The sequence below is a fragment of the Triplophysa dalaica genome, chromosome 1, assembly GCF_015846415.1.
Source record: "Triplophysa dalaica isolate WHDGS20190420 chromosome 1, ASM1584641v1, whole genome shotgun sequence".
In the NCBI taxonomy this organism is placed as follows: domain Eukaryota; kingdom Metazoa; phylum Chordata; class Actinopteri; order Cypriniformes; family Nemacheilidae; genus Triplophysa; species Triplophysa dalaica.
The window spans coordinates 13,641,377-13,713,465 of NC_079542.1; the positions used below are offsets into that span (position 1 = coordinate 13,641,377).

Sequence of the window (72,089 nt, forward strand, 5' to 3'; positions counted from 1 at the left end):
CAGCCAGCTGCACCAGCGATTAACCAGTTTCATCATAAAGACTTGTATCAGCAGAAAAAAAGTAATCATTTGCCATAACGTGAAAGTCCCTCTTCATGATTTCCTCATTAAATTATTCATAGGGCCTTCATCTGCTTGTGTATTTTCCATTAAGAACGACAAGGTTCATTATGAAGACGAAGCTCCTGGCATGTTTTATGTAACTCTTCTTATTGGTCTTTAGATCAAAATCACACAAAGGTAGATCACAGGTGTGTGACAGTGGGAAGCAAGCGAGTTATACAAAGAAGTGAAACAGGTAGAGTAGGAACGGAAAATGTAGAGTTTGAGCTAGAAATCGCGACTCATTTGTTTGCTTTGTAATTGCTTTCATTTTCACTTTCCACTCCCAGTCTATCCATGTGTGGTGTGATGTGATTTGACCTGATTAAGATTAGGGACCCGGGACTCCCAAAATCACAGAAAGTAGAAAGCGGCACCTCACCCACAGCAATATCAGTTGAAAATCTCTTAAAGAAAATAAAGAGAACTCTCTCTGATGATCACCTCCAACTGATAAGGTGTCAGATGTAGCACTACATTACTGTGACTAGGGTTGTTCTGTTTTTCTTTCATTTGAACCCCGCTGCAACAGAGCAAGTAATCAGCCTCTCCCCATGCTCTGTACGGAGACCCCCACCGGCCCTCTGATCCACCAGCAGATATCAGTGTCTCGTTATGGATTAAAATAGGGTTAGACAGAATGGATATTATATCAAAGAGTGCATGTGTCTGGCTGTTTCCTCTGTTACTGCGGTCAAAGTGTGATCAAAACAACATAGATGGAGTAATAATAGTTGTAACATGTGGCGGAATCCGAGCTAGGTTTTGTTTGCGTTTCAGTCAACTGTCTAGATACACATTGGCATGGCTGTATAAATCTGTTACCATTAAACCATGAAATAGATATTGGCAGTCATTTGTTGTTTGTGTGAATGGACAAGGGAACAGTTCAAGACATGTTCATTTTATTTAATATCTGGTGCAATATGCTTTTCAGCATACTAAACGATGGCATTAGAATAGCAGATTTTATTTCAAAACAGCGCTATTTCAAAACAGTGTTCCCACATATAGTCTCTGGTGTAAAGTTAATAGGACAGGCTTTGTAAAATGTGCCATGGAATTCTCCAGAGGGAGTTCCAACAATATCTCCTCGGATGTAAAATTGTAAGTTGATACATGCAATTGTGATTTAGAAAGAAAAAGCAAGATGTGTTCCTTATGTGACGGCTAGTTTGTGCCTCTGAGGAAACTGATCAAAAACTGACACGTATCTGATTGCACTGCCATCCTGAGGTATCACTGCCAATGTGGTCTCCCTTCTCTATTCTCCCCTCAATTCACATCCCTGCCCTCCTTCGCTGCTTCTCTATCTCTCTCAAACACTTCTTTAAACCAGTCCTGGCTGAAACACCATGTGAGCAGTGAATCCATTACCCGAGCGACAGCTCAATTCAATTATTAGACGGGCTAATAATCTGACTGAATTGATTGTTCGCTTTATCCCCAGCCAAATGGCTGATGGAGAGTGGCTCATGTTTGAGACTTTTGCCTTAAAGACTAGAATAGAACTCGGTCTAAATATGACCGGGAGCTTCTCCTAATGCAGACCGTTATGCCTTCACCAGTCCAAGAGTCCGACTCTGAAACCTGAAATCATAAATACGCCTAAGGAAACAAATTTGTTTAGCAAACATTAACAACAATGTAGAAATAACAAAGCAGAGGGGGAAATCATTTTCAGATTATTAAACTCTCCATCTAAGATGAGCATTTTCCATTTCTCCTGGTGCACTTAAAATTTTATTCCAAATAGCAATATTAAATCCCTAGTTTTTAGTATTTTGTGCACTCATTAAAAGGGAACTTTCCTGTTAAAATATCAAGCCACAAATGAAAACAAGTGGGTCAAACTGCAGTTTCAGTAGACTACCAATTTCAATCAACAAAGCACAATGGTAAAAGTAGACATTCCAATTAGCATGGCAGTAATAGACACCATAATTATAGACCTAACCTACAATTAAGCTCTGATATGATGACCAGAGTAATGGACCTAAAACATAATATGCATTCTGCACTGCAGTTTGCATAGTACAATAGCTTTCAACCCTTTGTAAGCCGTTTTATTATCTTTATAAGAAAATGTATATCTGGAATTAACAATGTATGTATTCTTTAAAAGGAGTTATACAAAGAGTTACAATTGCAAACCGAGTCTTTTATTCCCTGCAATTCGATGCCTCAGTGAATTTTTTTGTCACAATTTTGTTGTTTAATCCACGACCGGGGTTTTATTCCCTTGTGGGGGTTTAGTTTTCATTCGCCTGTTTTGATTGGATGAGGATTTTAGAGGCCGGTTTAACAATTGCGTTGGCCGCTCGCTTCAGATGGGACCGCAGACAGGACAGATGAAAAACTGCTTCCATCTGGAAACATAGGGAGAAAAGGAGGCTTGACTCCACTCAGTCAGCGGCGGCGAGGCACATTCTGCTCGCGTTACATTGCACCGCTCATCATCATTCTGCCTGCTGGAGGAGGAGGAGAGCGAACGTGCGCTTCACAGCAGCTGCACCTGACTGATCGTGGACATACCTCAGTTTTATTTAACCCGTCTTCATCTTTAACACTTATCTTTCTGAAGAAGAGAGAGACTTCCAGCGGGTCTCTTTGTTGTTTTTATGATTTTTTTCGTTCAATTCTTGGAGGAGACTTTGGCAAGAAGGAGCTGGAGTGGGAATGCAAAGACTGGTCGTGTTGGATGTTGATTGTTGTTCGGACAGAAGTGACAGCGTTTGACCGCTGTTGGGACCAACCCTGGACACCCGGACGTTCAAAGGTAACTAGTGATGATGCCATTACGAATGTTGTAGTATTTTTAAAGGAAAGTACAAGTTACATGTAATGTTAGCATGTCAATAGCGGGCTGTAAAGAGTTGTCTTGACAGGAATTGAAGGGACAGGTCTGGCGTTCTCATCTAAAGTCCTTTCCATTCCCACGGTGACGGCGCGTTGGGATACACGCCTATTATAAATCATGTAGCCAACGCTTTAGTTTTATGTAGATGTTAACTGTCGACAAAATGACATTTATCGACAGTTTGCTGGACCGTGGTACTTATCTCTGAGTGAGCAGCTCAACTTTTAGTTTTAAGCTCTTCTTGACGTGGCGGAGATGCATAAACGATCCGCTGAGCTTGACCACATGATAAGCGTTGAAATCAAGTTTACTAAATGCTTGTAGCGGAAGCATGTAACGCTATCAGACAGTCGTAAAACAGCAAGTGTAGTATTTTATTTATTTATTTAACAACCATTTTCAACGCTAGGCTTGGATTTTCTTATGAGAGATTCATGAGTTAGACACTGTCGATATCGACTTCAATGTACATAGGCTAAGTTTGCAAGCTGCAGTATTACGTCTATTACGTTATAGAATAATCATACCGGTGATGATTCTGTCTTGCGTCTCTGTTTATTTTTTTTCAATGAGAGTTAAAGCAACGTGACCACCAGTGAAGACAACATATAGCTACAAGTCGTGAGTCTTTTCCGCGTGATTCGGCGACTCTCTGGTTTGTATGAGGGAATGTTACATAAAATTGAGAATGAACGAGCCGCCTGACGCTTGAGTGAGTGCAGAAAGCCCCGAGCGTTCACGGTGCCCGGGCTCGGTAGGGAACGAGGAGTCGTGCGGCGGCAGTGAGAGCAGCACTCCGGGCATAAAAACAGTCATGTACCCCCTAGTGTGAGAATCACACCACGAATCATTACGCAGATCCTCTATGAACAATATCAGTTATTTTATCTGTGTGATGTAGGACACCGGGCAAGACCGTGATGTATTTTAGCGAGAAGTGTCATGAATTGGATTGTTAATGCCGTGAGAGACTTCATGGCGTCAGATTTACATTTGTAAATGAGCTCTTTGTTGTATTTTATATGACCAATACATTTTTATTGTAATTGTTATGTTTACAAAAGTGACATTAGTCTGAGTGACATAGTCGTAAACTCTAATATTATATCACCTGGCTGACTTTTGAGGCAGTTGAATTTGACCATAAGACCATAAGAAACTATACAAATAATGAACAAATTTGATTTGTTCCAACGAATTAATCCGTGTACATTTAAGGCAAATTTTAAAGGGGAAATGGAAAGATAACTTGAGTTGGTAGTGATGATAATAAAATAGGAAGGATCCACTGCTCAGAGGCATTCAATAGAGGGTGCTGTTGTACTTTACAGTCCTGTTTGCTTACCACAGTTTTGTCTCGGAGGGCCACTCAAAAAGATTGAGCGCCACCGTCTGTGTTGCCCATGCTCCCCAGGGATGCAGAATTCAATCTAGCAGAGGCTATGGCTAATGCTGTGGCACTTTGTCAGGATTAACATCTTTCTAGTCAGTGGCTCCTGTTACCTTTGGTGTCACATTACCACCTTGGAGTTGTGTGAAGGGAGGACAAAAATGAAACCCCGGCATCCTGCACTGCATTGTGTTGGGTGCTGCACTGCCCCGGTCCCACATGACTGCAGGTCGATAGAGGAAGAGGCTCAGTCATTTTCAACAAATAAAGCCATTTGTTATTTTGACTGGTGCAGCTACTCAAAGAGCCATTTTTCACAAGCAGCCACATTCAAACAAGGCAGACGAATCTCAATGCTGGGTTTACCTTTATTTTCAATTAGAAACGAACGCTTAGGAATTGAATGGGAGTAAAGAACTTTTGATGGTTTTTCTTTCTGTGTTCTGCGAGCGAGCATTTCATTTCAGGTTTCATCGGTGCATGGCTTCTGAAAGGCGAAAGTGACGTTCAGACAAACAGTGCGTTTGAAAATAAATTGTCTTTGCTTAGAGAAGGTAAATTAATCTGCACACCTAGTTAGATTCAGTCATGTTGAAGCGTGAAAAAAGTCTCTCCTCGTCTACTGACAGGCTGTGTTCTCTTGTTGTGGTGGTTTCTAGTCAGACTCAAAATAATGATGATTATACTGGTGCTTGGACACGGCAAAGCATTTCATGCCAACTGTCTCTAGTGGAGGAATCTCATGCCATCTGTTAGTGACCTTGGAACACATAAATAACATTTCCTGACTGCTGGCATGGTGCTATATGAGAACACTACACTTCTCGGTTGTTTATAGCTCTTTCCCCTGTGTAGGTTGATAAAAGCGATTCGCTGACTTTTTCATATGGTTGCCCACCAAACTTATATGGAGGGCTGCATCTTTGCCTGATTTCAGACCGAGAGTCTACAATTACATCTTTAAAATATTCTGGATAAAATTTGGTATGACTATGATAATCTGTATGCGTTTGTTTTAAAAACGAATCCCCTCAAATAATTGTTAATAGAGTATTTGACACAGTTGAGAATTATGGCTTCATTTATACAAAAGTAGACTTCATGCCGATCGTGGTTGGACTAATCACTGCGTGGGTGCGTGGAATACAACCATTCACCCTTCTGCGCAGCAATTAGCAAAGCAGACAATCACATAGCCATTAAACATGGTACCTTTTAACCAGGGGATGATTTCGTTCTTTCATTCTGCTTTAGATCATTTTATGTAATGCTTTAAACAGCGGTGCAATGACAAACTCATAATTCACTATCGCGCAGCTAGTTCAGCATCAGGGCCTATGAACAACACATGGGAGGATCTTATTAATACTGCGATATGTGAGGATCAGTTGGTTTCGAACGGAGTATTATAATCAGACACAGTGTGCCTATTTTAGTGCGCGTTGTTTTTTGAGCGTTGCTTTCTTATGTCTTTTACCTCCCAACAATGTTGACAGTCTGAACCTGACGGTGCAAGTCCTTTGATGATTTGGACTATGAATGACAACACTGGAATGCAGTCTGGAATTGCTTCAGACAGAATAGCTTCCTGAATTAAAAAAAGGCCTCAATGTTATTATTCTTCATATATTCTGGACAGCCTGAAGTGTCAGAGTGGAAGTAGATTTTGTCAAAAGACAGTTTGAAATACTTTTTTCCTGATGTCAAGGCCATTCTTTGATCAAACACTGTATCGTTATATTGCTTCTTAGTCTTTGAAGACCTTGATGTAACTCACCTTTCTTTGACTATTTTATCCTGTATTCTTTTATAGATTGCTTTTCATGGCTAAAATATAGTGCATTGTTTATTTCAAATACTAATCGACCTAGTGCATGTTAGGGGGTCTACTGCTTGCAGATGCTTACTTGTCTGCTATAGCTTGATTGTATGTACATTTCGTTTTAAATATTACATTTGTTCACTGTATTTAATCAAATTTAAACTGCTTTATTTTGCCACATCCATTTTTCTTACTACTTATTAAAATGCATTTTTATATAAATAGTTTTTATGAAATTCTCAGCATGTCCAGCATGTGACCTTTAGAAAGAAAGCACTGTTCATAAGTGATTGCTAAAGTATAAGAGAACTAATAGGCTTGACACTTCTCCCAGTCTTGGCTGGCCACAAAACAGCAGATAGCATTATTCTGAACCTATTTCCACCCTGCGCAATTAGACATGAAACGTGTAACCTTTTCCTTTATAATGTATTCATTAAAAGATGTGCATTAGACCCCAAGAATCCCACTAAAGACTTGCCCATGTGCCTGCTGATGCCATAATGTGATGTATCATAATACAGGAAACACAAAACAAATCTGTTTATTCCCGCACTTGCAGACGGAGCAATAAGAGATTGCATGGATATGGTCTTCTCCCCATTTCCCATTACTAAAACTAAAATTCATTCATGTGCTCTTTCTGGTTGGTCAATAAATGCTTATTTGTTAGACCTCACACCAGCCGTCTGGTAATGGGGCTGTCGGTTGCACATTGCAGTTCTTTTAAAGTGGAAGAAGGGTGGGTGGATGAACTGATCTGCAATGACACGCTCCATTGCTCCTCTTTGCATCTACAATAAAGCTAATTGTTGGGTTACCCCTGTTTAAGCCCTGCACAATCACAATATGCATCCCTCTAATATTTAATACCCCTAAAACAATGTTGCACGGTGACCAATCAGAAAGACCACTGCGACAGAAATAGATCAGGGACACACCCTCGTTTTCCTTCTGATAGTGAACTAACATCTTTTAATTTACAGATCACCCATAGCCAGCAATCAGAGCGTTAAGTGCACAGGGTTCATTATCTGGTGGCATATGGTGATGTATTTGCATAATACGCTAATACTTACACCAGCTCTCTTCCTTTTATCCTGCGCTGTGCTATTGGCACTATACGATGATGCGGTGCAATTAAACTTTTCCCTGAGATGTATACTCATTGTTCTTTTGTCTAATTAAGTCTTGGAATGTAATGAAAGAACAGGAGGAACACACCTAGAATAACAATACGATCGTTGTAATTTCACTCGATATGTGTTTAAATGCGTGGTGCATCATGGCGTTATAATGTCTTTAAATATTTATCAATCACCTTAAATTTCCAGAACGAAAGCAAAGGGAAAGAAACAAAGAGTGTCAGGCACCACAACAGAGGCTAATGCTTGGTATTTGTCACGTAGGCTAGTTGTCTCTTATGGTTTGCAAATGCATTCCTAGAACGTGAGCTTTGGTAGCAGCGTTCATTTGGCTTATTGCTTCCTACTTAATGGTAATGAATCTTGCTTCATATTATGGATATGCAGAAACAAAATAGTGAAAGGGAATCTCTTAAAATTAGCTCAGTTCAAGACGTGGGGCATGAAATTGGATTCGAAGTTTGCCGCAGACAGGGGGAGGTACAGTGCATTGCCGTTTTCAGTTCAGTGAATCTCTCATTGCTTGCTGTCCTTTAAGTGTGCTGTATTTCTTCAATGCCGCCGCCTCACCTGTTCTCAATATTTAATGTGGTGGGGTGTCTTCTGGACTTGTAATGAACTAGAGGTCAAGAGATTCCTCCAGCTTCATTCCTCCAAACAGGCCCTGTAAATGTCAGACAGGCTGCGAGAAAAATGTCTGAACTTTCCCCTGTCTATCTCAGTCAGTCATCTCTTATTTCTCTTCATCACTCTTGCCCACTCTCTCGCTCCTGCTATCTCCGCCAACCTTCATCCCATTCACTCCCAGCACTGATCTCCACTCAGCCATAACCTGAGCTTTTTTCATGTTGTATTACCACCTCATCAGGCCTTTTTTCTGTCACTCATCCGCCCTCCACCAGCCGTTTTCTTATCTGATGAAAGACAGAGAAAATCCATCCCAACAAAATGAATTTGACATGCGTGGTGTGTATGGTTATGGATGGGCGCACAGGATATTTCTTCTCAACAGAGCTTTGTGTTGCTTGTTTTTTGTTCTTTAGTTTTTTTGGCCCTCCAATGACACGGTCATTTCTTTTGGCAGAGTCGGAGAAAGACATAACCGATCACCTCCCGGATTTAGCGCTTCAGTTTTGTGTAGTCCTGGCCACTTTCAGCGGCCTCGATAAAATATTCATCCTTTTAATCCCTGAGCTGACACAATGGTGTGTGAAAAATTAGGCGATATGTTCCATTCCACCGACCATCTGATTGGCACCCTTCTCTAAAGACCTGGCCACAGTGCAAGCTTTTGGCTGGTTCTCTCAGAGAAAACAAGAGATCCAAATCTAGCACCACTGGGGTTTTGTCAAAAGTGAATAACAAGCAGGGTAATTACAACTCAGTTACCAAAAGAACAGGGGAAAGGCTGGAAGTAACATCCGTTCAATTTCCAAGCTGTGAAAGAAAACTAGGTTTATCGGAAAGGTCTAGGGCCAAAGGAATTGGTAAAACTGGTGAGCAATATTTTTTTAGATAGATGGGTTTCCTGTTTTCCATATAAAGAATTCCAAAAACCAAAAAAGTGAGAATTTAATCTTTTTTTACTAGAAACTTAACAAGTACAAGTACGGCCTACATTGATAGCCTACATGGTCCTTGGCAGTCATAGCCTTGTTACCCTGATCTCCAAGGTCCCATTTTAACTTTTGGCTGGAATTCTGCCGCAGACGAATTATAATACAAAAATAAGCTCAGGGACTTGTCGTAATCAGTAGTTTGTTTACTTTAGCCGAGCGCAGGGCCACAGAACCAGCATGTGATGTGGCACTTTCATTGCCAGAATATAAAGCCTTGAAAAGATATGTAAATGATTATAACTGCTCTTTTATACCTCTCAGGGAATTATGATAGGACAAGATGCATGATTGATAACATATATTTATCTAAATATAACAATCTGAAGACCTCATTTCCTCAGAGGAAAATTGCAAGTAAATCAATAAGGATGAATAATTATTTAAAAAAAAGAAAGCACGAAAAATAAATTGTGTATGAAACATCTGGTGTTCTGTAATGTATAAACTCTTTTGACGTGACATGCTAATCGGAATTTTCGGCTAAAATGAATTTACGCTGAAAAGAGGAGAACAATCCTAGCACATGTTCTGCGGGCTTGGATTTCCTTCTTATTGACTTCTTAAGAGAGGGCCATTCAGTCGGTTCATCTCTTGAAACGCAATTCACGTCATTTTCCTTTTTAACCCTGAGATCATCAAAAATAGCATGAAATGAGTGAATAATTTATTTAGCTCTCATTCTACTGGCTCGGTTAATAAGAGGCGGTTTGGTCACAAAGGCATACATTTGTAAATGAGCCAGATAAACCTTTGGGCAGACAAGGAGCGTTTTGTTTGACACAGGAATTCTGTTGTTGGCTGTTTTGCTTGTCAAGTACTCTGGGAAGGCAGGATGTGTACTGGGCCTACAATGGGCCTTTCAGCTAAGCATCTCAAATGCAGGGAGATGCTGTCCCGCCTCCTTTCACAGTGCCCTAATCTCTTTATCAGGCAGCCACAATGGTGGATTCAGTCTTCTGCCTTGCCCGCGAGAGCTCAAAGACTAGCGGACAGACTCTATCACGGCATCACAAAAGACCAAAAACGTTTTGTAAGTTATCATGCAGGTTATCTTTGTGATTGAAAAGAGACATTCATTGACAAAATTAAGAGTTGTAGCCAATAAACGGCAAAAGGAATGAATACTATTTTAATTATTTATTTGTATTCTGAAATAATAATGTTTTTTTTCATATAATACATAAAGACAGATGTGTTTGTATATGTTTAAGACTGTTGTATATATTTCATATTATTATTTTCTTATTCTTTATGTACACATTACGTTATTTTTTTTTTACAAAATAATATAATAATATATATAAAAATAATAACAGAATTGACAGATGGGAAGCATTCTTCCCTTCATCTAAGTCCGTTTTTGTTTAGTTCTTGTCAATGTAGGTATGAATCAGTGAACCCATTCACACGCATGGAGTAAGCACCCTTAGGAATCTTCTAGCCTTTCAATGTTACCACAGTAGAGCGGACATTTTCATTCTACTTGCGCAGTTGTTTGTCTTTGATGCAACAGCGTTTCCATTGCTTACAGCCTTTCTGAATCATTCTTTACCTTGCATTAGCAAAATGCATTAAGGCATTTTAGTTTTGGTCACCGTGATGCCAAATTGCAGTTAATTTCACACCTGTGTAAATTCTGTTGTGTCAGGAATTCTCTTTTAAGACCTCTTTCTGTCACGGACCAGCTCGGTTGTAAATAGTTTGGGGCCTCGGAGACTTGTCCAGCCTGAGGTTTTAATTGTTATAATTTAAAGCAAGGGTGTACGCATCCTGTTGACCCTGGTTTGTTGGGGTTTGTAGGTTACAGTAAGGCAGAAATTGTTTCCAGCTGTCTGACATTGTGGGTGGCCTATGGGTGGGCAGTCTTTTAAGGAAAGGGGTGGCTTCCCTTTCTAATTAGGCTGTTAAACATTAGCACTACAACTGTTGCAGGAGATGGGATGAAATGGCCTTTTCAATGAGAACGGTAAAGGGCTGAACACTGCTTGTCACTTTTACAAGGACACAAGGCCCAGTAAAGGCCAGCAAAGCATTCATTAACATGACAGTTAGCCTGGTGTCGTAAAGCCAAACCAGCTGGTAATGGAGAACCCCAGCCCCTGCTGAGCGACCAGGAGAGTGCAGTGTACAGGGGCCCTAACCTATAGACATCCCATACAAATCAGCCCACCCCTTCCACGAAAAGCAAACAGTCTACTGTTCTTGTAACTGTCACGCAAATTGCTTTTCTTTTCTTTTTGTGCCGGAATGATTCTCATCCTTTACAGTCTCCACCAGGGTTTGCTGACAATTTGTCCCCTTTAACCCAGAGCAAAGCCTGTTTTCTTTGATGCATATTTGCATGATTGTTGACCTGACAGCCGTCTGTGTTTGAATGGTTCTCCTTGGCAACACAAGGAAACCTAGCGTATTGAAGTATCGAAGCAGTGACCGTGACCATGTGTGCTGCATAGAAACTTAAAAAAAATTCTTATAAATTGCATCACGTCCCTGACATGACATTTTACATACGTACTATACTAGAGTCATTTGACACCATGACTTCATTTTTTCGTGCTGCATCTCAAGCCCAGACTGTGTGAAGAACAATTGCTGTTGAAACGTCGGAGCCAGAAATGTGCCTTTCTTTGAGTTCAAAACTCTGCAGTGTGTTATATTCGGGGACAGTTGAGGGTGAGCCAATGTATTGTTTCTCAGAAGTGTCTTAAAGTAGAATTGAAGCATGTGCGTCACCATATGCACACAAATGGGGGATTTCAGAAGCACAGCTCCGAGAGGCTTTCGAAGCAAAGGAAATGGGAGATTTTGAGTGGCATGAAAGCTGACAATTCTATAACTTCTTGACTCCGAGGTGTTTCTATGCTTCTGTGGGCTATTTGGGTTACAGCTTATTGTCGCTGGAAGTGATGGACGGATAGAGAGGGCAGTAGCTCTGGGCTGCGGATGTGTCCCATTTTCTTTCGGCTTGTCTCTTGTATGATATGCATTCAAAACAGTGAAGATGGATTTAGAAGAATAGGAAAGGATGGGGTAGAGTCAAGAATCAGAATTCTCAATGATTTTGCACAAAAACAATATGGGGATTCAATTTTTTTTTTTAACTAAAGTTTCTTTAAAAAATGTACCGTATTCCGTTACCCTATTGATACTACACTGGTACATGATGGTAAAGACATAATCAATCATGTGGTTATATTGGAAATTGTAAAATATAGTTAAAGGTTTTTATGGCTCCCAGTTTTTTCTTTCTGTAAAATGTATTCTTTCTTTGTCCATGCACAGTGCTCAAAACATCAGCGTCGTCCGAGCGAGGACCGGCTGAGAATCCAAATGCAGGTGGGGAAGAAGGCAGGCAGATGCTATCATTTATCACAACCCTGAATGCAAGCAAAGCAAAACCTGGGGCTAAGAACAGAGGCAGAGGGGTGAAAAAGAGCGAGATTTTCGTGCCTCTTGGGGCCACGCTGACAGATATAGTCGCCCCCAAGATTAAATCAAATTCACAATGAAGTCATCTGATACTAACACAAAGCTTGCCATTAACAATGTTAGTCATTCAGTTTCTCCACCTCCTGCCCAGCCTAAACAGAACACGGTATTGTATGGAGGGAGTGCGCCCAGTGGGTCATTGTGGGTCAGTGCAGGTGTCCCTAGAAATCCTGTCGGGTAGATACTCGCGCTGAAATGGTAAGACCCTCTCGGACCAATTTCCCCTCGGTCTCTGTCGTCAGTATGCAGCAAACACAGTCTCTCAGTCCCTCTGTTGGAGGTAGCTTTTCAATTACAGAGCGAGGCTGCGGGGGAAAGGCGCTTGACAAAAGCCATGACATAAACCATTTATAGTGCGGCTCCATCAAGGCCCCAATGCCAAACCAGCCTGGACGGTTCATTTAAAAGAGAAATTAATCACACATGGTTTCAGGCACACAATAACAGATTATGACTGGCTAGTGGCACCTCACTGAATCCAAGGATAAAACTTTGAAAAGACACTTAAATCTGTTGGGAAATGCAAGAGGTCTGCCCAGCCCATGAATGGAAAGTATAGGATTTCTGTTCATTTCAAAGCAGCTGGTGTGTACAGATTTTTATAGTAAAGAGGAAGGGAGAGAGAGAGAGACAGCTCAAATGTGCATTATATATTGAGTTTACACATGGAGCGTTCAGTGTAATATATTCTCTCATTATCACTGACTTCTTACTGTCAGCAAGGAAGATTACTGTGTCTATACTGACATATTGGCGAAGAATATGCAAGGCTCAGCTCGCTTTCATTAAACCATTGGAATAATTCATTTTCATGAATTATTCCATACTGTAGTATGCCTAATAATGGGGCAAATGATTGTAGAAAGAAAGACGTGGGCAGGGAATGTCAGGGAGAGTCATTAAGCGACCAGAGGAAAAAAGAGAAGGCGAGATTCAGAAAGCAAGTATAAAGAGAGGAAAACACAGGGCAGAACGGCGAGGAATCTGCTGAAATCTTTGAACGAGCTGCTTTTTTCACAGTGGATATAGCACACCACAACTAATCAACCTTGATGGAGATTATAAGCATAGAGAATCTTTATAATGCTGAAAATGACAGATTTAGTCATTAGCCACAGTATGCAGCACACATTGGTAGTTACAGCTGCCTCTCCCCCACGAGTGAGGGGTGTGAGCGGCCACGGCTTTGATGAATGAGGCTTAACCATTGCCGATTAGCAGTGCGTCCATGAGTGAGTTATACACAGAACCTTTAAATATCTCCTCAGCAGCATAGCCCACATTCTTTTGCCACACATTTTATAACTGTTGATGCTTTATTTATTTAACTTTTAACAAATAATTGTCTGCACAAGGATTCTATTGGCTGGATAGTCGGTGTGGACCAGTTTAATACACATTGAACTTCCCTGATACCTTTAGCATTCACAAATGCACAGCGTAGCCTCTTTTAATTTGGCGACCAGCAGCGGGTGTATGTCAGCACCCTTACCTCACCTTTGGCTACTGCGGCGAGAGGTAATGGCTGTTTAAAAGAAGGTGGCGATTATAATGGAAGGTTTTTTATCCCCTCCGGAATGGCTGCAGACTCTGACTCACGTCACTTGATATTCATTGGAGGCTGTCACAGCGCATGCAGCTCAGGGCCTACTCTTATCAAGATAACCATTCAACTGCTCGCAGCTTTTGAGCGCTGGAAGAAACGGAGCAAATAAATAAAATAATTCGGTAAATAAATAAAAAATGAATTCTATAGGTCACTTTTCAATGACAACGGCCAGGGAAGGAGAAAAATAGCATGTTCCTTTCATAAAAAAATGGGTGACGTCTTATCTCTGCGAGATGATGTTTGGTACCCATAATGCACCGAAAGCATGAAAGTTCAAGTGCTAATTAATCACAATGTTTGTGTTGACAGCTTAATTGTGATGTTGTGAGGTTCAGAAATTAAAACGGCTAGCTTTGGGCTTATCGCAATATTAATGCTCATTTCAGCTTGAAGACAGATGGTTTTCCGATGTCCTTTACTTATCTATCAGCCTATCTAAATATGGGTTTATCTCCCATGTATCACTGGGCTCGTTCCGTGGCCCGTTTTTTCTATTAATGATGTTTTTATCAGGATGCACCTTGGCTATGTAAACAGGGCATTAATGATGGGCTGGCACAAAGCCCCATTTAATAGCCATTTACAATTTTCACAGCCTGTTCTTAAGCTCTCGTCGTTTCTAAAGATTTCTGTAAATAGATTACTACAATCAAATATGCTGCCGCACAAATCCTATTAGAAAGCACCAGAGTGTTGAAAATCATTTGCAGTTTGATCTGAAGAACTATAGACAAATAATAAAAACCTAATGATTTACAAAATTAGGGTCAGATAGGTGGAACTGCAATAATTCCATGTGCGTTATTTTTTTCGCGCACAGCAACAGAAACATTGTTTTTTATCACATAGATACAATAGCAAATGTGACACCGGTCCCGTAGAGGCCAAATGCATGTTGAAAGCGTATTGAATTTCCCTCAATTGCGGGTTTTCATACAGGTAATACGATGCACTAGGAGCCTCTTCTGCAAAATAAATGACAGTCAAGGATGAAAAGTGGAGTGCTTTAATTTGGACCCGAGTCAGGTGACTGTCAGCGACAGGGGTTAGTGACCTCTTTTGAAGGAAATAAAGGACAGTCGTTCAAAGGCACATTTCATAATCTGAAGAATACATATTCAAGAGCTTATCCATAAACATCACCCTCGAGAGAGGAGTGGTGCCAGGAATATCAGCATTCAGAGGGGAAAGCGTTCCGCTGACCCCGTGGTCTCCTTAAGCTTCCGCGGCTCTCCACTTTTACATACATTACCAATGCAATCACAGTTTTTTTGACCCTATGGTGTTGCACTCAGACACACAAGTGCACACTCACAGACAGACATTTAACCCGCATGCTTGTGTCAGGCTGGGTCTGTGTCGCTATCGCCTTCTCACCGTGAAGAAAATGGCGGGTGCAAACGCTGTGGTTTTGACACTGGTGGTGGTGATGCATCAGACAAACTCATTACTCGCACCCTGATTTGAGATTCCTCTTGGGGAGAAAAATGGCCTGGAAAAGAAATGAAAAGAAGAATAGATGACTAGCTGTGAAAAGGGGATAGCCATTCATCAGCCACTCATTTCACCCCACGGTTGTCTCCCATACAGTACACAGAATAACACGGCTGCCAGAATATGTCTTGACTTGTACAACTTCTTTCTTATCAACAATTCATTGAATATGTATAGTTAGAGGTGAATAGAGGCAATTCTAGATTCAGATGAGAGGAGAAGGTGACTTCCTGGTCTGCATTTATCATTCTTTGACGGTCAGAATAGATTATTTTGTTCTTTTGAGTCTCCATTGCTCTTTAAATTATTGAGTGTCCTAAACTTTTCAAAATTGCAGATAAAAAATTCTTACGTAAATACAGTAGCATTAAATGCGTCTCTTGTTAAGATTTTACAGATTGTATTCATATTATAATTTGAAAAAAAATTGATAGAATTGCAAAGTTCAGTTACTGTAGTCACATATCCATTTCAATGAAGTAATATATACAATTATGCATTTGAGATTAATTTATAAATCATTTAATATATAGAGCGCACAGACACACACAAAAATGTTAGCATATTCACTTAATTTCACTATATTAATAACAAAAACAATCAATAATACATATATATTTATTATTTTAAAGGTATAGTTCACACAAAAATGAAAACTCTCTAGTTGTTCCAAATTTGTATAAATTTCTTTGTTTGGTTTAACACAGGGAAAGATATTTGGATGAATGCTTGTAACCAAACAGTTCTTGGACCCCATTGACTACCATAGTAGGAAATATTACAATGGTAACCAAAAGTGCCCTAGATCTGTTTGCTGTCCTTCGTTCTTTAAAATATCTTCCTTTGTTTTCAACAGAACAAAGAAATACAGATTTGGAGCTCTTCGGGGCTCTCGAAGTTGAGTAAATGATAATAGAATATTTATTTTCGGGTGAATTATCCCTTTACTAAAGTATGATATTTGATAACTGATATTTGATACAGAAGACCACAGTTAAGCATTCTGCAGTTTTCTATGTCTCAGATGCAGGTTACACCATTGTGATACTCATGTGAACAGCCAATCAGATGGGTCCGTCGTTCTTGCGTCTGAAGAAGCTTTTGATTGCACCAGCTTGTGCTTGTGGGGGATTGGGCGGCGGTTATTGGTTTTTGTGCTGCATGTGTCGGGCGGCATGTATGTGTGCTTGTGGATGCTTATTCATTCGGTTTGTTTCCCCCATGTCTATTTTGAAGTGTTGGAAATCAGGCCCAGACAGTGTTGTTTGCGGCCAAAGGAGTTCTCTCGCTCTCGACAAACCCTTTAAGGGTGCTTTTATTATGTTGCATCGATCGTATTTGGACTTAAGTATTCTGTTGCTTTCCATCATACATCTTTAATATCCATTTTTTGTATTTTCATCCAAGAGATGTTTCTGGTCATTTGTATTCAGAACAGATATACTTCAAACGGTGGTAATTAGACAGCAATAATAAATTATAAATAGAAAAATACGCAAAAAGAAGGAGCATTACATTCAAATCTGTTCACCGTGTCCCCATAATTCCAGGAAACATACAGCTTTGAGCATAAGTAATTTAGTTCTGTCTGACATTCCTGCAACAAATAACAGTAACGTCTGGCAGGAGGCTGTGTCACGTGTTTCAAAGATGAAAACTGAAAAACTGTGGCATCGCCTCCCCGCAGCTGTGACCTGCATATTTACCCCATAAACAGGCCTAATCTGTTCACCCGTGCCCCATGTTTGCCCAAACCCAATTTCATCGTTTGTCCTCATTCGCCCTTTTCAGACAGTCCCGCAGTGTCTTGCACGCAACGACTGTTGCAGATTAAATTCTATACGAGACAGAGCTGTCAGCCACATGCACACACCATGTGACATAGCAAAATATTGTTAGTTACAGAGATCCCTCTCTTTGTATTTCATATGCCTCTTTGCTAGTTTTTGACAGGTTGAACGTGAAGGATAGCTGAAGAATATTTTTTAAGCAGACGGCTGATCAGAGGTCCCACTCGCTGTAATTACGAGGATAACTTGCTCTGCCAGGCTTCACGACTAGGCTGTTAATTACCCTTCTCATGCCTTAAGATTTGCAGACTTGCAGCTGGGGAGCTGCAAAACTCAATGGGCTGTGATTGGATATATGTGGTGGCAGTTATTTTTTTTACATGCATTTGTAAGTCTAGACTAGGAATATTCTATTAAAGTTCCAAGATGTTCAGTCTCTAAATGGCTTTCCTAGAAAAGCTCTACACAGTCGAAGGTCCCAAAATATCATTGCAGACATGTAGACCATGTTAAAAACAATACATACTATGCTACACCAAAAGCTGTTTTTATAGAATCATTTTTACCCAAATATTTACATCTTTGGGGATATTCACCTTCTAAAATGGCTAAATAGACTTGATCAATGACTGATAAAAGGCAACATTTTCTTTCAGCTTGTCACACTGAGTTAGTTCAACTGTTTAACAGACAAAACTTCTGCTCAAAGAATAGCAAAGATATTTCTTGATGATGGCCGATATGTCTGCTTATTCAAAACCCCCTTGTTCCCATCCCCTAGTACGTTCTACTGAGAGCCCATTTCTCATGCACTCTCATTACTGTACTGTATCAACGGCCATCATTGATATTCCGGCGGTTCAGAGCAGTGACTGTGAGTCTGCCTCCCAGCTCCCAAAGTTGATTTGATGCTAGCGTAGCACTAAATGAAATTCAATATGTCACCAGAAGTCATTTGCAGGCCCACAGCATATAGCATTTAATACTTTAACCTTTTTCCATCTCCATCCGTTGTTCCAGCAGTGTAAAGATCGAAGCGGTATAGCAAGTTTCCCTTCCACGGCGCTTTCCCTTTCCTAATTGGCTATGAGACCGAGCATTTCTCCAGTTTGTCATAACACGTAGTGTGTGATATATTTGTCAGGAAGGTTTTCTGGGATGGTGCACATACTTAGCAGTGATAATAGGGATAGTTCAGCCTACAACACCATGAAGTTTTTGTTTTTAATAAAATAAATGAAGGGAATGTGAAGTATGAAATTACCAGAGAAAATTGTTAGGATCAGACAGAAAAACCTAAATAATGGAACTCTTCAATACGATCCTAAATTGGGCGTACTTGTCAACGCGGCCCACCCAGCAGCCGTTCCCCTGGTCCTGTTAGATGCAACACTTATATACAACTTTTAATGTCATGCGGCTTGAAGGCACACTCCTCCATTTAACTAAATGATTTCTCCACTTGGGTAGCTGGGATAGAATTTTAAGTTTTTTTTCACAGCATGACCTTTGTGAATCAAAAAAGCCCCTGTGGAACCCTGACAAAAAAGGTTTGCCAAAAGGATTCACACAGACAGATTCTGTGAAATTCATGGGAGAACTGCTGCCATTATTATGCACGTGACTGACATTTTCTGCGGCAAGCTCTTATTCTCACGTATATTGTCCTCCTTTCTGCGATAGACGAGATTTTAAGGAATGGCATTTTGAGAGTGCCAAGATGACTAATCTCTGCCTGCTGTGAATTTTTTGGGGGGAATAATCGAACTCCAAGATTCTGGGATCCCAGTGGTATTGGCTAACTTAAGACATGATATCACATGTTACACAGTGATGCAATCTCACACAGAAGCGACGAGATGCATGCCATTCGCTAGGTTTGACAGAGAAAGCATTGTTTTTTTAATGTATCAAGCTCTTACACACTCAAGTGGACTGCACTGGAAAAACTTGCAATAAAGATGCATTGCATTGTCAGATGTTTGATGTAAATATACCCCTCGGTTCAGTTTCCCTTGTACTCTAAAAAACAGCAGTTGCTGATTTATTTATTGTGACAGAATGATTTGTGATACACGAAAATGCCATATGGTTTAAAAATGTGCACCTTCATACCGATGTTGTGACAATGACTCCTACGGGTATGCGAGCGTTCCCCTCGCATTATTTTATTGCATCAATATGTGACAGTTCTCATCACATCTGAGAAATGCAAAGCAATGTGCAATAATGCACCTTGACATGGCTTTTGAGGCAGCCGTGTGCTCTTATGTTAGAGCCGGGGTTAATTTTTTCAGCAAATTTTTATCACGGCTCGTGGCCTAGCTTTGCCACATGTCATGATTCAAGCAGCCTCTAATCCCATGTTGTCTACAATGTGAGAAAACAAAAAGAAAGAAGAGGGATCCCTGGATTAGGCAAATGCCCTGGGAGTTGGATGCTAATGACAACATTTGCAGCAGTTAGCCCCCCTCTGAGCTTTTACCCCTGACCCCGGCTCTTGAGTGGTATAAATCAGCGTGCGTGACATTTATAAAGGACTCTCTCTCTTCATGTGCAGATGATTCTGTTGTCTTTAACCATTTGACCAAGGGACCCGGCATTAGCTCGGCACACATTCTAGGTATCGAAACGAAATACCAAGCCTACTGGATTTTAGATGGGGATTATAAATTTAGTTCTAGACGCGCGGGTTGAAAGACTAGATTTATTGTCTTGTTGCCATGGTAGAAGACAGATCTTCCAACTAGTTCTTAGTTTATCGCCATGAATAGATAACTAGCCTCCCATTCATCCAAATCAGCAGCCCTGGAAGAATTTTACAGTATGCTTGATATTCTGTGGGTGTTTTTCAGACTCACTGGAACTATTGATCGTAAGCATGAGTTTTGATTAAACTGAGATACAGAAATGACAAATCAATTGTGTTGCTGCAGTTCAAAGCAATTGCTGATATTTGTGGCACTTTTATCAAATTTGTACACTTGAAACACACCGGTTAGCCTACAACACTAGAAGCTCTGTCAGAGACTAATACATCATTTAGGTTTAGGTAAGTATGTGAAGCATTATTCTTTCAAATAGTGCACTTTCTACTGTACAGCAGCTTTTAGTTTAGATAATGCAAAACAAAAAGTTCAGTGAGTGTGTCCAAATTTGAAATCTCCCTGCAGTAGGATCTTAAATAATCTGGACTATAGCAAATAAATAAATAAATAAAGAGGCCCGGATAAATGAATAAAGAAAGTGGAACTCCCTTGTCATGGGATTATGATGGTTCATAAATCCCTGGGGAATCAACTTTAGAGATACAGAAAACTAATGTAAGCCCCAGAGGATTAACAATCTCATTTTCCCATTGCTAGAATAAAGAATGGATTGCCCTTCTTCCTTCAGTACCTGTCAAATAACTATCTTCTTAATTTCCACCGCTGCACAGGAAGTGTGACCATGTGCACTGGGGCCTGGGCAACTTCGTTCAAAATCAACCGGGCAGGCCAGCCGCCTTTGTGCTGCTCTTGAAATGGCGGATTGTGTCAACTGACATCGAAAGCCCCATGAGGCGCATTCACATTCGTGTCGGATGTTTGTATGTGTGCAAAGGTCATAATCTATGGGTTAAAAAAAGTAGTGGATGAGATATTGAGTCAGTTACATTCCATTCAGTTTTGGATTGGATAGGAAAATATAATCTCTAATAGAAAAGAGTTTTTAAAGACTAAATCTCGTACCAGTCTTTTTAAAATCTTTTAAATGACCTCCGACTCCGAGAAGCACATACTGTATTTGCAACTGGTGTGAATGTGTGACTTTATGTAGTATAGCACTCTAATGTCCTATATTGTGAAAATGTGTAGCTCTCAATATATTTACCTTATCCCAAAATGTCTTGACAAACAAATATTAAACTAATGTGGCTCATTAAGCCAAAGATCTACAGAGTCAGATGTGTATTATTCACTAGCACGCGGATCGAAAATTGCGGCACTTATTAATGACGCCTGCTCTAAAGCACAAGGTCCTGGAACGATAGATGGCATGTAGGATTGTGTCCCTCTGTCTACATTTCCTTTTGTTTACTCCCTTTACTCCCGTTTCATGGGTCTAAGGTTAGCGTTATTATATCAATCCCCTCTTCCATTTTGAATCATTTACACCTAATCGGTGGCTTGCGGCCGTCTCAAAGGAGTCCTGCTGGTAGGGCAGTTGTCATAGATGTTTTAAGGAAGACAGAGCATCTTTGTTGAGTCAGCGGTGCATGACAGGGGTGGATTGGGTTGGAGGATTGAGGACAGGCATCTTCCTGTTTTAACCACCTCTCAGGGTCTCTAAGCCGTAGTAAGAGGGAAGCTTGTGCTTCAAATTGTTCGTGTTGAGAGACAGATGCATTCTCTGTAATGCCCTCACAAATGTTCCGAAAGCGGCTTAATGCTTTTTTTCGGTGACAAAACTCAGACTCTGCAGTTTTTGCTATTGTTGTTGTTGTTTTTTCTGATATTGTATCAGTTTAAAAGAAGAGATCACCTAAAATTGAATGTTCTGTCCTTATTTACCCACTCTCGTGTCATTCCAGATCCCTGTGAAACAAAATGATTTTTTCATACAACTGACTTATTTGCTATAATGAAAATATTCTGAGTCTGAAACCAAACCATTGATATCATGTATCAGTGATGTTTGGTTTTCTTTCGTCCTCCTGTTGAAATGATACGTAGTTTTCAAGCTTTTTATCAACAGACACTAGCTCTGTCAATACACTACAATGATTCATTATGCTTTATTTCAAGGTTTTTAACAAAGGAATGGATTTTTATCTTTTAAAGGAGGGCTGTTGGGAAAGGACATAAAAGCTCCTCAGATTTTGTTCCGAATATAATTTTCTATTAACTTTTGACTAACTTTAATAAGAGAAACATTAGTAAATAATTCGGAGGACTTATAAAAACAGGATGTTCCAATTTGAAAGTCAAAGTATCTCTTACTCGATTTTATTTGGTTGTTACTGCAGAAACTGGGAGTAGAAGCTTAGCAGTGCATGTACATTCTTATACAGTACATATTGACGTTTGTATATGTTTTTAGCTGATTTTATTCATTCAAACTTTATTTCATTTTTTTATTTCATTTTTAGTCCCTTGAATAATATGAGTAAAGTCATTTAAATAAATCATTTTACTTATTTGCTTCTCTCAGAAATGTTCTGAGGCTTCCTAGTAGGCTCTGCCCCCTCAGTTGAGAACCTGTGGTTTAGGAGGATGTTGGGGAAATGACAAATGCTTTTGTGTCTGTTTTAGTGTCAGGTTCAGTCCCAGCTCCCCATACCTATCCTCTCTGTAGAGGGATTAGGGATATAGGCTCAATGCCACAGTCATCTGTTCAAATGTCTTCATCATTGATAAGAGGAAATTGGAAGCAGTGAAGTGGTCTCTATATTCTCTCCTTTTGATTTCCCTTTTTGCTGGCCTACACAAAACTTCTTCCTGCTCATCACCTTGACCTTCATTGCTTGTTAAACAACCATACAGACGGTTTCAGGTCTGCTGCCCGGAGCCATGAGATCTTTTCTGCAACAATGAAATTGTGACTTTACATATTGGATTGTATCTTCAATTGTATTTAGATAGCGCATTTCACAATGTGCATTGTTCCAAAGCAGCTTTACAGGAGAAAATAAGAAAAACACAGAAACGGTATAAACACAGCGCATGGTGTTTATAGAACAAGCAAGATCTTTCTAATAAATAATATCTAATAAAATATCCCAGTGAGCAAGCCAACACGGCCCTGTGGCGAAGAAACCAAACTCCAATGATAAATGAATGGAGGAAAAACCTCGGGAGAAACCAGTCTCAGCCGGGAGGGCCACTTCCCCTCTGATGCGTCACTGCTGCACTCAGTGACTTTGATTAAAAGTTACTGAGTAAATGTTTACGAAAAATAGGGTGAGCTTATTAGTTGTGATTTAGGAAATTTAATTTGTTGAAACTGTTTAGGTCTAATTTTGTCTTCTTTTGTGATCGATACAGAAACAGAGGATTGTAGCTAAAACTTCAACCTGCTTTCATGTGATGCAAGTTTAGCATTACATACTAAGTATTGTAAATTTAGCATTAATGTGACAAGTAGTCCGTCTTTGCACTTGGTTTGGGATAGAATTGCCTGAGCTGGAGCTGGGATGGTCACTTTGTTTGTGGTCGGTGATGGAATTAAAATATATATGCAGTATATTCTTCCCAATACTGCTACAAGTACATAGAATTCTCTATTTATAGGTGGAGTAAAGATGACTCATAATGTAGGACTTTTATAGATAAGGCGGTCTTTCTGTTTATTCTGTCTATATTTATTGATTCATTTGTAAACAAGGAGAGTAAGATCTGGGACATGATACTTTAAGACACATCTGTTGTTTATTTATTTATTGACTTGATATATGAAGCGTTCTGTGTCAAAGCAGCTAGATATTAGTCATTTGCATTCTTTCCTTTTCCGTTGCATGCTATTGAAATGGCTGTGAGGTTTAATTTCTCTGTTTACCAATTCAGTGAATTAACCTCTCCTCAGAGGTGAAGCTCGGTGAAAAGATATAAAAAAAATCGAGTGACGTTTATCAATGCACCATTTGCTTTTCAATCATCTCTGAAAAAGTCAAACAATTAAGCTGTCAGTCAAGCGACCTAGGCATTGAATAGCTTGCAGATGCTAGTGCCATAAAGAAAGGATTTAAATAAAATAGACGCTGAAATTCAGAAGGGAGTTTTATTGAAATATGCCTAGCGACTTAAATATTGGAGTTGGCAGGTCAGATAAGATGCCTGGGCTCTGCGACTTGATACGGTTCCCTAAATCCACCCAAACTTTGTCACAGTACCATATAATAGCCTCATTTCTTTCTCGCTTCTGCGTCTCCATACATAGCTTTTGGTGGGATTCGTGACTTTTTGTCTGCTGTTCCCCCCAACCTCAAGAATCCCAAGTATTTTATTTTCCCTTCGCCTCAAATCAATTCCAGACACCGCAGTTTCCTGCTCCCCGGATCCTTTGGGACGCGGCTGTCTGAAAGCCCTGACTAGTCCTCCATTTTCCAGGAAATAAAAAGGTTTGGGAATGAGAGGCTTTGGCAGGCCCTCACCATTCACCTCTTTGTAATGGAGCTGTTTAAAGGAAAATACGCAAGCATATCTTCCACAGTGACAGAAATATTCTGCGGCCTTGTGCGTCAGACAAAAGAGAAAACATAGGGCCTTTATTAGCCTTGTACACTTGAATAATGAATGAAGTGTCTTGTCAGTGATTGAAGCTCTGTGGAGATGCAGCTGTCTTTAGTCACTGTTTTTATAAGCCAGTCATCAGTATTCCTGGGTATACTGTGAAACTATGATCTGCGTATTGGAATAGCGTAATAAGTGAAGACATAATTAAAATGTTATTTATGTGTAAAAAGGAGAAAAAGAAGAAAGAAACAATCGTCTTAAATAATTAGAAACCGTGTTAAACGACATCCAAGGTGTCAGCTGAGAGAACGCTGAAATCATCTTTCATTGCTGAATAGTTTTAAGTCAACCGTGCACATGCTATTTCTATAGACGTTAATGTCTAGTATTAATAGTGAACTTCGTCTCAAACTGATTATCTGTTGTTTTTTTATGTAATTTCCTTGATAATTGCTTGAAACTAATCATACGTTTCGTTCATTTGCAAAATGAAAATTGTACTTTTTGTATTTATAAACCATTCATTAAAAGATTTCGCATTTTCATCTTGTAACAATGTCTTTATTTATTTATTTCATATGTTTTTTGAGGGTATGGCAGAAAAGCACAGGCTGGCTAGGGGGATTTACAGATTGTTATTAATACTTCCATATTTGTACTTGCATGAATAAACAGGAGGGTAATGTGTTAGCACAGATGAATAATGAGAGGAATTATCATTACCAGACATGTGCGAAAGCTGACGCTTGTGTTTAATAATTATGAGTAAAGCTTTAATGGGCTTTAGCAGTTGGGTTGAGTGACTCAAAGACACAAGCGTACACAACCATCTGCATTTTTATGCACGACACTTAGATTCTAACTAAAATAAGTCTTAAATGTAAACAAACTTTCTATTCATTATTGCTGTGGTCTAATGAAGCCAGATATTAATTTGAGGCCAATTCCTACTTAAATCAAGGTTTTCAGGGAATACAATGCATGCATTTTATATATAGTGATCTCTTGTTCTTGCCTTTAGGCAGCTAACCTTCATGTCTTTCATGGTAATATAAGTAGAATGCTGAGCCTTGTGTGCCCTAGTAAGGTGATACTCAGTTCTCTTCTCCAAGGGCACGTGCCACCATCCTGAGCAGCATAGAGACAACGGCAGACTTTATTAAGAAAGCGCAAGGGCCTCCTTCACCATTGGTCTGAGCAATGGACGACTGTTAGATGCCATATATATAAGAAACTAGTTTCCATTGACGTCCCATTTCTGCTGTGCAGTGCTGGCTGGAATAGTCGCATGGACACTAACGTCAGCAAGGGCACAATGTTTTCCATCCTGTTCCTTTAACTCATAATTAAGAGTTGCGGCCAAAGATGTTAGAATATTCATAATCGAGACCTGTCAGGAAATACAGGAGAGAGAGGCATGAACATTTGTCACCTTTTTAGAATTCAAATCAGCTCTTTAGTTGTGCACTGCAGTTAGCCAGGCTGAGGGAGTTTTGTTAGCGAAACACCTCCACCGATTAGTCTTTGTAATTGAACGGCAATTAAGAGTTGGGTTTCGCCCTGTGAGCGCAATCGCTGACCAAGGGAAGTGCTGCTGGGTAATGAGAAACCAAAAAGCTCTTTTCGTCGTGACAGCATCTGCACTGGCTTTGATGGCGGAACTTTGAAGTGAATAGATACACATCTCAAATCTCAGGTCCATCAGGAGCGTGTGTAATGTTTAGAGGTTATGCCTTCCTGTTACATTGCACATTTTAAAAGCCTGCTAGCTTCCGTGCCTCAGACAGCAATTAGCCGTTCGAGAGAGAATTTCTACTTTATTATCAATTAAGACCTCACTTCTTGGCAGAATGTACGAGCCGATTTGACCTTCATCCCTTTGAAATGGGGTTGATATATTTTGTCTGGAGGAGACCACTACAAACAACAACTGGAAACGGAAGATTTAAAAGACACTCTGCACAAGTTTCCAGTTTGAAAAACTTGATCTGGTTTGCTTAAATCAAGCGTAGCACTAGTTCTGGCAGGTCACGTCTAGCTTGAATCAGCCGTTCACATCAGGTTAAGCTAAATAACGTTAAGCAATGGTCATCCAACACACACTAGACTGCGTCTTATTTCCAGTAAGTTGCATTTATTTGCTCCTTATCAGCTGCTTAATCATGCTGCACTCAAAACCCACCTCCATCCCCATCTCCTCCATACAATTATACAACACAATTTTATTTATATAGCACAATTTAAAAAAACATCTTTTACTCCCTGATCTGTCACATTATACTACTTTTTTATACAACTGAATGCCATACTCACATATTTTCTGTTCTGATGTCAGACATGAAATGATTATCAGTGTTTCCTATTCATTAATGGTGTCCAACCATTAATATACCTGCCCAAGTAATGTCAATGTGTGGGAAAAACTGCTATCTTTTGTTAAATCCTAATAAGCTCGATCAGCCCTCTTCTCTGTCAGTAACAGCAAAAGCTAGGTTACTTATTCACTATTGAAATTTCTTTTCAAAGTGATAGTTCACACAAATATAAACATTCTATCCTTGTTTGTTCACCCTCATGACGTTCCGAACCTTTATATGACTTTTTCTTCTGTGGAACCCAAAAGTAAATACTTTGAGAAATGCCTTGATCATTTTGAGTCCAGTTATTTTGTCTACAGCATGTCAACGGTTGCCCGTGTTGTTTAGTTAAGTTCTATTTTCCATGGTGTTCTTCAGATGAAAGAAAGTCACACAGGTTTGGAGAGTAAGTACATTTATGACAACATCATTTTCATTTTCTGACTATTACAAGAAAACGCTCATATGTACTGTCAAACATGATTTATAATGCCAATCTCAATAGACTATCAAAAACCAGTGACATTATCTGGAGTTGTATAATAAAGTTCAGCTTCTTCAGCAGCACATTATTTATTATCATTATTTATTAAACACTCACAAAAAATGGCCATGCATGGTTAAAAACTGATGCCTGTCTTGGTCATCAATAGTTCCCTTAGGCAGCCATACCTTTTGCTAAGTTTGCAGCTAAGATATCACCCCAAACTATCTCTTGGTAACAGAAACCCCATGGAAATGAATATGGAAGTGTATGTATGGTTACCGCAAAGGCCGTTTCAGATTGAATAAGCTTTATGTGCACATGTGTACAAAGATACAAATACAATCTGAGAGACTCGGAGCAACATTGAGCGTAGCTGCATTGAGGGAGCAACCAGACAGCGGCATATATCAAATCAACACAGAGATGAATCATCTTTACTGCTTCACACCAGTTTTGCAGGTGTGCTTTTGGCTGGTCTTAAACCACAGTATTCTGCTGAGAGTCGAATTAAAAAAACAAGCGAGGGAGGAATAAAGAGAAAAATGGAGCGAAACAGAGTACAACTGACCATACCGTTTTCACATTAGTGTTTGCTCTCAAGTCACTTTTCATTAGATACCAAGTTTGTGGTTAGAGATCAAGAGGAGCAGAGTGTGCCTGCAGCTGAATTGCAGTAATTTTCTGTTTTCGTTTAGTGATAGGTACTAAAATTCAGAAACCAACAGGGTAAGTGGCTGTTAACGGAATATACTGTGCAAAGAACAGAATAACTGTCTTTTACTCAGGTCTGACTCTTTCAGACAAAAAGCTTTACTTCTGTTTGATTTCAAGAGCCCTAACTCTATCTCTAAATTCTTCTTTGTGTGGAAGTATGTCATAGAACCTTCATAGAATAGATTCAATATGCTTGTAGTAGAACCATGACAGCCCTTACAAAATTTTAAATTGTATTTAAATGTGCTATTAGTATTACCGCAGTTAAATATTTGAAGTAAACTAAAAATGTAAACTACACTTTCAGTGTAACAAGAATAAAAAATAATACTTAAATAGGAACATACTAGTATACTTAATATTATAACAAAGCTGTCCTTCTGAAATCCACTGTTTTTTACTGGAAAATAAAAAATCACTACTTTTTATGTGATTAAATGCTGACAAGTTGACAAGCACTTTTTAATACTTTTTATTGGATAGATATTTGCAAAAACTAGTAAAAAACATAAAGGGAGACTAAAAATAATGATTGATGGCTACAAATGAAAATCTCAAAATATGGAGTGAAAGGTTTCAGAAGGACTTCAGCAATATAATATATTGTTATGTCATATTTAGCATTTTTGCATCAATCCATCCTGCCGTCCTGTTTACTTTTAAAGTGATTGGTGTAATCTCACAATTCTGTTTGGTGGATGTTTATTTCAAATTCCTTTTCCAATTCTGTTATGCTCTTGCATTGGCAACTGAGTCCATAACTCTTTATTATAATTTAGGTCTATTTGGTTTTAGGGATGTGTAATATATTCCATTGAATATATTCAACTAGTAATTATAGGCTGTAAGGCAGCATGATCATTTGCAGTTCCAAAACACTGAGGCATTTTCATCCATTGCCCCGCATTCACTAAAACAGTCCGCTGCTGAAACACATTTATACGGCACTCCCAAAATACAATGTCTGCATTTCTTTCTTTCTATTGACTGTTTAGAAATGTCAGTGTTAATATATTCACCCCCCCCCCTTTTAAATGAGCTCAAATTGCCCTCTGAATATGTTTTAGTGTAGACACACCTGAACACTTAAACGTCTGGCTGATAAGAGTGCCTAATAAATAACATAATGTATCACTGTTACAGATGTTACAGATATTGCAGGGTTAGTGAATCACTTATCATGCTTGACTCTAGACTTGCTTTGTAATTCAAAAGACAAAAGATCCAGTCAGGACGGGAATAAATCAGTCGGGGGACGGGGGGAGTGGAACATTTACTGGAATGTTTGCTTTCTTTTTTATTAAATCATCAAGTGGTTTAGTTTTGAAACAAAGCATGTTGATATGATGAATAAGAAAAGGCCCAGAACTATTTTGCGAAAACATGCTGTGGTTGTGGTTTTAATGGTGAAATTATGTCTCTGGATCTTTGTCTTTGCGCCCAGAGTTTTAGTCTGACATTAAAACGCATGAACTTAATTAAAAGGTGAGCAGTTGATATCAAAACATTTCTAGATGTCCGTTATTTGCTTTTCTGGTTTAAATTTCACCCTTTCCTTGATATTGCATAGCATCTGAAATGGCACCGGTTCCTCAGCCTGGTATGTCAGCCATGTTGATTAAACGCTCAAGTAAATGCTGTGGATTCCTCAAACGTCAAGAAACGTTTGAGAGTGGCTGTAAAACCGCACCAACTAACAGAGCATGCTGACATTTTGGTGGCCATTCAATAATGAAGGAAGAGATAAAATGTCTTTTTCCTAAAGCACCGCTGCCAATTTACTGCCGAGACTGAGAAATGCGTAAAGCAATATAATGTAATCATTATAGGCCCTGACAGTAGGGGGGTCTGCCTGAGTTAGAGCGCTCGTTGTCCTACTTCCCCGCTGAATGCACTTTATTTGGCCAAATTTTACGAGTTTTGCTTTGCAGACAGGGGATCGGTTTGGTTTGGTTCTCTCTCTCCCTTATCCGCCCCTCAACTGCCTTTCACACTCTTATAAACCCCTCCTCCTTACGTCTGTGAAGTGAGGATTTGACTCATTGTGATTAGGCTGGGGATGGTGCAGCGAGCGTGTATATGTGTGGGCGCAACGGGCCACCGTGGCTGTTGTTGTCAAAGCTGAAGGTTGTTAGCGGCTCACTGGATGAGAAAATACCCAGCGGGCCCAACTCCCATACCACATCCACCTACACCCAGCTTGAGAGCGATGAGCGGCCATTACGGGATTTCACACAACACCTCAAGTGGTTAATTATGGGATGTGTAACATGACAAGTGTTTACACTGGTAAAGGTCTGTAAAATGATCTATTGACAGCTGTTAGAGCAGGATTTGTTTGTGATGTCGGTGTGGGGAATTTTTCAGTTTGAGAATATGACCCTTTTTTGTTTTCTATGGAAACAGACTATTTGTGCTCTTTGGACTTAGTTAATATGTTTTCCTTTTTGGAATTGAACAGAAAGTTCTTTCTCATCATATTTTTACATGAACTGCCTTGTGGTATATATCGTGCAAAATGGAAAATTGCAGCAACAATGGCTTGCTGGTAGACCACTGGCTGGGTAATGCCTAATTGAATAAGTGCAAATGGGCTTACAACCTCTTGATGCTTAATTAGTTCAGGGTACACTGTTACAAAATGAATTAATATATTTCAACACAGTCTATTTAACTTTGACAATTCCAGTGTGGTCCAACACATTAAGCGTGTTGTACATATGAGCTCCCTGTGGTTGTCACAATTCCAGTTTCAGTAGTCTATACCTGTAGTTCTCAAACTGTGGGCCCCCAAGGTTGGATCCAGGGGGACCACAGATTTTGTGTCATTTTATAGTATTAAAATTTATCATACATTTTATGCGATCAAACATAAAAAAACAAGACCATCAACCATAAGAATTGATGTTCCATTATTGTATAACTGAATATGTTTTTGGTTGAATTAAAATTCTAAGTTTAAGATTCTAAGTCTTTATTTGGGGGGGCCAGAAAGTGAGGAACTCTCTACAAAAGGGGGCCATACATCGTAAAGGTTTGAGAACCACTGGTCTATACTGTACCAATAACAGTGAAATTTAAGCTTTTTTTCATGAAAGAGCAAATGAATGAACAGATTAAAGGAAAACCAAGTCACCGCTTTGAATTCAGTAAAAATTGCTTAAAATAAACTGAAATAAGTAAAAGTCAGTATTAAAGGACGTAGAATGAAATTAAGCTCAGTGAGTGTTTTTCTCTTGTCGATATTGATGCACAGGTCCAACATTTTGACACATATCCAATTTTCCATCCCACCTGTTTACGTTCACCGACTGGTTTCGCATTAATACCCTGCCAAGACAAGAATGACACAAGCATTTAAAAGCAAGTGCCTCACAGTTAGACAGAATGCGGGAAACGAACGAGTCAATACTCACTACTAATGATAATTTAGAAAGACTGCAATCGTTACTTTTTTTTTCTGTATCCACTTAGTCCTGCAGTACCCATGCCCTCTTATGTGACCGATGATCTGTTCCTTCTTTTCAGAATCAGCTCCTCAGAAAGAGAGAGACAAAAAGAGGAGAAGTACAATTTTTATGATGAATCTCTGCATGGCCAGTCAAATCCGGTGAGGTCTGCAGTCCTTGTGCTCCTGTCCTCCCCCAACCCCTCACCCCATTTAAAAATCCAACCAGCCAGAAGACAGTTTCCGAGGATTCGCTTTGGACTCTAAAACCCATAGGACGGGTGTAAACAGGAAGGCCCATAGGAAGTGGAGAGTGCGGTCAGGATGTGGGAAGGACTGAGACTGCAGGTGATCTTTTTATGTTTGGGAGCCGCACTATGGAGCTCTGCAGCGGCGGCGACGTACAGGGGCTCGGGACCGAGGGAGCGTGGCCATCGTCGGCATCTGTCCTCACATAGACACAGAGAGAGAGGCAAAGAGGGCCAGGTGCTTCACCGCTCCAAACGGGGCTGGGTCTGGAACCAGTTCTTTGTCATTGAGGAGTACACAGGCCCGGATCCCGTCTTAGTAGGTCGGGTAAGTGGAAAATAAGCAACTTCTTGTTGTGCTGCTCCTCGTTCTGTATCTCCCCTCTCTCTTTGTACTCTTAAGGTTATGCTGTAAATGAAAGTCATTGGGGTTTCATTACAGACAGAGTCCTTGCGATATCCTCCATTTGTTCCACAAAGCAATCAGTGGCCTACTTGATTAAAGGTTATAAATTGGATTTCCTTTTTAATAACGCTGCAGTCCCCTATGGTTCTTGCATAGGGGAAATGGACGATTTATGGGCCTGCCGAATAGTTACATGGCAAACCTGCAGCATGTTGGCTTTTTTATTCCCACTTGAATGGAACTGAAGGTTTAAACTTATTGAGTGGGGAGATTCTGTGTCATGAGTTTAATTTCATTTTAACCAGCATAATCCACATTGACTTACTCAAATCTGTGTGTGTGAAACGCTTTGGTTTTAATATAAAATTATGTTTGCTTCAGTATACTCAGGACAAGCTTAGTTAATCCACAAAGAAAACATCTACCATCATATATTAACCCTCAAGTTGTTAAAAACCGGTATGATTATTTCTTAGATATTTTGAGAAATCCATAAAATGGAGTTCAATGAGGGCCAATGTTGTTTAGAGATCTTCAAAATATTTTTGTGTCGAGTCAAACAGGTTTTGAATGACATGAGGGTGAGCAAATCATAAAATAATTTTAATGTGATGACATCATGGGTGACCAAAGATCTGCTTTAGTCTCAGCGTTCTTTCCACAGTTTTCATTGTTGCTGATAATCCTAATTCACGTGCTCCCTGTCTGTCCTTCCAGCTCCATTCGGATGTGGATCAAGGGGATGGAGACATTAAATACATTCTATCAGGGGAAGGTGCAGGCACTATTTTTGTCATTGATGACAAAACAGGCAACATTCATGCTACAAAGACTCTGGACAGAGAAGAACAGGCCCAATACACCCTGACCGCCCAGGCTGTGGCCCGAGATACCAACAAACCCCTGGAGCCTCCGTCTGAGTTCATTGTCAAGGTGCAGGACATCAACGACAATCCCCCAGAATTCCTCCACGGGCCGTATTATGCTCACGTGGCAGAGATGTCCAACGTCGGTAAGTCTGAACCTCAGAAAAGACACATTTGTCAACTTCTTCTCTTTCTCGATGAGCCCTTCCCTTACTGCTTGTTCCTCATGCATTATTCAAAACAGCTGAAACCTGACTCTCAGAAAGTGACTCAAACTCTTGTTGCAACTGTTGTTTTGCAGTCAGACTGCTGACTTGTCAAGGTGTGTGTGTGTGTTTACATTTGTTTGTGTTTACTGCTTTTTCACTGAGCAATACATCATCAGTAATGCTGTCCTGTCATGGGGTAACGATCTGTTACCCCAATACCCCCTATTCACAGCTCATGTAATACCAGTGGGATCCCGGAAAGGCTGGTTTTGGCCAGGTCAATTCTAGATACTTTGCGACAAGTTGGTAAATTCAATCAGACTTCAGGGAAAAGCCAAGCTAGAGCAAAACACACACACACATGCAAAGCCTGAAGCAACAACAGGCACCTTTGATATATTTTTTCATCTCAAAATTTTTTAGAGCATCTGGAAATATTGGTGTTGCCTTTGAAATGGCATTCAAACTCAAGTTCATAACATGAGAAATGGCTAAATTGCACAATCTTTATTATCCCTTGCTGTGAATGTCAGTGGGAGGTGATTTTTCATACCTTTGGGCGGGATCCAAAAGTGTTGGATTCCGTATCATGGCTGATGAGTCAACATTATTGCCTTCCTCTTCAGGTACTTCCGTCATAAAGGTCACAGCTACAGACGCAGATGACCCCACATACGGCAACAGCGCCAGGCTGGTCTACAGCATCCTACAAGGGCAGCCTTATTTTTCTGTGGAACCACAAACAGGTATATTCGCCAGAATTGATATTTTACCCATCTTCTGCAAGGTTGCGCGAAGCCAATGGCGCATTCAGATATGCTTCACGTGCAATGTCATGTTTGGCTTCAATTCAATTACCGCAGCGTGAGGATTGGGAACGAAAAGGGTAGTTTTTTCACGCTTCGAGAGAACTTTGCTGTTTCGAAGCTAAATTAACCCGTGGTCAGATTAGTCCTACAATTCCCCGGTGGCTGCAGAAGGGATGGAGCAGATGATGCTAATAAAATAAAGCTGGATATTTTGCTTGATCCCGTTCAGTGCTGACATTTCTTATTCACTGCAGGCTTATCTGTGTGGTACTAACAAAGCCACCTTACAACCGTCCCACATGTATTCTGTGAGAATGATGGGGGAATACATTTATATTAAGCGCTTTATGAGACTTAACAAAGAGTGATAGGCAGGCTTTTTCCTTTTCTGAATTCAGTGTAAAGTGTCAGTGAAACCAATGTTTGAGATGTCAAGTCTGTTTGGAAAGCTGCACTGAACCAACTTACAGCAAATAATAGCAACAAGGTCAATACTGTATGAAAGCTGATTGAGCGCCCAATATGTTTGTGTTCATTTTTGTAGGAATTATTAGAACAGCTCTTCCCAACATGGACAGAGAGGCAAGACAGGAGTATATTGTCGTCATCCAGGCCAAGGATATGGGCGGACACATGGGTGGGCTGTCAGGGACCACTCAGGTTAAAATCACCCTGAGTGATGTCAACGACAACCCTCCTAAGTTTGCTCAGGGTGAGATGGGTTTGCTCGTTCTCTCTCGTTTTCTCTATCTCTCAACCATCCATAATCTTTTGTTTGCCTTTATCCCTGTCAGATGTTATTATTGTCACTATTGCCATGCCTTGGTCTTTGATGGCTACACATAACATTACACTGACCTCTCCACCAAGGGAGGATAGTTTGGATTTAGCCAGTATACAGCTCCTTTTTCTCCACACTTCAATCCTCCAGCCACACATTAACATTGACAAGCCCTCAGGGACCAAGCCGGAATCTGCTAATATGTGCTACAGATGTTATCATGAAAATATCACAGCTTAATTATTCAAATGTTCCTTGAACGTTCTATGCGAACATGATGACACCGAGTTTTCTTGAGCGTGAAATGCTGGATAAAATATTAACGATGTTTGTGTGCACCCCAAAGAACGGGTGCCGTAAGCCGGCGTTCGCATGTTGCCAATGTGCCATTAAACTGCACACTAAGCACATAGATTTTATCTGTCTTTTGTTGCAGAAATCGCCACTATAAATCTCCTCAAGAGTATCTGCTTTTTTGTGCACTCTGAGCCTCAGGCTCGGTAAGAAAAGGCCTTCAAGCTTTTTTCCCTGACTAAAGCAGAAAGCAGCCTTGTCCCAGTAGTCCAGCTCATACCCATCCCTGTGTTTTGGTGATTGTAGAAGCTGTTATTCACCGACCAAAATAAACTTACATTGCAAGGTTATTGGCCACAATGAGAAGCTTAGGCTAGCGGATCCTTAAATCTACCTCACCGATGGTTTTGAGCCTACCTCATGATGGAAAAGTTCAGGGAGTACTTTGAATGCAGACAACTGTCTGGCTCGGTGTATGGGTCAGAATCGGAGCTTCGGGTATTTCATGCGGCTCGCCTCGCTTATAGGGATAGTCCATCCAAAAATTTAAATTCTGCAAGCATTTATTCAGTCTCATGTTGTTCAAAACCTGAATATGACTATTGTTTTTTCTGTGGAACACAAAAGAAGATCGAATTGGTATCAATTACAATGAAAGTCAGTAGGGACCAATATTGTTTGGTTGCCAACATTCTTCAAAATATCTTCTTTTGTGTTCTTTAGAAAAAATGAAAATGAATTAGGTTTGTAATAAAATGAGGGTGAGTAAATGATGAAGCAATTTTCATTTTTGTGTCAACTATTCCTTTAAAAGGCAGTCAGCTGTCAATATGGATATATGCATTCACCCATCAGTAACAGACTCTTATACCTCGACCTTTCACGTGTTTACAAACGCAGCTCACAAAAGTCAAATGAGAATGCCGCATTACTTTCTTTCTGTTCAGTCTGATTGAAAAAGCACACCCCTTTACATGCCCTGGCCTTTCTTCGTGAGGACTTCCTCCCCATGTGGGAGTTATTTTTGTAAGTGCAGCTGAAGCGTTTGGCTCTCAGCAGACAGAGAGTGGAGCCATATGGTCCTTCTGCGAGCCCCAGCCTCAGGCAGGTGTCCGTTATAGTCTTCATGCACCCACCCACATCCACACGCAAACTCTCTCGCTAATCACAAATTCAAAATTCACACGTACACTCCTAGCTAAGAGCTCGCAGGTGCCAGGCAGCTGAAGGTAGCGCTGGTATCACGCAGCGAACTGGTTCCCGAGTGGGCAGTGTGATCATGAATTGTCTTGCCTGTGACTCAGAGATATTACAAACTTTATTACATTCTGCCCCCGTTCCCCCACACCCCTTCCCGAGAGCTCACGGGACTCATTCTTCTCCTCGACAGGTGTGTACGCCATGACTGTCTCTGAGGACAAGATTCCTGGTGAGGAGGTGGGCCGGCTGAAGGCCAAAGACCCTGACTTAGCCGAAAACGGGCTGGTGGATTATCGCATCTTAGAGGGCGACGGAATGAACTTCTTTGAGATCACCAAAGACTCTGACACCCAGGAGGCTGTCATAAAACTGAAGAAGGTGAGGAAGACCGTTGAGGACTGAAAGCGTGTTAGGGTGCAAAGCGACAGCCAAAGAAGTACGTGCGATTGTTATGTAAGAGTGATTGCGAACGGAAGAAAGCGCACAAAGCACATGGGAAAGGGTGAGGTGTTCTTGTCAGATAGTGTTGATTTGAATTTTCTATCCAAGCGTTTACCCCGTGTCTCTCTCTTTCTGCTCCCAAGGAATTATTTGCATGTCGCTTATTTGCTTTTTAATTTGGGTTCTTATTTGCATGGATGCATGTGTGTTGTGGTCTTACAAACAGGTGTCTGGAGCATTCCGCTCTATAATTCCGATGTCACTGCCATACCTTCCTTATTATTTCTGAGAGGAGGATTGACTTTCATAGCTGGTTCTCCCCGTGTGAGGGTATCTCATCTGGGCCGTGCAGTGCGCTGAGCTGCAGCGCTCAGCTGAAGCTTGTGTTATTGCTCCCCTGCTCTGAGTCCCTGGCTTATGTAGACAATTACGCAGCCACTCAGGTTCGACTGCCACCCGTCCGTTCCTCCGCCGCCTGCGGTCGAGAGAAATCCTCACATTGCACGGAGCAACCAGCATCAGCCTGAGAGCCAAACAGCCCCTGACTGCAGCCGCAACACTGCCACCTGCTGGTGATTTTCCACAGCTCGAGATGTCTGATATCAGCTTCAGTACTGTGGCAATTTCATTAGGCAGAAAGGCAAACCGAGCATTTAGATGAAATGAAAATGTATGCAAGTATAACGGATCATCGCGATTTGTGTTTGTTTGTAACTGCGAAATGTGGTGAGGAATCACCGCGGTGGATTTTATATTAGTCACTTGTGCGAAGGAGATGCGCGTGGTGCACCAAACGTGTGGAATCCTCAGCCTCGCCTGATTTTTAAACGTTGTGGCCATGGCAGAGAATGGCAAGGAGGGGAAGAAGCGAGCAGAAGGGGGAGAGAACAGACAATACGGCATGCCAACAACAATCAGCTTGACGAAACGCTGTTTCACTCAATAACACAATGCCTCGCTGATACACCTCTTGGGAAATCATCACCTTTTGCTCTTCAAAGCATGTTGAAAATTAAAGTCGAAATTACTGACGGAATTGCCAGGGTTTTAATCAAGTATTCTGTTTCAACTGCAGGCGGGCGACGCAGGCTGAATATTAAGAGGAGACATGGCATTATTGTGAATATTATGTGCTTGTGATTAGGTTCGGTCGGGAGTTATTAGGTGCCAAAGTAAAGGATTGTGAGGGGGGAAATGGAAGAAGAGAAGGGACCTGTGTTGTCAGAATAAACAGAGGATAGTTTCCAACCTGTTGGAGGAAAGAACTGGGTCATACTTGTTTCCAGCGTTGGCAGCTTCATTAAAGAGATTCAAAGAAAAGAAAATAGAAAGGGGAGGGAAGGGAATGAGGAAGCAAGAAAAACAGCTTTGAACCAATCAACGCAGAGCTGGCCGGCATGTGTACGTGTGAGCGTGTGTTTGAGTCGATATGTCCCCTTTGAGTGTAATTCTCACTTGGTAATTTGTGACTGAGCAGTGTGACGGGTGAGATACGCTAATCAGAAAACAGGCGGACGTGTGAAAAGCTGCCCATGTAGGAGGAAGAGGCAGACCAGACCACCGCTTTAGCACAGATGCTTTTATAATGGCGGTTTAATTTGCTTGCGTGTTAAATGCATTCGTGTTTATCGTATAGACATTGTTTAAGACACTGGGAACTGAACTGGTGTATGTCTGCGAGAAGCATGATATTCTTTTTATTTCTGTTAAAAGCTTCTTTTCGGAATTGTGTCTCCTTCTCAAATGTATTACAACAGTGCCATCTAGTTTCATCAGATTTATGAAGTTTTCCTTTTTTTTTAGATACAGGAGTGAATATTGGTTTATCAGACCATTGTGTCTTTATTCATTGTTTAAAATCATTATTTCTTAGTAAAGAATGACTATTAAAGAACCATATTTTTACACAACATCAATGACACCTTTTTCAAAGTCCCACTTTCATGTGTTCCTATTGATTTATTGATTATCTCTTCAGCACTATTTTGTGTCTCTGTACCTTCTGTACTCCAATAATGTAGAATCAATTGACATTGGTCATTTTCATATTTTAACATGTGTGGCAATATCTAACTTGTATTGACAGCATCTATCAAAAATTCATTGACTAAAGTAAGTTCTGGCTTTTTGTTTTCAGCCTGTAGACTTTGAGACCAAACGATCATACTCTCTAAAGGTCGAGGCCTCCAATCCACACATGGATTCCCGTTTCATTGCCTGGGGTCCGTACAAAGATACCACCCTTGTGAAAATAGCGGTAGAAGATGCAGACGAGCCCCCAGCCTTCATATCTCCCAGCTACAACTTTGAGGTGGAGGAGAACGCCCCAGCAGGCACTTTGGTTGGCCGTGTGCATGCCAAAGACACCGACATGATGAACAACCAAGTCAGGTAGAGCCTAAAAAATAAAAAAAAAATTATGTTTGATGATAGTAAAACTGTACATACTGTATGTCATTTCGATATGGTTTACTTCGGTCATGTCAATATAGCTTTCTTGTGTTCTTGTGTCTTTAAAAATAACAAAAGAAATTGTTCCCATTTGAATTTGACTCTTTCTTCCCAGATATATGATCCCACGCTATACAGACTTGGAAGAGTTCTTCACTATTAATCCAGAGGACGGCATTATTAAGACCACAAGACCTTTAGATCGGGAAGCACAAACGTGGCACAATATCTCCGTCAGCGCTACAGAGATCGGTAGGTCACTCCCCCTCTTTTTGGTGGTTTTCAAATAACATGGTAGCCTTGCATTTTCAAAAAATTTCCCTGACCAAGCTCCCCAGCTCTGCCTCCACCCTGCTCTTATGTGGTTGTAGTGTCGCCAGGGCTCCGGCATGATTTCACAAGAGACAGCCACAGATTACCTCTTAAAACTCCAAATGATAGCCTCAGTTCGGCAAACAGTGTGTAATTGGCCTTAAAATGTTAGATATTTATTTCTGCGAGTCTCTGATCTCCTCCATATGCAGTTAGTGTTTATGTGTGTTTGGATACAACATCTGATACATTTTTCTTTTTCATTATGCTCTTTGAGAATAATTTACAGCATCTGAAATTCATGTTTAGAGCTCTACATTGAAAACGTTATTTTGTTACGTGGAACGCATAATATTTAGCATTCATAAATGCTGATCATTTCAGTAGACTGTGAAACACGCTGTGGTATTTTCTTTTGTCTTCTCTGAAGTCTCGTTCTACAATAAGTTTAATCACCGCAAAGTCAACACTGTATGCAAACATGAATTCATTTGTGTCTCTTTTTGATTTGTTTTTCGTTCCAGGCGGCCATCACCAAGATGCGAAAGTACGAGTCAATATCAAAGTCAAAGATGTGAATGACAACGCCCCAGAATTTGCCACTCAAAGTGAAGTCTTTGTGTGTGAGAATGTCAACCCTGGCAAAGTAAGTCATTGTGTTTGCATTCACTTAAGGTATTTTTTTATTTTGCTTATTTTACTTGAATCCCTCCATATATTTTCAATAAAAAACTGTGAAATGTAAGTCTCCAAACTGTTACAGGAAGCATAAATTAGCTCATTCCTAATGAGGTCACAACTTTATCACAATGTCTAAATTAAATCTATGCCATGCTCACTTTCCTTTTATTGCAAAGTTGGTAGTTTGAGTGAATGACGGGAAAGAAAAAAAAAACGAGACAGGATGAGAGAGATAAAAGAGGCATACATTTATTTAAAGGCATGCCCTAGTGGTTTTAACCAATTTAACATGATCTGATATGAACTCTCTTCTCCAAAGCTCATCGAGACAGTTAGTGCTGTGGATAAGGATGAAATGGCCCAGCGCCAGCACTTCCACTTCAGCCTGGCCCCCGAGGTCGCCAACAACCAAAATTTCTCCCTCAAGGACAACAGAGGTGTGTGAGACACAGAATACCCCATTACACAATCATTTCCTCCGCACAACTTCCTCTTTCAAGCCTAGTAAACTGCCTTAGGAAATATGCCAATTGAAAACACAAAATATTTTAGTTAATTCCAAGCCAAATGAGTTTATTTATCCGTAGGAGTGAGTGTCTACAGAGTGGCTCAACCAACCTCGTGTTGGTAATTAGGTCGTGATGAGGTGGGCAAACTCAAGTCAACTTCCTCTCTTATTAATTATGGAGGCATTTCTCTCGTTTGAGCTTCGCCATCTGTGGATTCCGAACGTGGGAGAAACCCAGCTGGTAGGCAGCAGTGTTTGTATCTGTTTCTCAGGCATCATGCTCGGTGTACTCTGGAGACCTTCAACACCACGCTTTACTCCAGAAGGTGACATGTGTGAGTCTTACTGGACTTGCATCACATAGGAAGACACAGGTCAGAGGAGCATGTTGAGGAGCCCATCCTGATGTAGACTAGTTTTAGCTCAATGGACCTCAGTCAAGTTAGACAGCATGATACGGTGCTTGACAGAAGTAGTTTGTAAAGTGGTGTGTTGAAGTAACATTGAAAATGTGTTTTCACAAATTGGAAAATGATACAGTATGTGACATAGGAGCTTAAGATAGTACAGCTTATTAAACAGACTGTATGTTACATTTGTGTGAAAAATAAATATGGCATATAACTCTGATTTAGGTCTACTACTTTATGAGGAGTGCCATCATAATCGGGTAGGGCTCAGTTTGAGGGCGATTCGTTTATTTTTATATAGACGCACTACTTGGTGGCTAAATTATATGTGCAAATTGTGTTATCTGAGCAAAGTGCTATCGACGGTTTTATTGTGAGCTCACTCTGGCCGGAAGTTAACTTCCACTCCGTGCTTGGTTCTAATATAACAATTCATTTTATATTTAATTTATACCAATATTAATATGCATTTTATTGTGTATTAATTTGATAAAATTATATTAAAACTACTCATCAGTTATTGATTCTTTGCAGATGTCTAGATAGGGAAGTTAAGTTTGGACTACATAACGCTTATGTTGTTGCCGCTGAAACCATCTGTAGTAATTGATATATTAAATGCACTTTGTAAGATTTCCATATATTCCAGCGCATTTGCAAATTTCTCTTTGACCACCGATAGGTTGGAAATGTGATAATGGAGTCAGTCGCTGTTTCCAGTATAATTATTGTTTGATTGATGATTAAATAACTTGTTCCTTAATAGCACACTGCTCTCAAAAGTTTCCCCTGTGAAAACTTTCTTCTCAAAGAAGATTTTTCTACAGACTCCCAAATGATCTGTTGTGGTGTAGAGGTGCACTCAGTAATTTCATGCTAATTAAAAAAATGGCTGAAGACTTTTATATCGGTGAGCCAAAAGTATCTGCTTTGTTTTGCACGGAGCATCTCAGGGGATGTTGAGATCACATGACCAGCCATGTTACGTAATTAACAATGATTTTAACATTATTAATAATAACAACAAAGTTTACTTTGTATAGTGCTTTTAGTAACAGCTAAAGATGATTTGTTAGCCAAAGTACATGCATTTCCAAACAAAACGGCAATATAAGAACTAAAACAATATACTGCACACACATCCCACAACTGTGAAGTAGCAGCTGTTAATAAATAAACTTTTCTCTGTGTTAAAACAATTAAGAGCAAATGCAGTAAAGAAGTAAGATGTGCATTCACTGCATACTTAAAATCACATATTTCTATAGGCAATAGATGTGAACAGAGAAGCTGAGGACAGGAAAGAGAGAGAGAAACGACTCTCTATTTCCCATTTGGTCTTCCGTAATGAGAAATGAGATGAGCACTTTTTAGCAGGCCATTTCAAAAGCCAACAATATTAGGCAGACAGATTAGGCTACTCAGATTGACTGGATCCAGAGCTTTTCAAATGGATACAGTTTTCAACAGCTTTGCCCACCCATTTATCTAAAGCTCCATAAAAATGAGCCTCTGCAGAGTGGCCGCTCTTTTCGCAAAGACCTAATAAAGGTCTGCTGATTACGTACTTGCTTCAACTTTAAATATGTGTCACTTATTTGGATGAACTCACTTATTTGGAGTGTAGAGTGTTATTGATGTTTAGTTTTAGTGATAAAAGTGACCAACTTTGATGCCCGATTCAAATTATGTTTTATAAAACCAAAATAAATATTTTATGAAGCCAAAAATTGTTTTATTCTATCACACAATTTAAGGGTTGTGTCCTAAATTAACCGCAGGCTATTGGTGATTAACATTACAGGAACAATCATTTTGGTAAATCAATCAGTATGTGTAAACTCTTTACTCACAGTAGTATTTCTAATGCTAAAATGTAATTGTTGTTATCTATACATTTTGGAATTTACCATTTACAAGAATGGCAGGGAAAACACTTTTTGCTTTTCCGGGAGAATTGGCCAATAAAAGGAATGGATCCCTGTTACGAAACTGTAAAAACTAAAAATCTTTCCGAAACAAGATGGAGTGCTGGGGGTGTGTATCAAGAACAGAAATACTACGTCATACGTCCAACTCGTTTTTTGACAAGTTGACCATGTTAAGCATGAGATGCCAGCAGGTTTAACATTGTAAAAAAGTAATAATGCATAAAACACTGTTGTATTCCCCCTTTAAAGAATATTTAGTTGTTTAAGTTTGTTTTTTTTGTCTTTTTTGTTTGTTTGTTTTAATCAAGTTTTTACAGATTCCTAAAATGTTCTCTCTTTACTATGACAAGGTGGTCTAATATTTTTTTAAAGCACTGTACATAGGCCTCAAATCAAAAAAAAGTCCCGAATGCCGTCATGCTCCCTTCCTGGCACACGCCATTTCTAAAAGCATGTTTTTTCCCCAATAGAATTGCCATTAAATACCTCAAAAAAGCAACACTGAATTGTATACAAGGACTCAGTGGCGCTGTCTCCGGTTCAGATGTGGCAAATTGATACTTTACACCGGCTGTGGTAATCTACCTGACAGAATATGATATAGAATTATAATGTATAACGGCAGATTGATCGAGCCTGTCTGCTGCGGCGTCGTCCTATACGAGCGCTGATCATTAGCGCCCTTCCCTGACTAAGCCACCGAAGGGTTGAAGACGGTGGTGTCAGAGGGAGAGAAAATTACTAAACCCCGGACCCCTAAATGAACTCACTCCATCTACGCCTTCAGCGTGACCTTGCTCTGAGTCAGGGAAGTGCATTGGCACTGATCCATCCCTCCCAGTTGCAAATAAAACCAATAGCGTTCCCTCCGCTCTAACTTTGATTACACTTCCAAAAGCTGATAAATGTTCACAATATTAAACATGAATTTAATATCGGAGGATTCACACCTCATTGCCTCTTACCGGTGACTGTGACTCATTCGTATGGCACCTAAACCCCAAGGAGAGCAGAACTTTATAGCGATTCTGTTCAGCATGTTTACAATTCAGTTTTTTACTAAACTCTCGTAATCTCATCTTCATTTGGGTTAAACTTGTTTTACATGTTCCTCTGTTGGTTCCGCAGACAGCACCGCAAGTATATTTGTTATACGGAAGGGATTCAGCAGAATGACCCAGGATGTGTATCACCTTCCTATTGAGATCAATGACAACGGCGTGCCACCAATGAGCAGCACCAATACGTTGATCGTCCGCGTGTGCAGCTGCGACAGCAAAGACACGATACTGTCTTGCAACGTGGAGCCGTTCATCCTGACGGCAGGGCTCAGCACCGGAGCCTTGATCGCCATCTTGGCCTGTATTGTTATTTTGCTGGGTAAGGATGATTATGCATTTTAAAACATTTTAGATTATAAGCTAGTTTTTATGTTGCCATTGCATTTCCGATAAAACAAAATTTGCAATATAGGAAAAGAAAGGCAGAATATTTGTGCAGCCATGTGTAAATAAGAGCGGTCTTGCTCAGTTGGCTTAAGCATCTTATAGGGACCCAATGCATGTCAATATTTGCATTTCAAGTCCAAAAAAACTCTCAAGTTGTCTTTCCAGCTTTAAGTATTTATAGAACAGATGTTTTACAGTGAGGTTAAGATGCACACCATCATTTATTCACATTGCTCAGCCCCAGAAGCTGATCACATCTTCACAACTGGGATTTAAAATGTATTCAACGGCCTATTTTAGACCTGTAATGCTGCACATGATCATTCTCCAAAATATATTAGCTGTCTCACGTTATGCTGACTTACTAAAGAGCGGCATTATAACATTGTATATAGCAGGGACTATTTGTCATTGTATCTCCAGTTACTATAATAAGAGAACTGGTTAGAGATGCTATTCTCGGACACCATTAGTATTCGCTTGACATTTGTTTGCTTCTCCGCAGCAATAGTGGTGCTGTTCGTGGCCCTACGCCGCCAGAAGAAAGAACCTTTGATCGTGTTTGAGGAGGAAGACATTCGAGAGAACATCATCACCTATGACGATGAGGGAGGAGGAGAAGAGGACACTGAAGCGTTTGACATCGCCACCTTACAGAACCCAGACGGTGCCAACGGCTTCCTGGCTCGTAAGGACATCAAGCCTGAGCTGCAGTATGCCATGCGCCCCGGTATGAGGCCCATCGGTAACAGCGTGGATGTGGACGATTTCATCAAAACACGGATTTCCGACGCAGACAATGACCCCACGGCGCCCCCGTACGACTCCATTCAGATCTACGGTTACGAAGGCAGAGGCTCTGTCGCCGGCTCTCTCAGTTCATTGGAGTCGGTGACAACAGATTCGGACCTGGACTATGATTACCTTCAAAGCTGGGGGCCACGCTTCAAGAAACTCGCCGATCTTTACGGCACCAAAGACTCGGCCGATGACAACTCTTAACGTTCGCTACAAAGTCTTTTTCATCTCCCTCCACGCTAGCCTCCTCCACTAACTGTGTGTTCTTCGTGAAGTTTACTATAAGTATTCCATGAGTTTATCGATTTATAGTAAACTTTAGGTTGTTAGTTTTGCGTATACTTGCAGTATACCAGACGCATAAGGGTCATAGCAATGTGTTGTGGGGGAGCAAGAAGTAAAGGAATAATAAAAAATTCACAAAAAAGAAAAACAGACACTCTTCGGGATGTGTTGGCGTGTACGAAATCAAGAAATACGTGATGGTGTTGTTTAAGAACATTATGTTTCACTTTTAATGTTTATAGGTTCCTACAGGTTTGAGGTTATGGAGATGGCTCACAGGCAGACATGGATTTGTTGATACTGTGAACGAAGAATAAACAGTTGCCTTATTAAGAAATCTGGAAAGAACGTCAGCAAATTAAGACTTGTAACTTCTGTAGCGCCTCCATGTTGTCTTTGGAGATATTGTCCAAACAGGTCCTCTTGGTTTTTTTTTTTACATGTGGAAGCAGAAGGATCCAGCATAAAGACGCAGTGTGTTTCTGTCACCTAGAAAAAAAAACTACAGCCCAGTTCCATCTATGAACAATCACGAAGACCTGTGAGCTCAAAAATCGCCTTAACTAATGGACACTCTTGCGACACAGTGCATTTTTGTAACTTGAAAGCTATATCCTAAAGCAAGCTAAAGTCCTTATAACGTATGTACAGTACAATGTGCAAAATAGGTCTCTTGAGGATCAATCTTACACCTATCAGTTTATGTAAATCTTTCTCTTTTTTCATTATGATGATATCATTATTTTTCATTTTTCGTTCATTTCTTATTTTCTTTAATGGCTTATTTTATTCTCCTTTGCGAGAAAATAGCAATCTGTCCTGTCACAGTGAGAAATGGCTAATTTTTATGTCAATTTTATGGTAACTATTTGTACAATTTTAAAAGTTCTTATTTTAGTATACACACAAATATCAGTATTTCAACATGTAAGGAAAATATTACAGCATCACACTTATATTTTATGAACATTGTACTGTTGCTTTATTATGTGCTTCGATCCAAGAAGCAAAAAAACTTTGAAATAAATGCTCTTTTTATAAAAAGATTGACGGGGTTAATGCGTGTGAACAGACAAATATCAACGGTTTTCACAATTTTCATGGTTTTCATATTGTTCGCTGTAGCACAAGTAATGACCAAAACACAAAGGTTGAATGAGGACGCGGTACTTTAGAGCTGCACGTCGCATGAGTCGCATTCACACTCGTAGAGACGTGCAGAGCTTTTCATTGCTTTTAGGGCTTTCCAGTGGTGGGTCTCGCTTTTGTCTACCAGCAGAGTCCTGCATTCTTTCCTCTCCCAGGGTGGCCACATATTGAAAGGTCAATGTGCACTTTGTTAAAAAAGAAAGCGAAATGGTTACATAAAAAACAACTTCAGCGCACCTGAATTAGGCTTGACACCAATTTCCCAAAAGGGCCATGGAAGAGGAATGCTGCAGGCCCTTCCCTCCTGTGCAGGAAGACTGCAGCCATGTATAAGATAGAGAGGCATGCTCAGTGGAGCTATAGCCCTTAGCTATTCTTCAAGGTAACCTGCCGAGGCTGCTCTCAACAAGCAGCTAAAAATACCGGTTTGCTGCTGGAGAGCTTTCTTGTTATTTATTCCACCTATGTTATTGTCAAAGAGGACATATCAGCAGACCAGGAGAGATGGTCACGTAGGACGGAAGCTATTTCCTGTAGTTTCTTGTTAACATGTTTTTGTGCTGTATTAAAGAGCTGGAACGTGCGTGAGGTATATTTGCATTGGGTATGGAACTGCTTGTCATTTGCTTTTAGCAGATAGTTTTATCTAAAGCAAGTCACAACAGTGAGAAAAAACATCAAGAAATCAATTTTATTTAATCATGATCATTTTATCCTGAAAATCCCACTGTTAATGGCTAACTACGAAGCAATTATTTTTGTTTTAGAATGGAGCTTATCGGTTTAAAAAAATATCCTATCTGTTGAAATCTCAAAGTTGAACTGAGCTTGAGAAAATCTGCTTTGAATCTTGCCGTTTTGCTACAACAGTTTAGAAAGGACAACACTATGGTGCTTTTTATTCAAAATGTCACATTTACACACAAAAGGCCATGAGAGGATTTTACATTTTCAAGGTTACAGATCAGGTGTCGAGCAGCATGAGCATATGTCACCTTTTTCTTTCAAATTGACGACGAGAGGGCACAAGTCCTACTTTCTGGCTAAGCGGCTTTCTCGACCATTAACCTGGCTTCTCAGGAGATTTTCCAGCCTCCCTCTGGGCCCCTCAGGCCCTTTCGATCCTGCTAACTAGGCATGGGCGATTCCAATAACCTCTGCCTCTCCTCAATGTCTTGGGAGAAGATGGGGGGGGGGCAGCTCAGACTCGTATCTCAGGGATCTATAAAAAAAGTGTCCGGTTCTTCCCTGGAAACTATGAATCAATAGTTCCTTCCTGACACTGACGCTGCAAGCATTATGTATGGTTGGGTGCACTAAGATGTACCTGAGATAGAGAATGGAGTGGATGAGACTGATTCAGAGACGAGGCAAAATGATGAAGAAGGAAGCGAGAACAAAGCGAAACGCTCAGAAGACCAAAAAAACAAAGATCACAGTATGTTCGCTTACTTTGTAAACGTCAGAAACAAACAAATTATGAGGGAAAACAACACGGCATGCTTTTCAGAATCAATTTTCATGTCAATGCTGATTCTAAGATCAAACTTATTTTAGAAAAGGGTCACGTTGCCTCAGAGAAGCTGTTTATCTGCACTGCATAGCCTGAGGAGGAGATAAAAAAAGTGTACGTGGGAGTTTGGCTCTGAAGCAGATCATACCTTCGGATTTTTTTCTTAGTGAAAATATTGTTTAGTGAAAATAAAAGCTAGGTATAATAATAATAATACTGATAATAATAATAATAATAACAAGAAGAAAGTTGACAATTATAATAATTACTATTATTATTATTTGTTGTAATGGGGGGCACGGTGGCTTAGTGGTTAGCACGTTCGCCTCACACCTCCAGGGTTGGGGGTTCGATTCCCGCTTCCGACTTGTGTGTGGAGTTTGCATGTTCTCCCCGTGCCTCGGGGGTTTCCTCCGGGTACTCCGGTTTCCTCCCCTGGTCCAAAGACATGCATGGTAGGTTGATTGGCATCTCTGGAAAAAATTGTCCGTAGGGTGTGAGTGAGTGTGTGTGCCCTGCGATGGGTTGGCACTCCATCCAGGGTGTATCCTGCCTTGATGCCCGATGACTCCTGAGATAGGCGCAGGCTCCCCGTGACCCGAGGTAATTCGGATAAGCGGTAGAAAATGGAATGGAATGGAATTATTTGTTGTGCATATTTTTGCATAAATAGTTTCAATAATTACCATTAAGTATAACAACCAGAGAAATATGCTGTATAACCTGCAGTTTTCAAGCAAATTTATTGGCAGGGTACTGTAGACTGATATAGTTCTTTTTAATTTACTTTGCATTTTGTCTGAATAAATCCTGCTTAATGTGTTTTTTATACAATCAGTGGTGTAAGCCATCACTCTCTTTGTGTTATCATTCACCACTAAGCCCTCAATTAAGAATTGTAACTGTTCTGACTGATCTCGTCTTGTTTTCTTTATAGGATTGCTTTCAACAGGAAACCCAAGCAGATTTACTGTTGTTTGATTGTTACAAGCTCTCTGTTAAGCTTGTAAGCCAGAAAAACTGACAGACTATTAAAGCAGAGTCAGATGTATGTGAGGAGACAGAGAACAGAAGCGGATGGATGGAGAACATCTATCTTTTAACCTTGGGAAGAAAATAGACCAAAATACTTTTGGAATTGTCAATTGTGATCAGATGCTTCTGAGGTTGTTGCTCATTCATTTCCAACTGTAAGAGCTGTAAGTCAAAAACAAAGGTATAACATACAGGACAGTGATCATTTATAGTTCATAGGAAACTAACAATAGCGTAAATTCTGTAGTTTACGGTCGGATCCATTACAAAGTTTCAGGGCTGTGTTGAGTTTCAGTTTTTTTGTCTCTCGCGCGCAGGGATAAATTCATCTCTGTGCTTGAAGAATATCACACAGTTTTTGTTGTTAACAAAACATACACCTGGAAGAGTCACATGGGGCCACCATCATTTAGTCTGGTCGGTGAAGATACAAGCTCAGTAGCCGATTTTTTGAACACGTCTGACATCTCATACATTTAGAGTTTCAACAGCAATAAATAGTTTATACATTTTAAAATAAAATCTGAGGAATAAAAAATCTTGCAATTTTCCATTTTATGTATCTATATTGCACTAATTACTATCATTTGAAAAACGATTTAGAAATGATTTAAAAACAGATATCATAAAAATACAAGGTATTCATGTAATACACAGTTGGGTATTTGACAAATATACTGTATGTGTGTCCTATAGTGTGACATGGCAAATATTTAGAAATGTTATTAATATATATATATATATGTAGAAACTGTTAATTATATATTATATTATATTATTACTATTTACATGACAACTATATAGCATAAGAAAGATTTATCTCTTTTTTTTTCTTTTTGCTGTCTCACCATTATATTTGTCAACTACCCATATATCTTAATATAAATTCATATACAATATGAATAGGCTCATTATTATCTGTATCTACTGTAAGTATAATGGTATTCTTAATGATATAACATGACTACTGCTATTTGACATGAATATTGAGTTTGTCTGTGTTATTTTAATGATGAATTGTTTGTAACAATTTTCCTCATTACTGTTTAACAGAGACTTATTTACTTTGCTCCAGTTCTTCAGAGTAAAATGTTCTGACATTCTTTGTGATTCCATGTCAGAACAGGTAGCGCTTCATGTGACAGCAGCCATTGTGACATGGGAGTTCGCATATTTAGGACACCGCATGCCGGATTGGGAAAAATCTTTCGAGAATTATTTCTGGACTCACAGAGGACCAGTGGTGTGAAAACAATTAAGATTTTTTCTGCGACTTTAATTAACATTTTAGTTAATATAATTGTCTCCCAGGTCTAAATCGCTAGAGGTATGGCTAATTAAAACATATATCCTTCAAACTCTTAATAAGTAGGCATACCATGCATACTGATGTAATCTGACATGTCTTTCTTCACTGGTCTATGTTTTTTTGTATGTTTTACTTACCGTATTTCATAAAACATGATCTAAAGAAACAAAATATCAGGGACTTAAAATGTTTATTGAAAATACATTTGATAAGTTTTCAAAGAGATTGTGTAAATGCCAACTAGAATCTCAATTGTATCTAATTATGCTAATTATTAACCTAATTCCAGTTTGGGCATTTCAAATGTGTTCTTGTAAATTAGGTCAGTTGAATCAGTTCTTAAAGAATTGAAATAATTCATAACTGGACATGTTCACCAAATCATAAAACTAATTTATAAAATAGTCGTGCTTTACATTTTTACACAAGCTTATCCGCCTTTCTTCTCCAACCATCACTTTTTTTAAAACATTTATTCGTGCACTTTTTGTAAATGCAAATATAATTGTTTTGTGCCTCATTTCACATAAAATCATTTAATATTTATTTTACAATTAAAATGATTAAAATAATTAAGAATTATTGACTTCTTGGTCACACTTTATTTTAAGGAACAATTCTACATTTACAACTACTACAACTACTACAACTGCTTTTGCCTCAATAACTACAAATATGTTGATATTAATTGTTAGTAAAGTAATCGTTAGGTTTTGGTATTGGGTAGAATATGGTCATGCAGAACATGTTCTTTATAAGTACTAATAAACAGACAATACGCTAATAATAGGCATGCTAATAAGCAATAGTGAGAATTGCGAGAAAGACTTAATTATTAAATTTCTCCAATTTGCTGGGCAAAAATATTTTCTATTTCTATATATTTTTATATAAAAAGGTAGCATTAGTATGTGTAATTTAAATTAAATGTTTTATGTAAATTCTTATCAGTTAATCATTTAGCAGATGGTTTTATTTAAAGTAATTCATCTCTCTGTCTCTTTCCCTCGCTCTCTAAATTATTTTTCAAATGTATTTTAATTGAAAAAAAAACAAGTATTATAAAGAATTATAAATGATCATAAAATATTATAAAGAATATGCATCTAAATGTATCATAGTGAATATGTGACTTTTACAGAAGAAGCATTCAAACACAGGTCAGTAATAAATGTCTTCATCAGCTCCCTTTGTTGCAGAAGCCACATGAGGTTAGGAGAGAATGAGTATGAAAATGAGCCACACAATGCCAGTGAATGGCTCCTGCGAGTCGCCATGGGGACGTACAGTATTGATGGTAGACAAAAGAGACCAGGAAAGATCAAGCCAACAGCCAATGTTTCTGCCATTTACAAAAGTACTCCAGAAGACCAGCCAGACATGGTATTTTTATATCCACAATGACATGAAATCACACCCCAAGGACACTATGAGGGTAAGGCCTGCTATAGTACCACTTTAATTCCCTCTTACAGATGCTGAAATGACTACTTGTACTTTAATAATCATGCGTGTATGTGTTTGTGTGTGATACTTCGATGTAAGAGACAGTCTAAGAGCTCTGATTTTGCTACTTGACAACAAATATTATCTGCGGTCAGATGCCAGTTCTTCATTCAAATGTTTAATTGTGGCACAACACAGTGTTCTTTGGCGTTGTGGGTTGAAATCGTATGTGCATTGAGCACAAACATTGATTTTAATTTGATCCACGAGACCATGAGATGGATTCGCTAGTAGATTTAGTTTCCTCATTGATGTATTGAATGTGTTGTAATCTAAATCATCTGTTTTCTGTCTCCATTATGTCTTAAACCATATACATACTGCAATAAAAACCTCATATTAGTTTCAGAATGAAGTCTGCATTTAGGCTTATGTGTGACCGCTGGTCTCAGCGTGTTGAGGTTTGGGTCAGAGAATTGCCTCAGAAAGCCAAAGTGAGGACAAACTGTGTTTGTGGCAGACTGTCATGGCAATGAAATAAGTCATTACTAACCTGGCTTCACAATAGACTCCCTGGAAACCAAATACTGATCCACCTCAGATGTTTATCCAGGACAAGCTTACATATGTAAATGGATTATGCTGCTGACCAAATCGCTTTATGTGATGATTGCAACCTCTGTCTTCTCAGTAAATCTCGCTTACACAGTTTGAGAAACTCAGGATTCTACTAAGGTTCTTAAAGGAGCCAGTCTTTTGCTGTTTTAGAGGCTTTGATCTTGTTTTTTGAGTGTTAAACAATGGATGTTCATGTTTCTAATTTAAAAAAAGCTTTGTATTTCACATATTTAAAGTTTATTGTTCACCGCTGTCCCTCTTCTCACAATACGATTGGATTTCTTCCGGTCTATATAAAGTCCCTCCATCCGAAATGCTCTGATTGGTAAAGCTGACCAGGTCTGTCGTGATCGGTTCCCCGCTAAGAACGTTCGTGTGAAGATGTCACACCCATACCATATCTCAGGCTATTGTGATTGGTCAGTGCACGTGTATTCATTGTGCACGTGTATTCATACATTTTGGCTTTTAGCAATAAACAGTAACACTGGCGTCAACTTCTCTTCATCAGTTAAAAACATGCGAATCGATCGAAGTGTAACAGAGGTCTGCTAGTGCATGTGCAAACGTCAGTCTTTGTTAGAAATCCTACTATGGCGAGGGAAATGACACCGGACTGATTGGCCTCAGACCGGTTATATTAATTAACAGTAATAACAGAAGCGTTAGTTTTGCCTTTTTATCTTGGACCTGAGTTGGATAATAAAACAAGCAGATTGACCAGGAGACATTTGCAAGCAGGACTTAAAAGGACGTTTCATAGAAGTGTTTTAGAGGTAGGCTATGTGCGCACACACACAAACACACACACACAATATCAGTGTATTACAGAACAGCTTTCACAGCCGATGTTAAAGTCATGAAAGCTGTTATTTGACAGTTGGTTATCTTAGAATGTTTGTAGCGGAATTCTTATTACCAGCTGTAGGACGGTGATGAAAATTTGAGGTTTCTACTGTATTATTAGTTAAAATGTAAAAGGATCATTCAGCCAAAAATGAAAATTATTTACAATTTACTCACCCAAGGTCAATCCAAACCTGTATGACTTTCTTCTGCAGAACACAAAAGAAGTTGTTTTAAAGAACCCTGAATACATTATCCCTCCTTGACTTCAATTCTATTGAAACAAAACCAGAAACCTTTCTCCAAAATATCTTCTTTTGTGTTCTATAGAGGAAAGAATCAAATAGATTTTGAATGACATAAGGGTGTAAAATATCCAATATTTCCTTCCGATATCACTTATAATACAGATTCTACAAAACATACAGTATGAAACAGAACTGATGACAAACATCAAAGTAAAAGACAGAAGATTCATTTTCTATTCAGATCCATCGGTGCAATAACATGGATTTGGAATTGGATTTTGTGAGGCAGTAAAGAGATGCTTGAAAGCCACATCAAACACGGAATGCTTTTGAGGAATCTCTGCAAAGATCTAGAGTTTGTCTGTTTAAAAGTGCTGACCTTCTCGTCAATCCAACAATTCCCTTTTTAATCAAATGTGTTTGCCATGTAAATGCACGATTAGACAGCGGTCCTCATCAGCATATGAGATAAGCCAATGGCCACATTTTTTTTTTTTTAGATGACTTGTAACCTAAAGCAGCTGTGTATCTTAAAGCCAAGATGAAGAAATATTTGATCTGGGATTTGTGATACTTTGTGTCCTTTGTGCTGCGTTTCTTTCTGTCAAATGTTTCCTTTGTTCCAATCTATCCAATCACTGTGTTAAGCTTACCCTTATAGATAAGACTAAACCCTTTCGATTCAGAAGGCTGAGACTTTGAAAATGTGACTATCACTGGGGACATGGCTGCACAGCTTTGTGGAATTCTCTATATCCCCTACTGTTTGCCCACATCAAATGCTGATGTAAGAAACACAGGACTCAAAATCTAAGAGATCTTTAGGGTATTTGCTCTGTTGGTTACAGTTACATCACATTTGGAAAGTGTGCTTTAGAGAAAGGAGTTAAGAGGAGCCATAGTCCTTGACTCTTTTCGGCCAGGGCTTCGTTGTTCTGTCACTCTTGAAGATGTATATAAAAAAGCTAAATGTGATGTTGTAAATGTGGGCCGATCAGAGGGTGAGCTCTGTATACTGTCACAATTCATATAAACTCTTCTAGTTATTTCACTTCATTTTTTCAAAAGAAAAATGAGACGAAATTCAATTACTCATCTCATACTCTTTTATTCTAGCACCCAGGGAGAATACGGCATTTGCTAAGTGAGTTTCGCAAACACCTCCAGACTGCCGTTCTTATATGGATGATGTTGAAGGCGTGATGGATTTAAAACAATTTCTCCACTAAAGAGCTGGAGGGTGAATGTCATTGTCATTCGTCTTCCCGGAGCATTTAATGACTACTACAACAATAATGAGGATATTTTATGGACTTTTCTCTCCACGGCTCATCTCCTACATGAGAATTAAAGCAGATTATACGTTACAAACAATCCCGGTGTTGACGGATGAACCCTATAAGTGTTCACCATATATAACTGACTGTCCAGTGATAAAGATCCTTATGAGAGAAAATGTAATCTGTTTATTTCTAAATCACCTATTAGATCTGTCATGACGAGCAATGTTTGCATTAAAGCCACAATATGGAATATTTCCACCGCTAGATGGTGCACTTTCGAAACAACAACGGCGAAGCTAAATGAAATTATGTAGGAGATTGGTATTATGGGACATGTCGTTTTCACCATCCTGAGGTGTATGGAGATCGCCCATCATGTTCACGGACGAGGTTATGAATTCATTTTATGTCATCGTCATGAATTAGCTCGCAAGAAACGTGAAAGTAATGCAACGTTAGCCTGTGACTGATATTGGACTTTAAATTTAAAATTAAATTTGAATGAACCCACAGTATTTACAAGTAACGTTACTGGCTACATATTTTTGTGCGACGTAAACTGTATTTCATAGTGTAGCTGTATTCATAAATATTCGAATAATCAGTGCATGAGTATTTCGTGTAGAATAAAAAAAAATTAAACACATGCGAGAGCAGAGCTCCATTTAGAAAACGCCACGCCGCTGTCAATCCTTGTTTTATTTCTTCGTTTTTCCATAAGCATGCTTAAGTACTACCACTTATTGTCGTCCCATTTACAAAATACATTTTTAGAGTTGTCATCAATATCACTTTTCACATTTTAAAGCAAATTCTGATAAATCTGAACATGTGAGTTTACAAATCCATATGTTTAAACCTACAATTCATCTGTAGTAGCTTATACTTTACTACCCTTTTTATTGCAGTTTTATTCTATATTGTGTGGATCCCCTTTGATGTTGAGACCACATAAACAGAAACCACTGCTATTTGTAATACATACTGTACTTCTACTACTACTACTACTACTACTAAAAGTAATAATAGTGATTTTACACAGTTTGGCATTTAGCAGATGCTTCCATCCAAAACAACTTAGAAAACAGAGGAAAACAATAAAGAGAATCATAATTTTCCATTGCTCAAGGCACTTTACAATGCCTAAGCATGAAGTAAAACAAAACAAGCACACCAAGCAAGATAATAACAAACACAACATATTAAAGACACAGAATTGGGGCCTGGATCAACGGCATAGTGCAGAATGATGTTTGGATTGGCATGGTGTGCAGTTTACCTGTCTAAAGAGAAAAAACATCCACCCAAGTAGTTCCTGCTGGAGCTGTTAAACCTACTGCAAAGTGTGGACAGAGAGTAGAACCTCAAGCACTTAGGGCAAACAATTTTTTTTTTACAATATAACCACCTCATGAATTAGCTTCACACATGCCTGAGCCATTGAGAGAGAGAGTGTTATGTCAATTACTTTCAATTCAATAGAAAGTTTCAGTTCATGCAGCCCCTCAATAGTTCTTAGCAATGCATGGAGCTGCCGCAAAACAGACAGATTTAGATAAACTTTTAACACGACTAAAGACTTAAAGTGATACTTCACCCAAAAATGTAAATTCTGTCATCATTCACTCACCCTCTTGTCATTTCAAACCTGTCTGACTTTCTTTCGCAAAACACAAAAGAAGATTTTTTGAAGAATGGTGTTAACTGGCACCCGTTGACTTGCATTGGTTCAACCGAGTCTTACGTAAAGCATGTAATAGATACGCTGGTGCACTCGAAAATCAGTTTCAAGCTTTGTCTCCTTTGTGGCGTGAACATGACACCTTCAGTTATTTTAAAATGATTTCAGAAATACGTACTTATGTACTTGTTTATAAAATAATGGATATTTTAGAGCACCTAACCCCACTCCTACCCTAAACCTACCCACCTCCCAACGATTAGAAAACATGCAACAAGCAAGAAGAAGTCAGGCAAGGGACTTTATTACAACACACACCCAAAACAGTATAAAAACATTACGAACAGGTCGCTTTGCATTCCAAGTCTTTTATAGCCGTACAGTACGTACGATATCATACAAAGAAGGTTTTAATCACCAACGACCACATTCCAGGAATGCATGCAGTGGCAGTGGACAGAGAAGGGGATCTTTGGGCTCGGAACGCTTTAAATAATCACACTTTTTGAATAAATAGAATCTGTAGCTGTATCTTCCTGTTATGTTGTATTGTGTTTATATTAGTCTTATATAATATACAAACTGTTTAGTTTTGGTGAAGGGGTTGGTTCTGGTTACGTGCTTAAATGCATCTAAAGTGAGCACCCAAAGTGATAAACGTACACAAAATACCATGTACACCAGTAGATGTCATGAATTATAAAAACATAAGAAAATCGCCCTGTTCTGCTTACGTTACTCCACCGTCATACTTGCATTGCCTAGAGAAGGCAAATCGTGACACTGACACGCATTTTCAAGTGGACCAGTGTGTCTTTTACAAGCTTCGGTGTGATAATGGGTTGATTGGTTTAGTGTCCCTACAGTAGAAGTGAATGAATGCAGATGCTGCTCGGTTACAAACTTTTTTCAAATTTCATTTGTGTTTTGGAAGGACATATAGATTTGAAATGACAAATGATGATCGAATTTTCATTTTGGGGTGAACTATCCCTTTAAGTCATTTAAGGAATAAAAGAATAAAGACACACAAAATAAAAGAATATTCCTAACTTCCTGTAACTATCTGAAGGATCCATGAATCACATGACACCTGAACATTTTTTACTTCAGTTGTCGCAACTCTCTCTCTCTTTCTCAGTGGCTCTGACCCATGAAACAGCTACACCGTCAAGAGAACTAAAGATGCAAACAGAGCTGATGGCAGATAATGAGGTTGCAGATGTCAATCCTTCATTAAGAATTATTCTAAGAATGTCCCTTTTATTAATCTTGGTATTTTGAAAAGTTGAGGAAAAGCAGCATAAATGGTAACCAAATAGCTCCAGTTTGCTCATTGACCAACATCATGCATCCACACAGTTAGGGATATATTGTGAGAACACTGGAATAAAAACTTCACTTGTAATTTCATTACATACTTATTGATTTCTTGACATATTTGTGTTTACAGTATATACTGTCTACACGCTTCGTTTTCCACTTCAAAAGCAGACATTTACCAAGCAGCAAAAATTCTAGACGTTCAAGCTAATAAAGAAGTAAAAAAGTGAATCAAGCTGTGTCTTTAAACCTGCATTCCTAATTCTCTTTCATCATTCTTCATTGCTCAGGTATAGAGACAAAAATGCATCACAGAGTAATAGACTGAATGGTCATGCTCCAAAAGTTCAATTAAGGCAAAACATTCAACTCGAGCTCAATGCGATACGATTACCAGATGCATTTCAAAAGAATGAAAAATTCCATTAGTTTCTCTCATAAAACTCTCATCAAAAATCTCCATCATCTTTTCACCTCTGAAAGGAGGAATTAGAAAATGACAATAAAAATGTGATTCATTCAAAATAATTTAAAAATATGTTTTCCAATGCCATCGGTTTGCTGAACTGAGAGTATAAACAAGTTCTGCTGAGAAGTCATTAAGATGTTTGTTGCAGAAATGTGAATATTCTATTAGCCGGAACAGATGTGATCGCAAGATTATTGCATTCATTTGTACTTCTAAACTATAAACAAGATGTGTGCAAACAGTCAAAACAAAAACGACAGAGGTAACCAAGAAAACACTCGTTTTCTTACCAAAATGTAAAGCTGAATATGAATTTTTTGCTTGTGGTTAGCTCATTTATTTTCCACCAAGTGCCTGGAAAAAGATTTGATGGCACTAATCTGGTAAACCGACTGGCACATCCATTGTGCCAAGATACCAATCTATCTATGTTACACATTTGATCAGTTTAATTTGATTATTTTGGCAATAATCAAAATTATTCCATCTGGTTTTGAATTGCAACAGAGGAAGAGGAGCTGATGTGACACACCCTCAATCACAGAGTGTGAGCCTGCAGCCTGCCTCTGGAGCCGTTCAGGTACACATCCCATCATTCTTCCCATAAACTCAACTGATGTAATTAGCACCATGGCACCCCGCTGAGCCTAGTGATGACCAAATTAGTGCAACACAAAAAGAGGCAGAAGGTTAACTGCCGCTTGATGCAAACTTGATTTGAGGGGAAGTTCTTTCGCAGCGCTGAAGTTACGAGAGGACTCTCGCTCGACAATGCTGTCAGATTCCCGGGGCGAAACAAGACACTTTCTACCCCCACACAACCGTCTTAGCTGTTTCATCATTTGTAAATGACACATTATTATTCTGTCCCCACTGCCTGATTCCTTCTTCTCATTAGGAATTTGATTTATTTATTTATTTGTATTTTTTCACAGCACTCTGAGCTCCTTGAGTTGCATGACAAGTGCAAAGGATGTTGAAGCTTGAACTTTTTAAATAAATCTGCTATTTACATGCCTGAAATGACCAGTGAAAGGAAATGGAAAGTTCATTGCAGAATATTTCACAAAAAATCTAACTCATCTTAATCTAAATGATGTCAATGCACTTTTAATGTTTTTGTTCTGCAAGATCAAGTCATGTCCTGTAGTGGGTTTTCAAAATGCATACTGATTCATATCAAAACGATGTGAAACAAAAAAGAAAAACAACACAGGAGTGTTTATCATTTATCCAGCTTTTGCTTCAATTCAATTCATTTCTTATTATTCAAATAACTGCTTGGTATTTAATGCATTTAATCATTATGTCGCACACTCAGCTCTCTGGGGTTTATTGTGCTTGTTTTGAAATAACACCAAGCTACACATGCAATACATTATTTAAGGAAATATCATGCTGTATTATAACCACAAGTGATCTCGAGTGATAGATGATTTTGTCATAAACCCACGTGTTCAGTTTTGAGAGCGAAAGACAGCTCTCAAAGAACGAATAATCACAATCAAGCAATCACTGAAGTATTGGAGGTATTATTTGATGTGTGATTCTGTTGTCAAAGTGCACTTGGCATGGGTTCACTATAGTATTATAATAAAGACAATAAAGGAAAATACCCACCAAACAACAGTTGCTATGGGCCTCTGTCAGCACACAAAGAATGTAGTGATACAGCTGTAAGGCAGCAGGGTGAGAGAAACAAGACAGATGAAGGGGGGGAGACAGAGATTGCATCTGCTTGCAGACACAAACAACTGTGGATGAGACTCGGAGAGGCGTTTGAAATGACACTGTAGTCTTTCTGTTGGCAGAGGGCAAGGTTAAAGGCCTCTTTATTTTCTTTAATTGAAATAATAGAGAAAAATGTCTTAGTCCTCACAAAGACATTCCAGTCGAGTAAAACAATCTTTCGCTCTTGCACATTTACAGAAACTACGTCAAGGGAAGCTTTTTCTATCATACCTACAAGAAAAGTTTTATTAATCCATAAATGCTTATTGACATATTTTACTTAATGGTTCATTTTATGTATTTTCAATCATGCATTTCAGCATGCATTTTCAGTCCAAAAATACATTTTGATGCGGTTTACATTTAAAAAAATAAAAGCCCCAAAACAAAGTTGTAGTTATATCAAGTAGTTTTGTTAGTTTTACCAAAATAGGAGAAAATAAAACTATTATCTTACAACTATAATGATTTTCAGTTTTTACATTATTATAATTCTGGTTGGGTTCATGCAATGCACATAAAAAATGCACAAGCCTACATTCATGTCTAAATGTTGACACACATATCGATGTCCTGCGCAAAGTCACATTCCCATGAAAAGGAACACACCTGGTGCTGCAGCCCTTGAATTGACACACAATTATTATGATGAGATATCATTTCTAGCCTTTCTGATGAATTGCCATCCCTGTCCTATCACAGGATACCTCAAGTCTTTCAGAAGCTGCAGGTTAATCCAGTGACATCCAAAGCCCCAGCGATTAATCAGCCACAGTCAATCCATTATTATTCTTGTTTACTCTGATGAAGAAAAACCAACTGAAGGTCCTACAATGAGCTTAGATGGAATTACATCTGCAAGCCAAAAACAAGATTTACAGTGGGGACTAAAACACGGTGCATCTAATATTTAGAGAGATTACATTTTATCAGAGAGGTTTATGTGAGAGTAAATATCAGGACAGATCAGTAAATTGCCCAGTACATTAAAAAACCAATGCAAAGTAAACTCTTTCTTCGGGCTGTAAAATAATCCGGCTCACATTAGGTCTAGCAGCATATAATGATTATGAGATAGATGTAAATTATAGTTTTGTTAAGCGGCGTCTGTTGTTTATTTATCTTGCTTCCAAATCGAGCAGAACATAGTTGCTGCCCTTTTCACTTTGACTAAAACTTTGACTGGTAGAGAAGGAAGCAAGAGTTAATGGCTGATTATGGCTAGTAATATATTTATTAGCGTTTATAGGACAAAGGCCATCCATCATTGATAAGGTATGCGGGATAAGAAAGTGATTGATTTGGGGAAACTCATCTTATCCAGGCAATGAATCAGACATTGTACTGTAGAAACAGAGTGAATGATACAATTACTAAAACGCTAACTCCTTTTTTCAACTTCTGTTTCAATCAAAAGCTCCTCAATCCCCACATCGGGGATTTCAATTTAGTGTTTTTTTATGTTGCAACGATGTCTGCACAATTAAATGGCCTAGCCCCTCTTTTAACAACTGAGACTAAAAGAATGAAAGTGTTGTTTTGTTACAAATGGTTCAAAGGGCTTTTGAATTCTGAGCTGGACTCGCGGAAATCTTTGAAAAGAGATGCACATCAATCCAGAGCCTTTTCAAGATTCTGGTCATTTATCCGTTCTTCTCCCGTTGTGAATAAATTGGAAAGCTAAAAACCTTCAAAGACGCGTCTAAAGTGCAGGCACACAGAATTAGAGTTAGTCGGAAGTTTTAGGGATGAGTTTTCCCATGCAACAAAGCACAAGCTACTGTATGCACCAGCATGCTGAACTTTGGATTCCAGGACTTTATTCTAAACAGAGGGCAGACTCTCAGCCGAGAGCACAATGTGACAGCCTTTATTGTTAGGGTTTTACTGCATCTACTTTACTCATTGTAAATTTCCGGAGAATTGAACAGTGCATACGCATTTTGCTTTCCAACAATTTGATATGCTTGTCAAATGTCGGAATACATTTCAAATGTCTTAACGGGATCTGGAAAAGTTGGCAACCATGTCTTTCTTTCGCTTTCCTGGCATCATTTCGATCAGATATATACGACCAGCTGTCTGGATCACAACTGTACTTTCTATCATGTCTTGAAGTTCTCCTTGAATCTGTCACCCAACCTGGTGGTTGAGCTCTGCATAAGTGGCAAATTGATTTCTTCATGAAGTCGAGGCACAGCCTGTGGAGATGTGGGCTTAAACCCAGAGGGGACTGACATATGCGGACACTCAATTGATGTGAGACTGTGGAACGGAGAGAAAGATTGACAGCAGTTAATGTCAGAAATAACGAAATAGGGCAAGAATGAGGGTCATGTGATATGACTTGAACTTTATAGGTAGAAAGAGAAGATGCGTTTAATTTGAGGTCTTTGTTATGAGCATGGAGGGCACTTAAATGAACATTTTCATAGCATGTCTTCTGACATATCAGCACGGTTAAACTGCACTTGCCGTCTGCAGAGAATATTCGGGTTCAATATTTAGAAAAAGCAGGATATCTGACAAGAGATATTAACAGTTGGGACACATTGAAATACTTTTCTTAGTGGCACTGAATAAATGACCTTCACAAGGGTACAGCATGTAGCTAATTACGATATACTGGTTCTACTGACCTTCTTTTGTCAAAGAAAAGAATTAAAAGGAGAGACGTGGGCCCTTAAAACCCAATTTTAGCCTGGTGAAGGTCAGAACAAAGTGGCTTTGTCCCCTCCCAAGACTATCAATAATTTATACATTTGTAAAGGTGCTTCTATGTTATAATACCCTAACCAATTTAGAGCTAGATCTATTCACAGAGGTATGCCAATATATCCAGGCTTCAGGGGTGCAAAACTCCATCCTTGACAAGAGGTTTATTTTTAAGTTTCTATTACTTCTTGGCAAAAAGTGAGTGATTCAATTGTCAAACATTTATGGACTAAATTGAAAGCTGTTTCATGGACCAGAACACCAAATAGAAATAATCAAGTTTTTAAATATGAAATAGCCTATTTTTAACATATTTATTAATATGTTATGTAATGCATTTCATATAACAATTTAACATGTAAAGTTAATGCAAATGAGCTCCAGAATAAAAACGTATAGGCTTAGATTACATAAAATATATTTCAAAATTCGTAGAATTATACAAGATTTCTATAGTTTAGGCTTATTATTGTTCACTATGTTGCGCACGTTAAATATTAATGGGTCTGAGTTTTGTTGGTTTACCTATATTTATAATGCCTATTGTACCGCCAAACTATAAATAAAATATTTAGCCTTAAACAATATCAATAATATAAAAATAAAAAAGTCTCTGTTTATCTATACACTAAAGCCTCAAGTCCATTAATGGTCCAGTGTATGAAATTTAGCGGCATCTAGCGGTGGGGTTGAGAATTGTTCTCACATTCAAAGCACTACAGAGGCTTACACAGAACTAAGATGTCGTCACGTTTCTTCATGGCAGATTAAGATCACATATGAAAAACCCACTCTGTAGAGCAGTTTGTCCGTTTAGGTTTACTGTAGAAAAACATTGCGAATTCAATGCATGGGGACTATCAGTGTTTGTAGATAGAAATAACTCATTCAAAGGTAATAAAACATAACACTTCATTATCTAACTCTTTATACACATCTGAAGACATCGGCATGTACATTTTATTGCATTTCTGTCTATACAGTACATCTTCAAAAAAAGGACACATTGTACCAAGCCAAAAGTGTTAAATACAGTTGATTTGGGTCGGTCAATATGTGTGCAAACATTTATTTGTTAAAAATTCACACACAATCCCAGATATGCACCAGAGATATCATATAAAAAAGAGAAAACTTCTTACTGTAAAGATTACACATAAACGTTGACTCTTTTTCTGAACCATCTTTACAATGTCTAGTCTCTTTGTACTTACAGTTAAAGGCGAGATGTCGATTTCTCATGGCCGTTGTTGATGTTCAAATCACCAAAACAGACACACCCCTACCCCCATCTTTAGCTTTCGTCAGTGCTCGGCTCTACTAATATCCATCCTGTCTACTGTGCACCTACTGCTGATTGGCTACAAGGTCGTTTGGGTACTCGGCCCGACTTTGTCTACACAAGTGGAAATCGGACACCCGCCTTTAATCACATGGAGATGACGGCCTTTTCAAAGTTCTTTTGATGTGCTTGATAAAGCGTCCACTCTTACTCAATTGGACTTCAGAAAGCTCTTGACAAAAGTTCTGAGATCTGATACACGTCATTAGGCTTCATCTGGCTTGGATCAGACAAAGTGACCACAAGCCATCTGAGTAATCGGCTGATAGTGATGTGGCAGGGCAGCCATTGTGACATTCCTTTTCTCACTCCCATTCCACAGAAGATGAATATAACACCAGTGTTTCCCATTAGCAGAGGCCATGAGCCCATTTCTGCATTCATGGTGCCATTCACGCTCTTTTCTTTCTGGGGTTAAAACAATTTGTACTCTGAGCGCCTCTTATCCAGAGTTTAATTGAAATTCAGCCATCTATTAGTAATTAGCATAGCCTTCAAGTGTTTGTCCTGAGATTTCTAATCAAATGGAACTATACAATACAACTGAAAGAGAAAAAAATATCCATTGTTTTACCGTTAGAACGATTAGTTCTTAGACTGCCAGAATAATGCTCGGAGATCTTTAAGGTTGGTTGCTAGGCTGGTAAATGCTGCAGGAGGGCCGTGGATGTTTGCAGAAATGATCCATAATACCCTTCACCTCCGTGATTTTATTGAAAACCTAATGGATAATTGAGGAGAAAAGGCAAAAGGCTTCAAATCAAAAAGTGAGACGGAGCGAATAGAAGATAGTAGGGAGAGAAAGATATGGAGAAAAAGGGAAATTCTATGGTTCGATTGCTTTGATGAATCAAAGCTGACCTATGCTTTGTTGGCATTAGAGGCAAATAAATTCAAGCTTAGTCTCTTGAATTTACAACACAGCACCTGCTATGAAGCTATTACAGCAGCTGCCTGGAGATGGACTGAGATAACTTTTATACACGTGGTAAACATATATCCCTGTTCTGCTAACCTTTAATATTTTACTTCTTTTATCTATTTTAATTTCAAACTATTAAATTGAATTTTATGGCAGATTATTTTTTAAAGGGATAGTTCACCCAAATCGAAAGTTGTTCTCACTTACTGTGCCACTTACTGTGAACGATTTTTGACTCTATCGACGGCGGCTGTCTGAACGCACAACTACTCACCTTCTTGTCATTTCAAACCTGTATGACTTTCTTTCTTCCGGACTACACAAAAGAAGATATTTTGAAGAATGTTGGCAACTGAACAATGGCGATAACTTTTTATTTTTCACTGGTTTTGTGTCAATATGTGTCAATACAATAGACATGAAAGGGTACCCCCGATGTTCAGTTACCAACATTATTCAAAATATATATATTTGTTTTTATACGGAAGAAAGTCATACACGTTTTAAATGACGAAAGAGTATGTAATAGATGACACAATATTTATTTTGTTATGACATCCCTTTAAATGTCAAAGTGAAAGATATATTAAGTTAGTCTTTTGTTTCCACTTACAATAACATGCATTTGGGCCATGCTGATTCGGATACAATAGATGACATGGGCTGGACATTTATTGTTTTTTACCGTTTCAATAATAGATGTGCTTACTGCTCAGATCACAGTGTGAACTAACCAACTGAGTAAGGTCAAGCAGTTATGCATAACATTATGAAAAGTGCATGTGTAAAGCGGTCTGGAAATTATATTTAACGGGCTATTTCTTAAGCTTTCTAAACATTAATCATGGCTGATCGTGTCCTCTGTTGTGCCTGGAGCCAATAAAACACATTTATCTTCTTGGAGCTTTGACAGCTTCCCAGACACGTGTGACAGTGCTTGAGAGGTTGCGTGTGATGTTGGTGGTAGTGGATGGGTCTTTTGTGTGTTCTTGAACTTCTTTGTCTTCAGTCTTCAACACATTCAGTTCCCCATAATGCTTTGATTTGAAGGCCCCTGCATGAATACAAACGGTCACACTATTAAATACTTTGACATAAAGGAGGGATGACTTCATAGGGAAACTTCAAAAACAGTTGAAATGGTTTTCACCGGAAGGAATAGGAGGTTTGATAGATTGGAGAAGGCCCATCTTGAACCAGTCTCTATGTGTTTGATCTGACTCCATTGATCATTAACTAATCCCTCCAGGTGTCCAGTTTGCACACACAGACTTTTGCAGAGTAACGATTATGGTCTTTGCTCGTCTGGCAAAGATTGTCAGAGACCTTGCCAGTGAGCATAACTTTTCAGACTTTGTGAAGTTCCATTTGTTTCTAGTACATCCTGGAAATGCTGAAAGAGTATGGGTGAATGTCTGAATGTGTTTCTCCTCCAGCAATGTCTGCATGTCAGCGTTAGTGTTCTTACTTGTAAAAACTTTATAGCGGGTTTAACACACTGGGTTACTGTCAATCTCATATTTATCTTGAGTACCTATAGTAGTATTGAATACTTCGTATCTTCGAAGAGTATTTTGTTTGATCACATTTATAAAAGATATATACAGCTTTACGGTTGTTTTCCAAAAACATACGTTGCGTGCGGGGCGAAGCGGAGGCTGAACTAAAGCACGTGCGCACCCATTGGCAACAAAACACAGACATCAGTTTCACTCACCGCATGCGGTTCATGTCCGGCATCTTTTAGCGCTGGGACGGCTCCATATCCATATTTCAAACAATCTCCAAATCCAGCGTTATATCCACCGTTTATACAACATTCATCAAGTGCAGTGAACAAACAAACTCTTTCGCTCCTGGACACAAGGGTAAGTGACGTCTGCGCATGCTTCTTCTGGTGCTCTCCTTGCTACCGCAGGCTTTTCCGGGAGAATTGTCCAATAAGGGACTTATTATTTAATATGTTTGAAAAAAACATTTAGAAACCTGTACGATCGATTGGGGAGTGTATCGAGCACCGAAATACTACGTAATACGCCCAAGCATGAGAAGACAGCACGTTTAACATTGTAAAGAAGTCTGAATGCATGAAACGCCGTTGCAGGGCCACTTTAGCATATACGATTTCTTTTTTCGTAAAAAAACGACTTCTTTTGTAGTAGTAACTTGTACAAAGTATGCTTTGAAAAAACCCTCTTGGCTACAAAATGTATATTTAATGGAGGTTAAGCATTAAGGGCTTAGAAAATTCCCAATTAAATGAAAAAGAAAAAAAAGGAAAAAAAGGAAGATCAAATAATACAAATTATTAAGCCATTTTTTAAAGCAAACACAATTCTCTTGCAGAATTAGGAAAATACACCACTGACAGAAATTGTCATTTGCCTCTGTTTCAAACTTACTATGTGAAACCTTCATACAGAGCATTAAAACAAGCCCATGACCTAAGGAAGTGACCTGTCAGACGGAGTAATGGCTGCCCATAGCATCTTCGGCAGAGATACGTGTTATTTGTCACCTTGATGTACTTCCTTGGCTGCTCTCCACCTCCTACATTAACTTTATCGAGTCTCCCTTATTCTAGCCATGATTTGACTTCAAATGAAACAATGACTGACTCCGCTTGTCCCTCACTCCATACACTTTATGTACTCTCGACTCTAACAGTGTAACAGTTTCATTTTTAACCATCTACTTCTGCACAAATCAGCTGTGAATAAGTCTTCAGATCTTTAGTTTGGTAAAGCCTGTAGACACAGCGACCACTGCATATTAATAAAGAATGGCCTCTTATTGAAATGATAATAGATCAGTTGGGTAATCAGAAGCGGTGGATCAGGTTTTAAGCTGATAATATCATGGGCGTGGAGGATAATGTGTGGATAGCAATATTGTGAGTTGTCACGTCTGATGGATGGCAAGATTTGCTGTCAATATTTTCTCAAGCCAAAAGATGAACGATAAGTACTTAAACCATGAGTCTGCCATTACTTGTGTTCACAGTGACAGAGCCGGCCTGATATAATACCTGCAAAAGTTATTGAGGATAAAATGAAAGTCTCGAAGGAGCAATGAATGCAGGTTGAGAGCGTTGCATTACTTCATTAAAAATATGGCACAAATATTTGATAAACAGAACAAAGCACAAAAGGACGTCTTTATGGGGACTCAATAACAATCACCTGTGACAGACTTTGAATGCTTAACATACAACAATGAGTTTTTTATTTCTCAACCTCAGCCTACTGTGTATTATCAACAGCAATAGACCAACACAGTTGGAGTTCTTGTTTTCATGGGAACCTGCAATGAAACAGTCTACTAAAACTGAATGTGTAAAACAATTACCAAAAGCGCACCATCCACAAAACAATGTGCTTTAATTTTCTACATCAGATCAAGTAAAAATAATATGATATTGAAATTTAAGTGAGCTGTTAATTCACAATGTTTTTGAACTACATGCTTAAAAAAAGCTCTCTAAATGGTTCTTTGTCAGGTTGTAGGATTTCATAAATAATATTTCTGGTGCACTAAAAGTACTTTGTTGTGAAGAAAAAATGTTCTACAGAATATAAAAAGTTTTTTAGAGCCTCTGACTAAAAGAGCCTTTAGGGAACAAAAAATGATTATTATATGGGATCGCTGCAAATAACCCTTGCCCCTTTATTTCAAAAGGACAGTCCACCCAAATATGAAACTTCTGTCATGAACTACTCATCCTCCAGCGGTCCAAACCTGTATACATTTCTTTGTTCTGTTGAACACAAAGAAAGATATTTGAATAAGTGTTAGCAACTGAGATTTCTGGGGAACCATTGATAACCATTGTAGTAAAAAATATTTTATTTTTCTGTTCTGTTGAGCACAAAATGAGATAATTTGAAGACTAAACGAACAGTTATGAAGCACTGTTGACCGTCATTTTTTTGACCAGCCAAGAAACGTCAGTTGCTAACATTCTTCTAAATATATGTATTTGTACATGTATACAGGTTGGAACAACTTGAGGGTGAGTAATTCATTACAAATTTTTCACTTTGGGTGAACTATCTTTAAGAGGTGTGAAACACACAATACCACAGCTTAAGAAAGACATATTTGTGGGAATGTATTTTGACTTAAAACTTTTAGAAAATGTTCTGAAAGCCCTGTGTTACTAATATTAAAGGATCTCTTTTCTGAAAAAGCACATTTTAATTATTAATAGTAACATAAAAAATGCACAAAGTAACAAAACAAAGCCAAACGTCTATTGTGATTTAATCATCCCCTTTTTTTTCCAGAGAGCATCAGGCTCATTTAACACACCAGTGTAAGCTGTCTCTCAACGGCGTATAGAGAAAGCACTCAGCCTGTTTTTAATCGACATGTTTGGTGTGGAGGGACCCTTGTGCAATAATGGCAACATAATGCATGCACTGTGTTCCAGAGGCTCAAGGCACCAGCCATATGCCAGCCTTTATCTCAGAAGAGAGGATGAGAGAGTATGATCGATAGGGCATCTCTCACTCAGGGGAAATAAGTGGCTTTCGTTTCCTGCTGGGGCCACCATGCATTGAAAATCTTGCTGAAGTCCACAAATCCCCTTCCGCCCCCCACTTCAAAAAGAGCAGTATGCCAATGAGAGGGATTCCCCTGATCGCTTCTAATTGCCATCCTGACCTAATTAGTTGAAACGACTTGTCCGTTTCACAAGATGGCTTCACTTCTGGACCTTCTGCATGTGTGTATGAAATCACTCATTGTTTAGGTGGATTTTTACATCTGCGTCAGACCTACGGCGTAGCCTCAACAAGCAATGTCCACTACACGTCAGTGTCCATCAGCGTTTTGCTTGTATAAACAAGACAAGAGTCGAAGAAGAAGCGGTTTGTTGTGTATGCACTCAGTTGAGTGGTTAGATACAGAAAAACACCAATTTATTTAGATAATTTATTCTGAAATGAGTATGAGTAAACCCGACACTATTGTTGAGATTTTTTTACCTAAAGGGGGTTTAAGCAGACCAATCACAGCGCTTGTTGTCCGCGTCGCATTGACACGCTGTTACATTTTCACGCTGCACATTTTGGTGCGCTTAAGGCTACGGCGTAGGTCTGCCGCAGAGGTAAAAATCCCACTTTATGGGAAACAATCTGATGCAAATGATGAAAGAACGAGCCGGATTGGATTTTTCTGGCTGTCTCCTTACAAACTCAAGGTTATCCTGAAGATCACCGCACTATAGATCGAAGCCTTTCATGATGAGGATCAGAAAGGACTCTCTGTTTCAGTTTAGTATTAGTTTATAAAAAACAGCAAGTCTTTATATAGTTCAAAATACTAACAATGGCGATTGGCATTGAACTTGTGTAACTTGACACAACATTAGCACTTAATATGTGCAAATGAAGCATAAGGACACAGGTATGGCCCAGCAGAGCATTCCGAAACTCAGGCAGCACAACGCCTCATTTGCATTACAAGGACGCAATTCCCTTCAGGCCAGAAAGATGGCAGAGTTGTGCTCCACACCCACACTCATCTGATGAATAAATAATATTCCTCCACCTCACTTCTGAATGATCAGAGTGTGAGTTCTCCTGGACATAAATAGCCATGTAATGGAGCGACACATCTTAAGTATTTCTCTGTCGGGCGATGAGTGTTGGGTCAGAGTGATAACAATAGTGGGAGGTTTGGGAAATCAGCGGAAGGGATCCTCAAAGTTTCCCCCTAGGCTTGAATGAAAGTGAGACATGTCTCATGAGCTTAAAATAAAACTATGTTTTATATAAAGGGAAAGTAAATGGTGAATGTGAAGACTGATTTAGTTGAACTTCGGCACTGGGCAAAATGTATAGACAGGTCCTCCAGATTTGGTATGTTTAAATTATCGACTTTATGTTCTTGTAATTCTCGTGTAGCCTTCAAATAATATTTTTTGTGAGGAAAATTATTTTTTTGTGAGGACAATTTATTTTTAATGGGACTTAAAAGAACAACAAACAATAATGTTGGGTGTTGGTCCTTTGAAATGAAGATTCCCTCTCTGCTTCTGTCAATGTAAAATCATGTTCCATTTAATGTTAACACTGTTTTTACACCATGCATTGGGATTGCATTGATAGCTCAAGGGAGGGGAAGTATTGCTTATCCTGGCTGTGCTTGGACATTGTTAAAATAGTTTTATGTGATCACAGTTTTGTCGTATTTTTGTTTTAGTTTGTATACTATTGTTTATTTTCTAATTATTTTTAGGCATGCACTTTTCTACTGTTTATACAAGACTATGTTTATCCAAGAGCCATAATTTATGAATTGCAGAGTTATTAACAGTTAAGCTCTCCAAGATATATCAACACAGTTAATATCAATATAATATCTTTGTTCATTCTTTGGATATTGATGGATGCTCGGAATTTGATTGGTTTGTTTTCATTTTCAATCTCCCAGGTCCTCAAACTGTTATTTCCCCATATTACAGTATGTTATTGAAAACAAAGCCCTAGAAAATACCCTGGAGGAGGAGCTAAAAGGTCAGTACATTACAATACTATCATTACTATCACATATTGTTTAAATCCTCCATTCAATAGTCCAACAGAGGGAAATAACTAGAGCTTGAGTCAAGTCTCATCCTCAACTCCAACAATGTAATCCAAATCTGGTCAATTTATTAAACATCCAAACTCGAATATCACTATTAGGATTTTTAACATGATTTTGATTCATAATAGAATTCTACATTTAATTAATTAAACCATTTGTTTACCAACATAAACATACAGACTCCTATTAGCAAAGCTCTTATAAACTGTGAAAACAGGTTTCATCACTCAGTTTCTTATTTACTAAA

General features: G+C 39.1%; 1 protein-coding gene across 1 annotated transcript; it reads left to right on the forward strand.

Moving 5' to 3' along the window:
• Positions 1–2,454: 2,454 nt before the first annotated feature.
• Positions 2,455–46,664, forward strand: cdh11 (cadherin 11, type 2, OB-cadherin (osteoblast)). Its single transcript, XM_056749446.1, has 12 exons — positions 2,455–2,881; positions 31,621–32,116; positions 32,912–33,206; positions 33,896–34,015; positions 34,623–34,790; positions 36,544–36,731; positions 38,932–39,185; positions 39,361–39,497; positions 40,082–40,203; positions 40,558–40,675; positions 44,216–44,467; positions 45,041–46,664. Exons 2-12 carry the CDS (start codon positions 31,865–31,867, stop codon positions 45,535–45,537), a joined length of 2,403 nt encoding a protein of 800 aa, XP_056605424.1. The 5' UTR covers positions 2,455–2,881; positions 31,621–31,864; the 3' UTR covers positions 45,538–46,664.
• The last annotated feature ends 25,425 nt before the right edge of the window (positions 46,665–72,089 follow it).

Bases quoted from the DNA above. Each gene is read 5' to 3' on its own strand.
- cdh11 (XM_056749446.1), top strand. From the start codon at position 31,865: ATGTGGGAAGGACTGAGACTGCAGGTGATCTTTTTATGTTTGGGAGCC. The intron at 33,207-33,895 runs GTAAGTCTGAAC...CTTCCTCTTCAG, and splicing joins GGCAGAGATGTCCAACGTCG to GTACTTCCGTCATAAAGGTC. The intron at 34,016-34,622 runs GTATATTCGCCA...TCATTTTTGTAG, and splicing joins TTCTGTGGAACCACAAACAG to GAATTATTAGAACAGCTCTT.